This window comes from Hyperoodon ampullatus (genome assembly GCF_949752795.1).
Source record: "Hyperoodon ampullatus genome assembly, chromosome: 19".
In the NCBI taxonomy this organism is placed as follows: domain Eukaryota; kingdom Metazoa; phylum Chordata; class Mammalia; order Artiodactyla; family Ziphiidae; genus Hyperoodon; species Hyperoodon ampullatus.
Window position 1 is genome coordinate 1,935,087 of NC_136932.1, and position 69,694 is coordinate 2,004,780.

Here is a 69,694-nt window from a genome sequence, read left to right on the forward strand (position 1 = left end):
CAAGATTATCTAGGAGTCTATTGCGGTGGTGAACTGGTTGGCGGAAGTAGCTCATGGGCCTGGAGGAAAGTGGAGCCATCTGAGCCTGTATCTTCCATGCGCCATGCCAGAGCACGGTACGGAGAACGCATGGGGCGGAAGCAAGTTTCTTCCCAACGAGGACACGTTCCCTGCCTTCCTTCCACAGAGGTGGGTCAACAGTTTCAAATGCATCTCGTTCCTCTGGCTGGTATCCTCCTGTCTGCTGCCCTCTGGTTCAGAAAGCTTTGATATAAGGCCCTACACAAAATAATCAAGAGAAAACCTAAGCACTGTCTTTAATGACTTTAAAACACAACTTGGTTTTGTCCACTGTTTCTCACAGTATTCTAATTTTTAAGACGCAATATCATTAAAACATCAACGCAGGTGTTTTGGTTACCAAAATCAAACTATTTTTTAGAAAATGCCCACATACTCAGTGGCAAAAAAAAAAAAAAGACCCAAGCCAGAATCATTCTAAACATAACTCTAGGGACTTCTCTGGTGGCTCAGTGGTTAAGAATCTGCCTGCCAATGCAGGGGACACAGGTTCGAGCCCTGGTCCGGGAAGATCCTACATGCAGCAAAGCAACTAAGCCCGTGCGCCACAACTACTGAGCCTGTACTCTAGAGCCCGCGAGCCACAGCTACTGAAGCCCGCGCACCTAGAGCCCGTGCTCCGCAACAAGAGAAGCCACCGCAATGAGAAGCCCGCGCACCACAACAAAGAGTAGCTCCCGCTCACCGCAACTAGAAAAAGCCCGCGTGCAGCAACAAAGACCCAACGCAGCCATAAATAAATAAATAAATAAATAAAATTTAAAAATAAAATAAAATAAACATAACTCTAAATTTTGCTATCGGCCAGAGTCCACCTCCTCAGCAATGGAGTCAGCGGAAACTCAGGAGCATCTACCAGTCAAGCCACGTGGCCCTGTGCACACAAACACACATGGGGCTAAATGGCTTGACGGCGAGTTCTGGTCCCATCCTCGCCATGTGTGGAGCTGCAGACTCGGGTTTTGATCTCTACTTCCCCTCTGCCTTCTACACAGTCACCAAAGTTGGTGGTAGCCCAAGAAAGAATTGGTACTAGTTGAAGGTTCCCTTTTATAGATATTTTGGTATTATTTATATTCTCCAGGAGATTTGCTTCCTCTGTCCATCACCCTGGCTGGTTCTAAATCTTCTCAAGGATTAAACATCTCCAGGTATATGCTTTTTACTGATGGGTGTAATTACACATAATTACCATGTGTAAATTTATAAACCTTCAACATTGCTGAAGACTTCTGAAATAGTCAGTGAAACTCTGGTCTGAGGTTTTTCTAAGATGGTTATCTTCAGTGTAGTGCAATACAAGCTCTGCTACTGTATAGTCAGGGAATGGTGTGTTCTAGTTAATATTCATAGAAAGGATATATACATTTTGAACTTCAATTCCCCCTAGAGAATGTGAATATTTACCAAGTACCTTCTATGTACTAAAAATTACAGAGAAAATGGTATAAAAGGTTAAGATATGGCTCCTTCTCTTGAGGAACTGAAAGATGCAGCAGACACTAACACACACCAATCATAACCTAAGAGCCTAAATTAGTGGCACAGACAATAGCTTTGGTTACACATCAAAGAAGGAACAGATGGATGTATATCATAAAGTTGGGGCTCTAAGGAAAGGTTCAGAAGGGCAGTTTCAGGGGTCAGAGGCAGCTTCACCAGTTAAGTTAGACCTTGAAGGACCAGAAGGGCTCGCACAGGCAGAAGAGCAAACAGAGGTGTTCCAGGTAAGATCACAATCAGAGCAAAGGTGGAGGTGGGCCTGAGCATGACATATGTGAGGCATGGTGACACGGAAGGCCTGTAGAGGAGGTGGGGGTGATAGTGGGGATGAGAGGAAAACCAGGGCATCATGGATTTGTAAACTAAGTCTGAAGCATCTGATCTTCCTCCGTCGGCAAGAAGGAGGTTTGGTTCAGAAGAGTGAGTTGATGAAAGCAGCATTTCAGCGTGACTCATCCTATGAGGGTAAGCCAGGTGGACAGGAGGGGCAGAGACAAGTGGGGGAGGCCAGGCAGGAAGGATGATCCTGTGGGGGTCATTTCAGGGCCTGTGGGAGGTTTCCACAGGTCAAAGTATGTCTCACTACTGAACCTGTACAGGGCCAGCTATTTCCAGTTCTTTGGTCTGGAAACCCAAGCTGAGTGGGGTTCCTGGAGAGCCACACAGTTGGCACTTCGCCCTTGTCCTGACAGCTGTGAGGGGGTCAGAGACCAGCCCCCTTGCATGGGGCAGTCAGATGACACCTCTGCTGGAGCTAGCCCAGGCAGCTGGAAGCAAGGTGCTCAGGTAGGGTGGGAGGGACAGGGTTGGCAGAGGGGGAGGGGGGAGCTACAGAGGGAGAAGAAACCTGGACTCTATTTTTTCTGCTTCTTGTTTCATCTAAATGTTATTCTTTATTAGTGTTGATTAAGGTCTTCAGGAAATTCAGACCTCACAGTTGCACTGGGGGAACCAAGGGAGGGGCCGTCCCTACCTGGGCTGAGCTTTAACTGATGGTGGAGAGGTGTCTGGTACTCCTGGGAGTCTTCCCAGTTTCTTAGCAAGAAGAGCAGGGAGAAACCTAGGAGTCAAAGGGCTCAGGTCCCTAAACGGGTTTAAAGTCACAATATTTGCTTGCCTTTTTGCTATAATTCAGAGTTTTTGGAGAAACACAGTGAAAGATTACAGTTGTTGATTAACTTTATTATATTGTGGGGAGGAGGAAGTATTGCCTACTACATTAGAAGCTTCCCCCAAGATATTTAGGAGGAAAAAGGTACCTTGCATGCTTCTTTCTTTCCTCACCTTAATTCATGTTCTTAAATGAAGGGCTATTTATTTATTTATTTTTAAATTATTCTGTTTCTGATTTTATTTTTTTTAATTTTAAAAAATTTTTTACTGAAGTATAGTTGATTTACAATGTTGTGCCAGTTTCAGGTGTACAACACAGTGTTTCAGTTATACACACACATATATATAATTTATTCTTTTTCAGATTCTTTTTCCTTATAGTTTATTACAAAATACTGAGTATAGTTCCCTGTGCTATACAGTAGGCTCAAGGGCTATTTAACAAACTAAATTTCCTCTTATTAAAAATAAATATGCAATGAAAAAAATCTTTCCTTGATTTGTTTACAGCAGAAAGTTCAAATCTGATAAGATCCCCAGAAACTAGGTAAGCAGGAGGCAGTACCTAGGAAAGCCCTTGACTGCCCTTGGGAAAGAAGACCAGCTATTTTTCTCTCTCTCTTTCTTAACTGTTAAAAAGTATATCATGAAAGAGCCTCTCAGTGTAGCCTCCATTGGACTTTTATACTATGAAGACCCATTAAATAAAGGCATCTTTCCAGGCCCCCCAGGGACCCCTACTGTCTCCAGGCCTGCCCCCTCCGCACACTGAGCTCGCACCACGATCTGAGGCTGGGTCTCCCCAAGGCCTGCAACGGCATGCTGACTTTCTGACCTAGCATGTAAAGCCAGTTGGTGGCCTGGTCCCTGATCACCTGTGCAGTCCCCTCTGACTCCTTTTCCCCTTCTCCACACTCACCACCTCTGCCCTGGCCATCAATGTCACGGTTCCATGCCTCAGCTGATGCTGCTCCCTAGACTTGGAGAAGCAAATCGCTTTTTTTTTTTTTTTTTTTTTTTTGACTAGCCATAAATGTCATCTTCTTCAGAAAACTATCCCCCCTAACTCCACCATCCAAGCCTTGGGTCAGGTGCTCTGATCTCCCTTAATTGCTGTGGGCTCCTGTATCACAGCCTTTATACTTAATCGGTTTCTCCTCCTCCGTTTCCTGAGGTCTGGGGTCCCACAGTTACCACCGATAGCGTTGTTGCCCAGCACAGTGCCCACACACAGGTATAGGGCACGCCTTGTCCCGTACCCCATTCCCGCGTGATCTTTACCTCCATCCTGGTGTCACCCCCATCCTCCAGGCCCCGTGTCGTGAATCCCAAGAACCCCTTGCCCCTGTCTGGCTTTCCTGAGCTCCCAAGGCAGCCAGCGCCAACCTTTCACGCTCTCTGGGGCCTCCAAGAATCTGTTTGTAGGTATTCTAAGGCGGGACTCCTTCTTTAGAGACTTCAGGGTGCCGCCCGAGCTGTGAGCGTGGCCCTGCATCGCCGGGACCCGGAAAAACCGGGCTGTGCGGCAGTTCCCGCGCCCCTGTGCGCGCCCGCCCAACAGAGGCCGCCCGGGCGTCCATAGCAACCAGCGCCCCGAGCCGGGGCGCGCACCCACCGAACAACTTGGGCGGAGACTGCTTGGAAACCACCTTTTTCATCTTGCCGCGCCCACGCGCCAGCCGCCCGCCACTCTTCTGGCGCTGACCCTGAGAACGCCCCGACCCGGATCGTGACGTCACAGGAGGCGCCGGCGGGCGCCGACATGTCAGTAGCCAGGCGGGCGGGGCGGAGCCAGGCGGGGGAGGGGCGGGGGAGGGGCGGGGGAGAGGCGACTCGGGGGCGGGGGAGAGAAACCGAGGAAGCAAGTAGGGGCTCCGCGACCCTCTCGGCCGTTTCCCGCTGCCCCCGACGCCCACCACGGCCCGGCTCCCGCTGTCCCTCGGCCCCTCCGCACAGCCACCACAGGATCGAGCCTTTCACGCGGTGCGGAAAACCCCTGATTCCCCCCATGGACTTCAGTTACCCGGTGGCCCCTGCTTGTCCCCTACACGGGCCGGGTGACCTGCCCCGCCCACCAGTTCTCAGACGAGCCAAGCTTTTACCCCGACTTGGGGACTTGGGGCCTTCTCACGCTGTCTGTTTCAGTCCTTGGAGATGCCGCCCTTGACCCCCAGTTTAAAGTAGCCTTCTTGGGCTTCCCTGGTGGTGCAGTGTTTAAGAATCCGCCTGACAATGCAGGGCACACGAGTTGGAGCCCTGTCCCGGAAGATCCCACATGCCGCGGAGCAACTAAGCCCGTGAGCCACAACTACTGAGCCCATGTGCCACAGCTAGTGAAGCCCACGCGCTTAGAGCCTGTGCTCTGCAGTAAGAGAAGCCACTGCAATGAGAAGCCCGCGAACCGCAACGAAGAGTAGCCCCCGCTCGCTGCAACTAGAGAAAGCCCACGCCTGGCAACGAAGACCCAATGCAGCCAAAAATAAATAATAATAAATAAAATAAATATTAAAAAATCTTAAATAAAGTAGCCTTCTCTGTTATCTCAACTTTATAAATGCACCCAGTATATTTTTTTCCAGTCCTAACGCATTCTGGAATTATTATGTTTGTTTAAGTGGTTGGCTGCTGTCAAGCTCTCTGAGAGAATATAAACGCTGTGAGAGCAGGGCTGGCTTGTCCTTTGTCCCCATCCCAACTCAAAGTTTAGCACATAGCAGTGGCTCAGAAACTGTGTGTGGAATAATGAAGGGGCTCTAGAGCGGGACAGAACTGGATTCCAATGTCAACTTTCCCTGTTTCCTAGCTGTGTGTTCTTGGGCCAGTCCCTTGACCTCTCTGAGCTACAGTTTTCTCACATAAAATGGAGGTCATAATGCCTCCCACACAGGGCCACTGTAAGGGTTAACTGAGAGTATGCATTTAAACTACCCAACATAGTACCCTCCATAAACTGTAGGGACGTCTCAGTCAATTCTCAAAATCATGCCAGGGTTGGGGAGATGCTCTGTGTACCCATTTTACAGATGGAAAAACTGAGCTCCACCAAGGAAGAGGCTATAGAGTCAGTCGACTAACCAGAAGCACAATTTGAACCTGGTTCTCCCAAGTCCAAGGCCAGGGCTCTTTGGACCCTGTCTCCTGGGACATTTCTGAGCTTTGCCGCAGTATACCCCAGACAGAGGAGGAGCCAGGGAGGATGCCAGGAGGGCTGTTCACTCCCTGGGCTCCCTGTGTGTTCTCCACTGCTGGGCCTCTCCCAGGGGCATAGCCCCTTCTCCATGCCCCTCTAGACCTTCCCTCCTCTTATAATGGACACATCCTCCACGACCAGCCCCTCCTCTCCTGCTCTCAGTGGCCTAGGCACCAACCTCCTCTAACCCTCCAGGGAGTCCCCAGTTCCGTTCACTTCATGAACATTTACTGAATGTTTATGATACTCCAGGCTGGGGACTGTGTCATCTGGGCCCTCCAGGAAGCAGACACAGATGGAGACAGGAATGCAAGAGGTTTATTGTGAAGGGGGGGCGGGGAGGAAGCAGGACCAGGCTGGGAGAGCCTCAGGCTGTGTTGCAGATCCGACGAAGTCCTGGCCAACCCAGTGTGGACATCTGGGAAAAGAATGTTCATTCCTAGGTTGTCAGCTAACTGCCCTCCTTGCAGGAGAACAGCAAGTCCTTTCTTGAAGGGAGGTAGGACCAGTTCACATCCATGGCTGCCACTGGAACTCTGAGATATGGAGGAAAGTAAACATCTCCTCTTGTTCTTAGGAGCTTAGGGTCCACTCTAGCAAACAAGGCAAACACTCATGAAACTCTTATCCCTGCACTCAGCTTCCGGAAGGTCTTGGAACTTTGGGAAGTTACACAGCTTGTGGGTAGCCTGGCTGTGAGTGGGAGAGAGGCCTGGGGGCTGTTCAGGGAGGGTACGGTGCAGGTTAAAGGACAAGGGGAGAAGGGAGCGGGGGAGGGGCGTGGTCAGGCAGGTACACAACCTGGCAGGGCTCTGCCACCAGCCCCTGAGTGACCTTGGGCAGGTGCCTCCCCTTTCTGTGTCTCCATATCACCATCCTCATCATGAAGTTATTGGACCAGATCTGAGCTGGTTAACCTTTTGAGAATCTGATGAAAGCTAGGAAACTTCTCCCCAGAAATGTACATTTGATTTCTTTTAAATTGTGGTAAAATACATGTAACATAAAATTCACCATTTAAAAAAATTATTTATTTATTTATGGCTGTGTTGGCTGTCGGTTTCTGTGCGAGGGCTTTCTCTACCTGTGGCAAGTGGGGGCCACTCCTCATCGCGGTGCGCGGGCCTCTCACTATCGCAGCCTCTCTTGTTGCGGAGCACTGGCTCCAGACGCGCAGGCTCAGTAATTGTGGCTCACGGGGCTAGTTGCTACGCGGCACGTGGGATCCTCCCAGACCAGGGCTCAAACCTGTGTCCCTTGCATTGGCAGGCAGATTCTCAACCACTGCACCACCAGGGAAGCCCTAAAATTCACCATTTTAATGAACACAATTCAGTGGCACTTAGTACATTCACGATGTCATGTAACCATCACCATTTTCTAGTTCCAGAACTTTTTCCTCATCCCAAAAGAAACCCTGTATCCAGTCACTCCCCATTCCTCTCCACCCCTCAGCCCCTGGCAACCACTTATTTACTTTTCTGTCTTTTTTGATTTGCCTATTCTGGATATTTCCTATAAATGGAATGGTACAATATTTGGCCTTTTGTGTCTGACTACTTTTACTAGGTATAATGTAAAGGTTCATCAGTGTTGTGGCACATGTCAGTACTTCATTCCCTTTTATGGTTGGACAATATTTCATTGTATAGGTATACCATCTTTTGTTTATTCATTCATCTGCACATTTGGTTTTGCATATGATTTTGCACTCAGTTCCAGGGATTCCCTGAAGTTCACTCGCATGGCCCTGGCGTGGGGTGGGCTGAGTTCAGGGTGCCTTAGAAAAAGAGTTGGGCCATCTGAAAGTGGGTTTCCAACTCTAATGTATGTGCTCATGGGCTAGGGATTAATCACAACTTGGGGAAGGCAGGATGTAAGTGCTAGGCGAGCCTTCTTAGGGGAGTAGCATTTGAGGTGGGCCGCTAAAGACAAGAGTTCAACAGGCAGGTCGGGTGGCAGGCACTCCACATGAGGACACAGCAGGAGGCAACCCCAGAGGGGATAAAGCACAAGTTCAGGGGACAGTGTCACTTAGCCACTGCAGTCTCCTCCTAGCATGGCAGCTCTGAGCAATCTCTTCAAGCCCGGAGAGGATGACGTGGCTGGTTTGATAGAGGACAGGACATCAATTATTGCTTCACGTCTCTGTTTATTTCCACGCAGCCAGGTGCCAGGCCTGTGGGCAGCTACTCTTTGCAGAGGCTAAACAGCCTCCCTAAATAGAAAGTGTGTTTCTTCACAGGCTGCATCATCCCTTTCCAGGGACAGCCACCCTCCCAAAGCCTGAGGCTGCAGCAGTCTGTCTGAAGACCCTTGCATCTAGCTCACCTGCTTCAGGTCTGTCTCCAGCCTCCTAGTCCATCCTAAAGCTTCTGTCTTACCTCCACATACACGCCTGTCCGTGTCCCCTATCATCTGCATCACCCCCCTCCTTACATCTGGCCTTCCCCCAACACAGCTGGCTCACTCTCCACATCTGTCTCATTCCCCTTAAAATCTGGCTGCCCCCTTAAACGACTCATCACACCACTCCCCTTCTCACTAGAAACTTGCTCAGCTAACATGCAGCAGGAATCTCACATACTTCTTGGCCCTGAAGTCAGGCCACAGCTGGACACTTCCCAGGATGAACTGACTTCAGCTTCAGGAATGATGCTCAGACCCCGGGCACCACCTCCAGGCTCAAATTGCTCTTCCTCCCTTCTGGGGCAGGACACAGGGGAAATGTTTTGGAGGCCACATAGAATAGGAGTTAGGAGCAAGGGGTCTTTAGAGTAAAACGTGTGTTTGCATCTCAGCGTTGCCCCGTCCTAGGCCATCCGTCTCCTCTTTAGGGTGGGACAGTGCTGGTCTCACAGGGCTGTGCTCACCCTCTAATGTCTCATCCTGTTTTGCTATCCTTAGAATCCTTATCCCAATTTCTGTATGGTCTGTCTCTCTGCCCCACTAAAGCGTAAGGTCCAAGGGAGCAGCAGCCTTGCCTGGCAGATTCAGGGATGTATCCCAGTTCCTGGGGTGGTGTCTGGTACCTGCAGGCCATCAGTAGAGGCTAGGGATGGGGGAAACCTAGAGAAACGTCAATGGGCTCATGGTAGCTGCCTTCCAATACCTGTGGGACAGGAAGAGAGCCTAGCTCCTCCAGAGCAGCAGCGCTCAAAGGCAAAATCGTAAACCACAGTGACACAACCCTGGGAGGTTTGCAGCACGACTTACCTAAGAATCAGAGCTCCCTCCTCGTGCGGGAGTCTCATCGCAGGCCCTGGGACCATCTGCTTGGGCTGCTGTTAAGGACGTGTCTGAGATGGATGGACATCGAGTTCTGGGGCTCTGGGCTGAGGCTCTCCGCCAAAAGGAAGGTTCTCTGCCCAAGCCCCCATCCTTTCTCCTTGTCCTGATCAGGAGAAGGCTGTTTGCTAGGGACAGGATCCGGGCCCAGGGAACGGCTCACCTTGGGGCCTTCATCCTCTAGATTGTGGGGCTACCTGCAGAATTGCCCCATTCCACCAGTGAGGACACTGTTCTAGTGGCCCATGGCCTAGAACTGGGGCTGCTGGAGGATGAGGCGGGAGAGGCTGAATTAAAAGCCCTGGGCCCGAGTTTCTTTCAAGCTGTGCAACCCAGGCCCTATGCCTCCCCCTCTGAGTCTCATCTACCCCCTTGCAGAAGGGGTTCAACACTGTCTTCATTGACTTCCCTGGATCAATGCGAGAAAAAAAAAAAGTGTATAAGTACTCTGAAAACTGTACAGATGAAAGGGGTTCTAGTTCAGGCCCAGAACCCTCAAACCCACTAGACAATTTCTCTCTTAGGCAGTGCAGTGAGCAGAATAATGGCTCCCCAGAAGCTGTGACTTTGTTACCTTACAAGGCAAAAAGCACTTTGCAGATGTGATTAAGGATTTTGAGATGGGGAGATTATCGTGAATTATCCAGATAGTCCCAATGAAATCACAAGGGTCCTTCTAAGAGGGAGGCAGGAGGGTCAGAGTCAGAGGAGACGTGATGATGGAAGCAGAGGTCGAAGTGACACGGCCATGAGCCAAGAAAGGCCGCAGCCTTTAGGAGCTGGAAAAGACAAGGAACCGATTCTGTCCTAGAGCCCCCAGAGGAACACAGCTCTGCTCACACCTGATTTTAGCCATTTCAGACTTCTGACCTCCAGAACTATAATAAATTTGTGTTGTTTGAAGCCACTAAGTTTGTGGTAATTTGTTATGGCAACAATAGGAAATTAATATAGACAGAGTCATATAAACACTTTCAAATCTGATACTCCAACTCTTTTTCAATATTTTTTCTCAGTCAATGAAAGCTTCTGTGGTTACAGAGTTAGCTCAGGACTCCCATGTTTTCAGTAAGTAGAGTACCGCTTATCCTGAGCTCCATTTTAGCAGAGCATGCCAAACTCGACACACCCAAGTTAGAACCCCTGCTCAATAATTTTCCAGCTGGGTGACCTTGGGCCAGGTCTCTTAACTTCTGGAGTTGTGAGAATTAAAGATGATTCCACTCAAAAACTCTTTCCTTTCGCAGAAGTTAAGGGTTGTATCTAGGGTTACCAGAGAAAATACAAAATGCCCGATTAAATTTGAATTTCAGATAAAACAAATAGTTTTTTAGTATAACTATGTTCCATGCAATATTTCATTGTTATGAACTTATTCATTCAAAACTTATTCATTGTTTTATCTGAAATTCAAATATAACTGGGTGTATTTTTATTTGCTAAATCTGTCAACCTTAGTCTTGTTCCAGGTCACATAGCTTGTAAGCAACAGAGCTAAGCCTCAGTCTCAGACCTTTCAAGCCCAAGGTCAATAAGCACCCTGCTCCATCACAGGCTTGGCTTTGAGCAGATTAGCTTAGCCACATAGTAGCCTGGATTTACAACCCAATTGAGGCTTCAAAAACAAAAGAAGTTTAAGCTTTGAAAATTCATTTCATATCTTAAAAATATATAAAGTGATTGTGAAATAAAAATTTAAAACAACAAATAAATGCTTATATTTATTATATATGTACATATGTATAAAGTGTATAAAATCAACACTGAGTATGAAAAATGAAAGAAGAAACTGCATGCCAAAATGCTTTAACGTAAATTAAGAATGTGAATATATCTCTAACATGCCTTTCAGGACTTTTCTCCTTTTGCCTATGTGGACCAACCCATAAGACCTGTGGAGTTTAAATGGCAACTAACCTTACTGGGGGTTTATCATGGACTGGGCAGCCTTCTAAGCACTTTATGTGTACTGACTTCTGTTTTTTAAAATTGAGCTATAATTCACATAAAATTTTATATAACATAAAATTTACCCTTTAAAGTGTACAATTCAGTGGTTTTTACTATATTCACAAGGTTGTGCCACCACCACCACTGTCTCGTTCCAGAACATTTCCATCACCCCAGAAATAAACCTGTATCCATCAAGTCACTCCCCACTCCCTTCTGCCTTCAGCCCCTGGCAAATACTACTCTGTTTTCTGTCTCTATGGATTTGCCTGTCCTGGACACTTCACAAACAGGAAATCATACAATATGTGGCCTTTCGTGGCTGTAGCATAATGTTTTCAAGGTTAAATCCACATAGCACATATTGGTATTTCATCTCTTTTTATTGCTGTATTGTAATATTTTGCTGTATTAATATACCATGCTTTATTTATCCATTTATCAGTTGATGAGCATTTGAGTTGTTTCCACATTGTGACTCTTGTGAATAATGCTGCTATGAACATTTATTTGGATATAAGTTTTTGTGTGGACATATGTTTTTTAACTCTCTTGGGTACTTATCTAGGAGTAGGATTGTCGGGTCACATAGTAATTCTATATTTAACTCTTGGAGGAACAGCCAGACTGTCTTCCACAGCAGCTGCATCATTTTGCATTCCCACCAGCAGCGTGTGAGGGTTCCAATGTTTCCATGTACTTGGCAACACTTATTTTCCTTTTTTAAAATTATAACTACCTTAGTGGGTGTGAATTGGTATCTCATTGCAATTTTGATTTGCAGTTCCTTAATGGCTAATAATGTTGAGCAGCTTTTCACGTGCTTTTTGTCCATTTGTATATCTCCTTTGGAGAAATGTCTATTCAAATCCTTTGTCCATTTTTTAACTGGGTTGTTTTTCTTTTGGTTGTTGAGTTGTAGGAGTTCTTTATATATTCTGGATATTAGACCCTTTTCAGATATACAATTTGCAAATATTTTCTCCCATTCTGTAGTTTTCTTTTTTTTTCCCTTTTTTTTCACTTTCTTGATAGTGTCCTTTGACACACAAGATTTTTAAATTTTGATGAAATCTAATTTATATATTTTCTCTGGTTGTTGTAGCTATGTGTCCTACGTTCTTGAAAGTTTACAACAACCATGCGAGGTAGAGCACCCCATTTTACAGTTGAGGAAACTGGGGTACAGCAAGGGGAAGCACCTTGCTCAGGATTAAGCAGCTAACAGGCGGCAGGGCTGAACACAAGCGCTCGCACTCCGGGACCCGGGCGGGAATCATTCGCCACTCCTGCGCTCAAACTCAATTTAAGGAGTAGGATCCTTACATTGTCCCTGGACCTTCAGACCTTCTTCAAGATTAGGACAGCCTGCCTGGCAGTTTTCATAGCTCACCTTTTATTGTTCATGAATTCATCTGAAGGGTCAGTACAGGGTTGGGGGCGTGGGATACTGAGGCCAGCGGGGAACAGTGGCAGCTTCCCCAGTGATGTAAAGCAGCCTCTGTGAGCCAAGGCCCTGCCCACCTCGTCTCCCATCATGGCTGCCAAGGCCTCAGACGGGATCTGGCCTCTCACTTCGGTCCTAATCAAAATAAGAAAGGTCAGCCAAGAAAGTGAGGCCTGTGTAAGTTGGTCAGGTTCAAGAGCAAGGGGAAGCCCCAAGCTGAGTCAGGGACAGCAGGAACGGAGGTAAGGAGGCCCAAGGTCTTGGAGAGGAAGAGGCGCAATGGGCACCAGGAGAGACCTAACCCAGAGGTAGGGGCAAAGGAAAGGCGCACTCTGGTGGGAGTGTCTCCCGGGTGTCAGGGTCTTGGAGGCAGGTAGGGGCAGCCCCACCTGCATAGGTCAGCCACTTGAGGAATGGGGCCATTCCACTCTGACCTGCTGGGGGAGGGCAAGGAGCACTGGTCTGAGGAGTCACCTAGTGAGGGACATTCTTCCTACTATAGGCGCCACTACCTGGAGGCTGTCCTGTGGCCCACACCCACCTGAAAGGTAGCAAGTTCTACACTGGGCCGGGGGGGGGGGGGAATTTTCCAGAAGCCCAAGGCTACCTACTGACAAGTTTCAGCATGACAAAGAAATGACAGGTCTCTTTCTGTCTTGTCAGGAACCAGGAATTCTTGCTTGGAACCTCCTTCCTTAGGGCTAGCATGCCCAGGAAACTGTAAATCACGATGAAAACACTAATAGTAATAACTACCACTTTGTCAAAAGTGCACTTTGTGCCAGGAACTGCACTAGGCTCTTCCATCCATCCATCCATCCATCCATCATCTCCAACCCTACAAAAACCCTGAGGAAGGCATGCTGCCTGCTTTCAGAGGTGAGGAAATGGAGACACACAGGGTGAGTGACTTAAATAAGGCTACCAGCTAGTAATGATACTGGCCCCTCACGGAGGCATTGCTGTAGCAGCCCCTCAGGCCACACCCCAGGAGCCTGACCGCCACCTAACCTCACCCCCCACCCCCGAGGAAGTAGGAAGAAGGAGCTACTGCTCAGGCTGGATGTGAAATCTCTGTGACCCAAGAGGAAGAGGCGGGGCCAAGTGGTTTCGACAGACACGGTGGCCAAGGGCTGCTGCCGTCCCTCGTTCACTACTCAGGGAGCCCAGCACAGGAAGCAACTCTGACACTGGCTGGTCCAGAGTTTCTGAAATACATCTGAGCATCAGGCTCACTGGAGAGCGTTTAAAAATACAGATCCCTGGATACAGAGATTTGGATTCTATAGATCTTAGGGGGGCCCAGGAATGCACATTTCATGGAACCTCTGGTACTTTTGATGCAGAGCCAGGTTTGAGAACCTGGGGCTGGTCCAACCCTTTCACTAAACAGTCGAGAAAACCCCGTCTCAGTTCAGGGAAGTCCTACAGGTGGGAAGCAGCAGAGTAGAGATTTGGTCCCAGGTGGACACAGCCGTCAACAATAGACTGCCTCTCCTGGGAGGAGAAAGCCAACTTGAAAGTGGACCATATTTCTGGAGCCCGGAACTGACAGAAAAAGTCACAGGGTAAAAGATGGACTCAAAATATAAATATTTGAAATTTCTAGAAAACTCACTTCCAAAAAAATAAAAATCTATGAAAGATAAAAAGGACAGCATACTGGCAGCAATACTTGCAGTGAATAAGACAGTTAATATACTTGTAATTATTTATCTATGTAAACGATTCATTTAACTTGATCAGGAAGTCATTAAGGCTAAATAAGCAATTGGCTAAATGAAAATAAGCAAAGAGCTTAAATGTGCACAGAACACAATAGTTAGTAAACAAATATTTAATGGAGAACATTTGATTTGGTTGGTAAACTTTAAAATGTAAATTGAAACGAGGTACCGTTAACACATTAGATTATTTTTTAAACTATGTTTTTATATATGTACCTATATGTGTAAATTCATAGGAGTGGATTGGGGGGACTTCCCTGGTAGTCCAGTGGTTACAACTCTGCACTCCCAATGAAGGGGGCTCGGGTTTGATCCCTGGTCGGGGAACTAAGATCCTGAAAGCTGCACAGCGTGGCCAGGAAACAAAAAAAAAAAAAAAAGGAAAGAAAACGATTGGGAAGTTGTTTTCTGATTGCCTCAATATCTAGTCTCACCCTTTTTTATTAACCTAGCCCTTCTATTATTAGGAATGGTAAGGAAGCAGCAACATGCTTATTACCTGGAATGCAGACATGATGGCTGGAGCTCCAGGGACTATATTAGACCATGTGGAGATCTTAGGGAGGGATGCTATGAAATGAGGATACTGAGCACAAAGCCTGTGTTCTTCATGACCAATGACCATGGGTCCACTATGCTAGCCCTGAAATGCTTTGTCTAGACTTGTTTTATGCGGAAGACAAATACATTTATTTGTTTAAGCTTACGTTACTTTGATTTTCTGTCATGTGCAGTTGAACCTAAACTTAACTGATACACACATCAAACCTATGTGGAAGTGTAAAAGGGACTATGCTATGGTATTGCTTACATTTATTATTATTACTTTTTACATTAAGAATGTATTGATGTACTGTTTATATAAGCATCTGTTTTGGAACCTCAGTGAATTCAGCTTGAGTATGAGCCCCATCACCTCCTATCTATGTGACCTGGGGCAGTCAATTTCTCTGTAAAGTGGGCATGATAATAAGAGAACTTATTGAGTTGTTGTGGTGCTTAAATGAATTAATGCAGATAAAATGCTTGGCACCATGCCCGGCTGACAGCTATTACCGTACTACATTATGCTATCACATAGGCACTGGTGGTGGCAGAACCAATTAGAAAAACCCAGGACATGTTTTTGAGTTAAAAAACAAACAAACAAACAAAAAAACAGGTTGCAAAACTGGCACATGAGTATGATCCCTTTTGTAAAAAATTATTTTATTTCTACATAGATATGTATATCTATGCATCAAGAGATGTCTGGAGGGATGGCTGACCAAATGTCGTAGTGGTAATTCCTGGATACTCGAAGCTTTGCTTTCATCTATATGGTTGAAAAAGAGCATTATTATTTTTTGAGCAGGAAAATTAAAAAAAAAAAAGGAAAAGCCCCTTGGAAAACAATATAACAAGTCTCACCACGAATCATCAAAGCATCCATACCCTTTGACCCAACCATCTCACTCTTGGGGATTGCCCTGAGGAAATAATTCAAATGAAGGAAGAACCTATATCCATAAAAACATGCACTACAGCATGATTTATAATAGATAAAAACGGTGAATCACTTAAGTGCCTTACATTAGGGTAATACCTATTATTCACCCACTGGAACATTGTGCAACAGTTAAAATGGGAAAGATGATGACCATGTAACAACATGGAAAAATGCTTATGACAGACTGAGAAGAAAAAGAAGCAGAATGCAAAATTAGATGTGTCAGGAGCACAACTGGGCAAAAGTCTTGCATGCATTTGGATGAGGACTGGAAGGGAGCACAAACAATTGAATTTGTTGGGGTCACTAATTGTAGATTTTTTTTTCCTTTTTCACTTAGAATTCTGCCTAATGTTTCTATAATGTTCTTCGTATAATTTTTAAAATTGGCTTTAGAAATCCCCTCATGGAAAAGAAGAGAAAGCAGGAAGAGGAAAAGAGGAGGGAGAAGATACGGATTCTCCCAGAAGCAGGGTCTGGATGAGAAGAGTTCAGAGGCAATCTGAACACATGGGCACAGTCCCAGCTGGATCTTCTACCTGGGTGGCCCCAGAGGCTGCATCCCCTCTGTTCTCTGACTCAAGAGTAATCAGGTGGACCAAAATCGTTGCCTAAGTTAGGGAGACAGTACGTTAGCTGATAATAAAGTGAGGGTTAAAAGTGTTCTCCAGGGCTTCCCTGGTGGTGCAGTGGTTAAGAATCTGCCTGCCGGGCTTCCCCGGTGGCACAGTGGTTGAGAGTCTGCCTGCCGATGCGGAGGACACGGGTTCGTCCCCCGGTCCGGGAAGATCCCACATGCCATGGAGTGGCTGGGCCCGTGAGCCATGGCCGCAGAGCCTGCACGTCCGGAGCCTGTGCTCCGCAACGGGAGAGGCCACAACAGTGAGAGGCCTGTGTACCGCAAAAAAAAAAAAAAAAAAAAAAAGAATCTGCCTGCCAATGCAGGGGACACGGGTTCAAGCCCTGGTCTGGGAAGATCCCACATGCCGCGGAGCAACTAAGCCCGTGTGCCACAACTACTTAGCCTGTGCTCTAGAGCCCACGCGCCACAACTATTGAAGCCCGTGCGCCTGGAGCCCGTGCTCTGCAACAAGAGAGGCCACCGCAATGAGAAGCCCGCGCACCGCAATGAAGAGCAGACCCTGCTCGCTGCAACTAGAGAAAGCCCGTGGGCAGCAATGAAGACCCAACGCAGCCAAAAATAAATAAATAAATAAATCTATTTTTAAAAAAAGAGTGTTCTCCAGATGGAATCACTTGGAAAAATTGATCATGCTTGCTATTGATGACCAGCGGGCTGGCAAGGGCATGAACTGCCAGGCCTCCTGGAGGGCAGTTTGGCACAGTGTATCCAAACGAAGGAGGCGTGTCTCCTCAGAGTCAGCAACCCCATGCCTTGGGATTTAGCCTAAACCTAAGGAAATGATCAAGCCAGTGCAATAAAAACATTTACATAAGATGTTCATTACAGCGTTTATAAAAATAAAAAAGTAAACCCTCTGTTTCACCAAAAAGGAATTGGTAAACTAAATTTCGGGATCACCATGCAGTGGTACACTAGGAAGCTACACTAAAAAAATAGGATGTAGATACAAATTTGACATGAAAAAATGCCCACCACATCTGAGGCAGAATAAGAAGGCTCCAAAGCAAGATGTGTATTTTCCCCTTTTTGTAAGAGTGTCTATCTAAAGATGCTCATCTGCATGTAAGAATTCCTGCTAAGACACAGACCAAGATCTAAAAGAAGTTAATCTTTGAATGGCGGGGTTACAAATGGGATCAAGCAGTTTAGTCTCAGTTATATTGCTGCAGTAACAAACAACCCCAAATCTACTGGCTTACAGCAGTGAGTGTTGCCGTCCCACTCCCGCTCCTGTCTCTCTAGTGGTCGGCCGCTCCTCTGCCCAACGACTTCTTCACTCTAGGACCCAGGTGGACGGAAGAGCCTCTATTTGAACCCTGCAGGTCTCTGTGGTGGAGGAAGGAGATGGTGGACCACCCACCGGCTCTTACAATCTGTGCTGGGCAAGTCTTATGGCCCTTCCCAGGTTCAACAGGGCAGGGATATATAAGGGTAAACATTTTGGACAATAAAACAAGCTACCACATAAGTTATTTCATCCTTGTCTTAGTCCATTCAGGCTGCTATAAAAAAAATACGATAGCCTGCGTAGCTTAAACAACAAACATTTATTTCTCACAGTTCTGAAGGCTGGGAAGTCCAAGATCAAGGTGCCAGGAGATTTGGTGTCTGGTGAGGGCCTGATTCCTGGTTCGTAGCTGTCTGTCTTCCCTCTGTGTCCTCACACGGGAGATGGGGCCAGGGAGTTCTCTGAGGTCTCTTTCATAAGCGCACTAATCCCATTCATGAGGGCTCCATCTTCATGACCTAATCACCTCCCAAAGGCCCCACCTCTGAATACCATCCCCCTAGGGATGCAGTTTCCACATATGAATTCTGGGGGGAACACAAACACTCAGTTTATAGCAATCCTGTCACTTAAAGTCCTTTCTTTGCAGAATGCAGTTCTTTCCCAGGAAGTGGATGGTCTCATGGAGATGGGACATGTGGGTTCTCCAGGAGCGAAAATACAGACACCGAGACCAAGCACCAGGCAGAGATGGCAGCTTCAAGCCTGAGGCAGAGGGGCCAGACAGAGGTCCGGATTTTGCTTAATTTAAGAGACAGGTCAGTCAACCTGACCCACGGTAAGAATAAAACAACAGTGTGACAGAAAGTTCTAGATGTCCAGAAGTATTACGCCAGTTCTCTTACTTACTCCTTATATGACTTGAGTCAAGTTAGAGGGCCTCTTTGAATGTCCACATACATAAAATGCAAATTAAAATAGCTGTCCTGCTTACTTTACTCTATTTGATTGGGCATGGGGGGTTGCTCAGTCATCAGCCCTAAAATTGTCAGCACTCTCGGTGGGGAAGGTCTGGGCCTTCAGGCTGTAACCACACACTCACATACATTACATTTCCCCAAGTCCTCTCATCACCTCATCATCAGAGCAGCTTGTTCACCGCTCTTATTTGCGTCCGTATGCTTTTCAACAGGACAGGTGAAAAGATGACAACAGAAGTCTCCATATGGAGGAGGAGAACCCCTTTGATGGATGAGCCCAGGAAGGTCTGGACGCGGAGGGAAGGACCTCACTCCACTTGGTCAGGTTGGAATTAGGCTTGTTCCCCTTTTTTCTCCTGATCCCAGCCTCTCAGGATGGAAGATGACGGGGCTTCTCAAACCGGCCTGGTCACTAGAGCCACTTAGGAAACATTTAAAAACTAGATTCCTGGGCTCCACCTTCCAGGGACTCTGATTCACCTGGTGAGGGTGGGAGGCTGAGTCACAGAAGGTGACCTGTGCCATCCCCCCTGGCTCCCATCCAGCCCCTCTGCACAGGCCTCGTGTGGTGCCCCAGCAGGGAGGGCCCAGGCATCTCAGGTGGCACGAGCCTTGACAGCTGGGAGAAACCTGAGTGGGCCCAGGTTATCTGATGGCGCACCTGCTCTGGCCCCGTGCTCACATCTTGAATATCAAGATCAGGGGAAGGCTCGAGAAGAGGCTCCCCAGGCAGCACAGGTCACCCTGCAAGCTGCGCCGGGGCCAAAGGAGGTAGTAAGAAAAAAGCATTTCCCCTTTCCTGCTCCCAGCCCCTCAGAACCAAATGCACTGCAGGCTTCCACAGCCCATCTACACACCTTCACTGATAACCCTGGAGTTTATCTCTTCACACATCTATCAACATGGTGGCGAGTTCCTCGAGGGCTGGGACAGGTCTTATTCCTCTCTGAATGCCGCTCAGAGCCTGGCACACTATTAGTGCTTGCTGAATATTTCATAAATAAAGGAGAGGGAGTTAACACTTACCATGTTACCACAGGTCAAAGAAGGACTGATATTCACACCCACCAGGCACATGGGAAATGCACGTGCTCACCTCTGAGGGGTGGGGGGAACCCTATCCTTAGTCACCCAGCTAGAGAGTGAGCTTAGCATGCCCTGATTTGCAAGGGTACTAAATTACCTTTGACATCAGGGCACCCTTTCATAAGTTACGGAGCCTCTTCGCAGGAAAATGCCTCCCTCCCCACCGCCCCCCAAACCCTGCATAGAATTTATAGGTTAAGGGTATTAGTCCTTAAAAAAAAGGGGAAGCTCTATTTTTTTTTTTTTTTTTTTGCGGTACGCGGGCCTCTCACTGCTGTGGCCTCTCCCGTTGCGGAGCACAGGCTCCGGACGCGCAGGCTCAGCAGCCATGGCTCACGGGCCCAGCCGCTCCGCGGCATGTGGGATCCTCCTGGACCGGGGCATGAACCCGTGTCCCCTGCATCGGCAGGCGGACTCTCAACCACTGTGCCACCAGGGCAGCCCCAAAAGCTCTTTTTTTAATCGATGCATGCCAGTTGATGAACATAGATGGAATGACAGAGTCAGAAGTTAACATTTTGCAACCCCCAATCTAATCATTGATTTAGGCAAGGATCATTGATGAATGCTAAGATCACTGGGCAAATGACTGTCAGGAGGGAATCTCAGCCCTAGACTAAGGCTCAAGCCCCCAAATCAGGATCCCACACTCCAGGAAAAAGCCCAGACAAAGGATAAGACCACAGCCAAGGCAGGCTCCAGATGGGTTTATTAAGGCCAGGGGAGAATTACCAGGCTCTGATCTTTCCTGACTTCTCCCCTCTCCTTTCCCTCTTAGCTCCCCGCACCTTCACTCTCTCAAGGGAAAAGGCTGCAGTGGGGAGGGGACTGGGGGGCACTCTGGAAGTACTGTGAGGCTCCTGACATCCAAACATATCCTGGCTGCCGAAAGAGAAGAGGCAAGGCTTGCTCTGATCTTTCCCACTGTTCTCAGAGTCCAGCAGGCTGCTGTGCTGGGCATACATGTCCTGTCCTGTACTGTAGGAGCAGGAAGCCTGAGAGCTCTATTTCTCAGCATCTCTTGCCAGCCAGGATTTGTTTAGAGTCTACTGATGAGAGGCACCCATAGAAACCATTACTCCTTCTCTGGCAGTGGTGGGTACACTTGATGCCAGTTCCCAGACCAGAAATGTCCTCCCGTCTGCCTCACTGTAGCCATTCCCCTGGGGATGCCAGGGCTGGGCAGTGACCAGAGCCGGGACAGCACCTGCCAGTGGAGATGGCAGTGTCACTGGGACACAGGAACACGTGCCTATCCTCCTGGCACAGGGGAGGGAGTTCTCTGTTGCCAGGCCTCTTGGAGCCGAGATAGAAGGGTCGGCAACATAGAGTCCAGCACAGCCAGCCCCTCCCAGGAACACCGAAGACCCCTGAAAAAACAAAGAGGCCTGGCTGTGACTGTGCCCTCTTACCAGTTTCAATCATCACCCTCCACCAGTGCCAAGGCCCTGGCACCCACAGGCCCCTCCTTGTCCGTCTTCCTCACCTCCCCCCACTCAACACACCTGCGATCCAGCAGCAAGAGGCCCTGTTCCAGCAGCTCCTGCACCTCCTTGTTGGCTACAAACAGGTCCCACAAGGTCAGCTGGGGCTCAAACTGCTGCCAGTGCTAGGGAGACCAGAAGGGGCAGAGATGCAGGGACCACAAGGTGGGGAGCTGGCGGGGCTATTCTAGGCCGCCTGTCCGGGCGTGCAGTGAGGGATGAGGGGTGGGTCCAATCCAACACAGGGATCTCAGAAACTGACTGCCATGCGCACCAGGACCAGGCCAATGGACCAGCAGGGAGGTGGGCACCTTCAGTCCTATTCCACGTTCAGGCCAAACCCAGCTCCCAGCCAAGCCAGGGCTCCCTTTGCTCCTCCCCTCTCCCTGCTCTGGTCAGAGTACGGTCAGCCCCGGCCAGAGCTCTATGGCTCTGACTTCATCCAGAGCAGCTCTGAGCTTGACGGATCTTTATCTCCTGCACTTCCTATCTGAGCTTTCAGCGCTGCTTTAAGAATATTTGAAAACTCTTAATCTAGTCTATTCCCTTAGATGACTGAGAACGTTGAAATTCAGAGGTGAAAGGATGTGTGCCTAAGGTTGCAGTAGATGGGGACCAGAGCCCGGGTCTCTCTGCAGCCCTCGTCTAGGGTTCTCACCATTGCCCTATGCTGTTCATCACTCCTGCCCATCAGGCCTCTGCTGAAGCAAGGCCCTACCTCTAGCTGCCAGTCCCAGAGGAATGGGAGGGGTGTGTGTGTGTGTGTGTGTGTGTGTGTGTGTGTGTAGAAGAGAGAGTGAGACAGAGTGATACTGCGAGGCCTAGGAGGAGAAAGCAGCGTGCCAGACCCCTTGACCTCTGACCTCTCACCTGGTGAGTGATCCCCACGTCTGTGCGTAGTCCCATGGCCAAAACTTCCTCCAGACTGAAAGAAAAACCAATAAGGGGTCTTGGAGAGCAGACCTGTGCTTCTCCCATTCTTCACACCCTATGCTGGGATGTGCGTATGGGGGGTTTATGGGGATCACGCAGTATGGGGCGGGGAGGGGGCGCGGCAAGGTGGGAAACAAAGGTGTGCGGGTAGGTGGTTCTTGGGCTAGAGGGGAAGCCTGAGGGAAGAGCCCTCGGGTGCTCACAGCGCCAGCTCGCCCAGGGGGATGCGCCTCCGGGTGCCGTGACCAAACAGCATCACCTCCTTCATCCAGTTGTCAGGCTCCAGGGTCTGGATCCGAGCCTCTCGGGTGTGGCCCCCAGCCCCCTGGGGTATAAATCGCCCATGGGCTCCTGACAACATCAACAACCACCCCCACTTTAATAGCAGCTAACACTGTGTGCTTGCCAGATGTTAAATCAGCGGTTCTCAAAGTGTGGCCCCTGGACCAACAGCATCTCAGATGCCAGAAATGTAAATTCTCAGGCCCTGTCCAAATCCAGAAATTCTAGAATTTGGTTGGGGCCCAGTTGGGTTTTAACAAGCAGTCCAGATAATTCTGATGCACACTAAAGATCAAGAACCACAGTGCCAGGAGCTATATACCAAGTACCTCAAAATACATACTTAACAGCTCTACAAAGTAGATAGCATTTTTGGCCACATTTTACATATGAGGAAACAGAGGCTTGGAGAGCTTAATAAGTGACCCAAGAGCACACAGCCATGACACTGCTCTCCTGAGTCATCGCACCTAAGGTTCACAGGGGACTCACCAGGTCCGACGCCAAGGTACTGACCGCACTGCCAGTAAGTCCAGTTGTGGGTACTAAGCGCCCCCTGTGGGAAGGGAGGGAATAGTCAGTGCGGAGAGAAGCAGGTGGGCCTATCTCTGCTCAGGTAAGGGCACCTGGTTAGAATGTCCCACCATCTCGGGCTTTGGAAGCACCTTTCTCCCCAAAGAGCCACAACTGCCTGGTCACGCCTCAGCTTGCCCATGCCCCACCTTCAGCCACAGGACTTACATTCCGGGCGAAGTTGGAGACCTCATACTGGCGGAAGCCAGCCTCCCGAAGGACCGCCCGTCCCTCCTGGTACATCTCAGCGGCAAGTTCGGGGTCAGGGGCAGGAAGGGAGCCCTGCTGCACCTGGGTGAAGAGGGCGGTGCCCCGCTCCAGGGACAGCTGGTAGAGGGACACATGGTCATCACAGTGGCGCAGCAGTTTCCGCAGCTGCCCGAGCCACGGCCCCACGTGCTGTGCCGGCAGCCCCAGCATCAGGTCCACAGAAACACGCCCCGGGAAGTGGCGCCGGGCCTCCGCCAGCGTCTGCAGAGCATCACTGGCCGAGTGTGTCCTCCCCAGCAGCTGGAGCTCAGTGTCATCTAGGGACTGGAGAGAGAGGGTCAGGTGTAAGCATGCAGGCTAGCTCAGAGGGAGACAGAAACACCTGACTGACCTTACTGCAGACACAGATACAGGGGAAAACACAGGACATGGCAGGGGGCTGGAAGGTGGAAGGTCAAGCCAGTAGCAGGAGTACCATTCACTGAAGAGTCACTATGTGCAAAGCATTTCTAGGCAGTGTCTAATTTATCCTTATAACCCTCCAACATTAGCTCCATTTTACAGATGACAAAACAAGTTCAGAGATGTTAAGCAGCTTGCCCAAAGTCATACAATGGCGAAGTCAGACCTGGAATTTAGGACTGATTCCAAAGCCAACCATCCTTTTTTGATTTTACTTTTTATTTTGAATTATTTTGAACCTATAGAAAAGTTGCAAGAAAAGCTCAACAAACACCTTCATCCAGATTCACCAATTAACATTTTGCCACATTTGCTTTGTCTCTCTCTCTAAATATACACATATATTATTATTATGTTGAATCATTTGAGGGTAAGTTATAGACCAGGGCTGTCTAAAAGAACTATCTGTGATGATGGAAACGTTCTGTATCTGCATTGTCTAATACAGCAGATACTAATCTCATGTGGCTATTTAAATTTTAAGTTAATTAAATTTAAATAATCACATTCTAAGTGCTTCCTAGCATGTGGTCAGTGGCTACTATATTGGTCAGCGCAGATATAGAACATTTTAGTATAATACGGTAGCCATTGGCCACAGGCTAGTGAGCGCTTGCAATGTGGTCATTTAAATGTAAAAAACTTAAATACTGTACTCCTGTACCCCTAAATAATTAAATGTGTATTTCCTAAGAACAAGGACATTCTCTTACACAACCACAATCTAATTATAGAGTTCAGGAAATGTAACACTGATACAATCCCGTTATCTAAGACACAGTCTTATTCAAAGTTGGCCAATTGTCCCTAAATGTCTGCTGTAGTAATTTCCTCTTCCCACCCCAATCCAGGATCCAATCAGGGGTCACACATTGCATTCAGCTGTCATTGTCTCTTTAGTTTCCCTTAGTTGAGATCCTCATCCTGCCTTTGTCTTTTACGACACTGACATTTTTGAAGAGTACAGGCTAGTTGTTTTAATTTTCTATTTTATTATTATTTTTAAAATTATTTATTTATTTTGGCTGTGCCGGTTCTTAGTTGCAGCATATGGGATCTTTAGTTGTGGCATACGAACTCTTAGTTGCAGCATGCATGCGCGATCTAGTTCCCCAACCAGGGATTGAACCCGGGACCCCTGCACTGGGAGTGTGGAGTCTTACCCACTGGACCACCAGGGAAGTCCCCAGGCTAGTTGTTTTTAAAAATGCCTCTTAGGGAAGGAAGCTGCATGGCGAGGCCTAAATAAATAAATTAATTAAAATGTCCCTTAATAAGTCCTAGAGCTCTCCTGTACATCACTGTGTTTATAGTTAGCAATACTGTACTGTACACTAAAAAACTGTTAAGATGATACTTCGATCTCATGTTACCTGTTCTTACAATACACACACAAAGTCTCTTAATTTAGGTGTTTCCTCACAATTAGATTCAAGATATGTAAGCATCTGGGACCAGAGTATCTCAGAAATGGCGTGTCCCTCTCAATATGTCTCATCAGGACAAAGCCCTGACCCCAAACTCTATGGTAAATGGTACATGTATTTGAAGGAGGGAGACAATACTGGTTATGGAAATATCACGGGCCAACCTGCGAGGAACATGTTTCTCCCCCAACTTAAAAACCTTCAGTGACTCCCTTGTCACCACTAAGCAAAACCCCAAACTTCCTAGTACGGTGCTGAAGACTTCTGGGCCCTAGCTTGCAGCCTTGTCCCCAGCCTCTCCAGTCGCAAGGAATGGCTCACAGGTCCCCCAAAACATGCAAGCTCTTCCAAATCCTGTGTCTTTTCCTCCCACACCCTCATCTCTGGTGGACTCCTCTTCCTCATTCAAACATCATGTCCTTCAGGAAGGTTTCTATGATCTTGTCAGACTGAGATGGTCTTCAGGCTGTACTCTGAGAGCATTTTGTAGAGACCCCACCTTTATAAGCAGACTTTATCATGCTGCAGTGATCTGACCACCTGTCGGCCTCCTCCTGGGTCTCCAATCATGTAACAAATCTTTTTCAAGCATCTACTATGTGCCAGGCACATAGTGCTTGGAACACTGTGATGAACACAAAGGCATACACAATCCCTGCCTCACAGGGCTTGTGCTCTACCACAGAAACAGACAATTAAGTACTTACAAAAGTGTCACCACACACTTTTTAGTGCCTACAGGTTTCTGGCACCCAGAAAGAGCTCAATAAATGTTTGCCCAATGAATGAACGTGATCACCCAGGAGAGACATCCTGGATGCCCTAGGATGAGGTGGGTGAGATGGGTTACCTGGAGGCCAATGGACAACCTGTTGACTCCTGCTGCCCGGAATGCTGCCAGCCTGGAGCTTGGGGCCGAAGTGGGGTTGGCCTCCAATGTGACTTCAGAGTCTGCAGGCAGGTGAGTTGCCTGGGCCACTGCCTCCAGGACAGCTGCCACAGTGTGGGGGCTGGCCAGACTGGGGGTACCCCCACCAAAGAACACAGACTCCACTCTAGGGAAAGAGGATGGAGAAGATGAGACGTGGGGGAGCCCTACGGGATGCCTGCACCTGTCCTATGCACCGGCCACATAACTCCCAAGACCCCGCCTACAGCCCCCAGTACCCACCGCTGCACCCCACTGAGTTGCAGCAGCGTCTGAGCCTCGGTCACCAGACAGCGTCTCATGGCAGCCTCGTCCACGCCGCGGGGGATGTACTTGTTGAAGTTGCAGTAACTGCAGCGCTTCTCGCAGTAGGGCCACTGGGGGCAGGGGGCGTGTGAACAGGACGAGAGATGACCCCGGGCTGCCCGGGCCACTTCCAGGGTTCAGTCGCACACATCCCCATCCCCATTCCTAGGTCAGTCAACAGTGGCTACCGCATCTAAGCCACGCAACTCCCCAAGGGGATTAGTAAGCCCACTTCAATAGGAGGAAATTGAGGTTCCGAAGGGAAATCACTTGGTCAAGGTCAACGAGATGGTGAGCACCAGAGACTTCAGGTCTCCGGACCAAGACATTTCCCTGCCGGGGAAAGGGTCCCAGACCTCGTCTGGGAGCGGGGAAAGACGGCAGGTTGGCTCGCAGCGCGACAAGCGCCTCCTCGCCTCCGGCCCTACGCGCCCGAGCCTCCGCCTCCCCTCCCCACTCACGTGGACGTAAAGCGCTGCGCGCTGGCTCCCGGGCGTAGGACCCCGAGGTCCTCCCGCGTCCTCCGCGAGGCGGCGCCTCTGGGACACCTTGGCGGCCTTCACCCAGCCGCGGGCCCGAACACCGGGGAGCGCCGTGCCGCCCGCTGTGGCGGGGCGGCCCGGTGCGCGGGCCATGACCCGAGATCGAGACGAACCCAGGGCAAAGCGTCCGGTGTGCGCAGAGCCGAGCCGGGTGGACCTCCCGGGCGGAAGGAAAGGGGCTGCGTGGCCGCGCCCTGTGTCGGAGCGCCGCCGGCAGGGCTCCGGGCCGCAGCGCCACCTGCTGGGCACCGGTGCGCTCACCGCAGCCGCCCGGCCGTCCTTTCTCTGGCGGCGGGAGGGGTGCGGGGAGCTCCGCAGCTCTTGGCACCCGTCGAAGGCGAGTTCCTGGATCAATTCAGGAACTCTTAGTTCGTTCAATGGGTTCCTTCATATTTTATGTGCCTGGTTCAGAGCTGGGCGCTGGGGACATCCAGATGCATAAGACCAGGGCACAGTACAGGTGCATGAGATAGGGCGTAAACCAACAAGAGACAACAGGCAACCGATTTTAATTCAGCACTTGCTGGATACCAGGCCGGTGTGCTCCGTGCCGCGAGGCGGGTCTGTTACAAGGGATGTGGAATCAGTGGGGTAGGACAGGGCACTTGGACTGAATGTTGCACGAGCAGAAAATCCCAGGGGGAATGGGCTTGGCCAGGAGAGTGGCTGTCATCTCCTGGGTCAGGCCAACCCCAGGCACCTGCTGTGAGGAGTCAGAGATGCTGTATGTGGGACGGACAGGGTTCAGGTGAAGGGCTGGACAAGCAGGCACCTGAAGAACTGTCCCAGAAAGTGGAAGGATCATGGGCTTTGGAGTCAGTCAGCTGGGTTCCCTAATTCCAGTTGTGTGACCTTGGGCAAGTCACTGAGCTTCTTGAGTTTCAGTTTCATAGTTTGTGAAATGGGGCTAATGCCTACTTGACGGTGTCATTGGGAAAATTTCAACAGGAAATGTATATGGATGCACCTGTATGTGTATAGTGCCTGGCACTCAGAATACCCTAAATTTATGTTCATTTTCTAAAAAGTAAAGAGGAGGCTGCTGCTGCTGAGGGCAGACACACTGGGAAGTAAGGCTTGCAAGCAGAAGGAACTTTTCTTTCTGTCTCTGTGAACTGGAAATCGCTGTGCTCAGCTGTTTTGATTTCTTAGGTCAAGCTACAGCCTGCTTTATCCTGCTTTATCTGCCCATCAAGGAAGCCCCAGGTTCACTGAAAACTGGGTTGGTTGGGAGGGATGGGGGAGTAGGGGGATGTAGGATGATAGCTAAAGGATATGGAGTTTCTTTTTAAAAGGTGATGAACATTTTTTAAATTGACTTTGGTGACAGGTGCACATATCTGTGAATATACTAAAAACCATGGATGTAACACTTTAAATGGGTGAATCAGAAATGAGTATAGCCTAAAAAATATTGTGTTGGTATCTCAAAGGAATCGAGTGAGGATTAAATGAAGTAGATAATGCACGCCAAAGTGCTTAGTACCATCGATGACAAGGAATAGGAGGTCTGAAAGTGCTTTGGTCTCTTCCCTTCTCCATCCTGTAGCAGCTGCGGAGAGCCCGCCAGCAAGAGACCAGCCAAAGTAAACAGAGAAGCTCTTTATGCCAAATCACAGAGCCGACAAGGGGATGCGGGGGAAGGGCAGGGAGGAAGGATCCTCCCCACTCCTTTATTCACAGGTTTAGATGTTGTTCCATCTGCTCTCGAAGTTTGAATTTCTGGACCTAGAGGAAAGGGAAAGGCGTGAGAACCAGGCGTGGGCCTCTGCCAGCTGGGGTGACCAAGCCCAGCTGGTTTGCCTAGGACTGAGGAGTTTCTCAGGTTAAAGCCAGGAAAGTTTGGGGCAAACCAGGATGAGCTGACTAGTTGGTTACCCTACTGCCAGCCTCTCAACAGAATGTGGCCCACCACTCAGGGAGGTATAGGCAGGCCGCCTGACCTTCTGCACCTGGGCCCCGGGCTCCCCTAGCCCTCCCTGGTCTCCTTACACACCTTTCCTGAGATGGTGAGGGGGTAGTCTGTGACAAACACGATGTATCGGGGAATCTTGAAGTGGGAGATCTGCAGACCAGAGGGAGATAAAGCATGAGGCTGGGCGGGGTCCCACAGTTGGGTGTAGGGGACAGTGCGCTGACAGGTTGGCAGGCGGAGGGTGTTGGAGAACTGAGCAACATCGTGATGCTTGGGGTGGGTTGAGGGTCCCACCTTCCCTTTGCAGAAAGCCTTGATCTCCTCCGCTGTGGTCTTCTCCCCTTTCTTGAGCTGAATGCAGGCACAGATTTCCTCCCCCATCCGCTCATCCTTCACTCCCACCACCTTCCAGAGTCACATATAGATATCAGACATCCCCATCCCCATCCGCGTCCCCTGCTCTTGGGGTCTCACCTGGGCTCACCTGGGCTGGGCGCCTCACCTGCACTTCCTGCACCTGTGGGTGTGTGTGAAAGAAGTTCTCGAGCTCAGCGGGGTAGATGTTCTCACCGCCGCGGATGATCATGTCCTTGGAGCGGCCCAGGATCTTGCAGAAGCCCTGCGCGTCCATCATGGCAATGTCTCTGCAAGGAAAACCCAGGAGCCGCCTCTCACCTCTGCCTCATTTGGCTGGCTCGCTCGCTCACTCACTCAGCAAACATTTATCAAGCATCTACGATACGTCTTTCACTGCTCTAGACTCTGGGGCATATGCATTAACAAGACATGACTGGGATCGTATAGTCTAATGTAGGAGGCAGATAAAACCAAGTAGACCCATACCTGTGGCATATTTTCTCTCTCTCTCTAAACATATCTATACATATGATTTTCATGGCTGGCCTCTTTTTATCATTCAGGTTGCAGCACAAACGTTTCCACCTCAGAGAAGCCTTCTCTGATCACCCGATAAAGGGACGCTCCCCTCCCACCACAGCCACTCTCTCTCTTATGATCCTACTTTATTTTCTTCGCGATGTATATAAATGTCTGAAATGATCTTGTTTGTATCTGTCTCCCTCCACCAGATAGGTGGGAAGTAAGAGCAGGATCCTTCCCATTGTGCCTTCCACGGGACCACCGGTGTTTAGAATAGTGCTGGCACGTGGCAGGTGCATAATTAGAATGTGTTGAATTAAATGAGTGACTGAATCTGGGCTCAGATTTTGCAGGCACTGTCCCAGGTGCTCTCATCTGTGCTGCATTTGGTCCTTCTGGGAGCCCTATTTGGAGACTATGGTCATCCCCATTTTATACATTTTGGAAACTAAGTCTCGGAGATGTGAAGGGGCCATCTTGACACACACGTTCTCCCTGTTCTAGTTCAGTGTTGCCAGCTCAGCCTCAGGACCCCCAGCCTCCCCTCGGCAGCCCAGCTCTCCACACTGCCCTGCCTTCTCACCCTGTCCAGTACCACGTGTCCTGTCCAGTTGCTTTCTCGGTCTTCCAGGGCTCACCCCAGTAGCCCAGCATGACGCAGTACCCTCGGATGCACAGCTCTCCAGGTGTGTTCAGCTCTGCCAGTGTCCCCGTCTCCGTGTTCACGATCTGGGCCTGGGACCAGGCAGCTTCAGGCTGGGGCCTCCCACCCTCTCACTTCAGGATGGGAGGCCCTCAGGATGCGGGGAGCTTTGCCTTCCTTCCCCCTAGTGATGAAGCCCCCTGGCTATGCCCATCCCCAGGGAAGGGAGACAAAGGCTGGAGTAGATCCATCACCAGTCTGACACTGGAGCTGGGCATGAAAGAATAGTTGAGGCCCAGGCCAGGAGGTGCTGAGGAAACAGAGTGGAAAGGAGCTGCTCAGAGGAGGAAGCCTGCGGGGGAGCCAGGCCAGCTGAAGAATTATAAACAATGCACAAGAAAGGGGAGTCTCCTCTTACTTCCCATTAAGCAGTAAATAAAGAAGCCAAAGAGGGTGGCACAGCAGGGCCATGTGAACAGAAGAGGTGGCAAACAGGCAGAATCTGAAAGCCTAGTTGAGAAATAAGCCACAGCCAATGTGCAAGGAAAGCTTAGCCTGTGTGCCTCGTGTCTGCATCTGTGAAATGGGGAGAACTGCACTTGCCCTGTCTACCTCACAGGTGGGCATCCCAGCGTGTGGCAGTGAGGCTGTCAGACACATGGGAGGGGGCTGATGTCACTGCACACTCACTGCAGGGAGAAGGGCAGTTGGCCCCTGGGGAAGCACTCTGGCAGTGACCCCAGAGGGGCAAGGGTACAAGGGGGGAGGGGAAACCAGGTACGGGCTGGCATAAAGCACCAGCGTTAGAGGCTGGGAATTTGAGAGCGAAAGGTGCTCTGGGTCAGCCTTCAAGGTTCAAGGGACCCCCAGAGGAAGAAGCTGCTTGGGAAACTGTTTATGCCAAGCGAAAAGAGGCCCTCTGCCGAGGTGAGTGGGGGCGGGTGGGGAGGGCAGGGCTGTGGGAGAGAAAGAGCTGTGTAGGAAAAACCTCTGCGCCCTGGATCCTCTCTGAGGCTGTTCTGGCTGCCCCAAAACAGACAGTGGGCTTGGCAAAAACACACCTCAGACAGGAAGGGAGGCTGCAGAGAAGTTCAGCTGCGGCTGGCCACTGTTCCAGCTCTTCCCGGCTCAGGCCTCAGCCCACAGAGAAAGCCCCAGGCCCGGGAAGACCTTGCTGCTGCAAGACCTTGCTGCTGCGGGCTCTCAGCGTCTTGAGTGAGCAGTTTGGATCTCCAATTGAAAGCAATAAACATCCCAGGGGTTTGAACCCCAGGCGAGTGGTGGGAGGTGGGGTCTGGGGCCCACCTCTGTGTGAGGCATGATCCTGCCCACACTTTCCGCCTTCTGCTCCACAGCGTCCTCGGTGAAGTTCATGAAGGTCACGGGACTGTTCTCTGTGGATCCGTAAACCACCTGGGGGGTCCAGAAAGGGTGTTTGGAACAGAGCCCAGGACTGCAGCAGGATGGGGAAACCCTGAGGGAAGGAACCGGGTGGGGGGTGGGGCGGGGAATGGGGAGAGTGGAAGGCAGTTGAATGGGGGGAAAAGAGGCATATTCTGCAGAAGTCAGGAGGCAGAGGCACTGGATGTATTGCAGACTAGCTCAACTAGCGGGGGCCCCAGGTCTGAAATAAAACTGAGAGCAGGGAAGCCATCCTATTCCGGCCGGGCTCTCAGTCTTTGTTCTTTCCTGGAGCAACCACATGCTTTAGCCTGTGGCTCCCAGCGTTACCAATGTCCCAGCCTTCTCCACCTCCTCCCCCCGCTGTCTCAGCACTCCCTTCCTGATTTTGGGCCACAACATCGCCTGCCCCACCCTTCCAAGCTGAAGGACCCATAAACTTGATGAGAAAGCCAGCCTGCCTTGACCAGCTGGGAGCTAGACAGACACAACCCACCCGAAACCTGGGACAAGTGCCTAGCCTTGGGGTAGGTGCCCCCCAAGTTCTGGAGAGTTTCCTGTAAATTTATTTTCCTCAAAATAAAAATACAGCCAAAGCAAGGATTTAAAAAGCCAGTGGCACACACCCCCCCTCCCTTCTAGTGGTCAGGACATCCTAAGCAACGGAAAACCAGCAGCCAACCTTGGAGGAACATCACCAGGCAGTGTTCTCGGCCAACTATGACCCCCATCTAGAGGCGACAGGTGAAAGGGGCTTAGGAGAGGGCGGGCCTCCACACCTGAGTGCTGGGTGAAGCGAGAGGGGTTGGCTGCCCTCTGTTCTCGGTTCCTTCCAGCCAGCGAAGACACCAGACCTTTTCTCATCCTTCAACCTACCCCCCCATTTCCTCTGTGGTAGTGGAAATGACTCAGGCATAGCTGGGGTTTGGAGAGAGCTGGGGTCTGGCTCCTCCCCCCCCCCCCCACACACAGACAAGAACCCCTACCATCAGCTCAGAGCTCGCTTTGGGGCCAGAGCTGAGACTCTGCCTGCCCACTCTCCCCTTTCCACAAAAATCTGGACAGCGTGGCTGGCACGTGGACACACAGAGACCTGGTCGGCTGGGGCAGGGCTGCCCACAGGACCTAGGGTGGAGAAGCTCAAGCTGTCCAGGGCTGGTCCCTTGTAGCCAGGACCCAGCCCCCTCACCCGCCCTCACAGTCCTGGGGCCACTGCCCAGGTGTGGCTTCTGTCAAGTACACCTCGACGCCTCTCTGGCCGCCACCCTGGAAGAACCCCCCACCCCCACCAAGGGGTCCTGACCGCTGGGGGTGGGGATGAGGAGGCGGGGACATTTCAGGGAGATTACGGACGGGGCAGCGGTGCGACTGTGCCTGTGGTCTTCAGGTGTCTGCCAAGCCCTGTGGGTCATTCCCCTGGCCCCCAGGTCCCACTTTTCTGGTGACCTTCAGTCGTGGCAAAGGGGCATAGGCGGTGCAGGGGACAGAAACTCAAGCCCGGGGCTGGGAGAGAGGGACCAGAGGCCGGGCCAGAGGCCAGTCCAGGGCAGGGAAGAGCTCCCACCCCCCCGAGGGCTGGCTGCTGGCTGCGGGTGCAGCGGAAGGGGAGCCCGACGCCAGAGAGCCCCATTAAAGCGCCGCCAGCCGGCGACTGCGGCGAGACTCGCGTCCGGCTGTCCGGCCCCGCTTCCTCCCTTGCTGGGTCCAGGGCACACGGCCGAGCGCAGAAGGGGGGAGACGTGGAGGCTCAGACTTGAGCAAACAAATAAGTTCAGGGAACGCCTCCCTCTCTTTGGTGTAAACTCTGGGCCCTGGACACACCCATACCCACCCCTGCGGGGGTGGGGGTGGGGGTGGGGAAGGGGGTCGGGGTGGGGAGGGAGCAGAATCCGAGGGCAGAGAGAGAGGGCACCACACGTCCCCAGGGTGGGAGGGCTCCTCCCCTTCGAGGGCAGGGGCGCAGCGCAGCTCCGGGCGGGAGGGAGTTAACCCGGTGGCCTCGCGGCTCCACGTAGGAGCTGGCTCCGGCTGCCGGCTGTGGTCAGGGCCATCGTATAAGTAGGGCGGGAGACCGAGCACTGAGGACTTGCCGCTGCCCCCAGCCCCGGCCCCAGGCGTCCCGGCCATGGCCCGCCCGATGCTCTTGCTCAGCCTCGGCCTCCTGGCCAGCCTGCTGCCGGCGCTGGCCGCCTGCCCCCAGAACTGCCACTGCCACAGTGACCTGCAGCACGTCATCTGCGACAAGGTGGGGCTGCAGAAGATCCCCAAGGTGTCAGAGAAGACCAAGCTGCTCAACCTACAGCGCAACAAATTCCCGGTGCTGGCTGCCAACTCGTTCCGGGCCATGCCGAACCTCGTGTCGCTGCACCTGCAGCACTGCCAGATCCGCGAGGTGGCCGCGGGTGCCTTCCGCGGCCTCAAGCAGCTCATCTACCTGTACCTGTCCCACAATGACATCCGCGTGCTGCGCACCGGCGCCTTCGACGACCTGACCGAGCTCACCTACCTCTACCTGGACCACAACAAGGTGACCGAGCTGCCCCGGGGGCTGCTCTCTCCGCTGGTCAACCTCTTCATCCTGCAGCTCAACAACAACAAGATCCGCGAGCTGCGCTCAGGCGCCTTCCACGGCGCCAAGGACCTGCGCTGGCTCTACCTGTCGGAAAACGCACTCAGCTCCCTGCAGCCCGGCACGCTGGATGACGTGGAGAACCTCGCCAAGTTCTACCTGGACAGGAACCAGCTGTCCAGCTACCCCTTGGCTGCTCTGAGCAAGCTGCGGGTGGTGGAGGACCTGAAGCTGTCCCACAATCCCCTGAAAAGCATTCCCGACCACGCCTTCCAGTCTTTCGGCAGATATCTGGAGACCCTCTGGCTGGACAACACCAACCTGGAGAAGGTGAGCTGCTGGCTGCAGGGCTCTGCCCCGGCTCCTTCCTCACTGCCTGGAGGCCCAGGGATCCGGGGCCACAGCTGGGCACCATCGCCTCTCCCCTAAAGTCGCCTCTTCCTGTGGCTGCCTCCAAGCTGAGGAGCTCCGCTACCTCTGTCCGCATCTTGTCACATTCGCACCCCAAATCCCGCCCTGCTGCCCCTGTCCCTAGTCTCGGCCACTGCCCGCCTAGGATTCCTACTTATAAACAGAGCTGGGGCTGCCCTGGCCCCACCGATGGCCCCCAGGAGGCGCGTCCAGGGCTCCCAAAGCCCCTGCTGTGTGCAGCAGCCACCTCTTCCCGGTGGGCCTTCCACCTCTCCTCTGCTGTTTTTTTCCCTCGTCTCCAGTAAAACTACCAGCCCATAAAGGGAGGTTTGTTTACTGAGGAGCCTTCCAGAGGAGCTGGGCAAATCAGGCCCACAAAGACACCCTGTTCCTGGTGGGGAGTGTGCTAAGGTGGGGTGGGGGGCTGGGGAGTGAGGGGGAGCACATACCCGAGGAAGACCTCCTCCACGCCTCCCAGAGGCCCTGATGGATCCCCCATCCCCACCCCCAGTCCACACACATACAGTCCACTGCGTTCTCGGGTCCATTTCAGCTGCGTGGGGACAGGGGGCCTGGCCCAGGTTGCAGACATGCACCCACGGGTTCCGTGAAGGGGCAAAGGCAAGAGCCACTCACCACTGTTATCCTTTGGCACAAGGGCCCTATAGGTATCTCCCCATAGGAAAGGCTAGCCAGGCCTCACTGTGTCCCAGACAACGCACCGCCCTTTGCCCACCCCGTCACCAGACCCATCTCCTGGCTGCATCCTCAGTCCTTCCTCCCCTGTGATGCCCAGCACCTGGCCAGGTGGGGCTGCCTTGGGTCGGAGTGGAATCCTTCCTTGGGACTGGAAAATCACCCTGGTGTAGGGGCTCCGGCCAGGAGGTTTGGGCAGGGACCAGGGCAAGGTGGGGGAGATGGTCATCAGAGCAGTCTGATCACCAGGGAACTTCACACCCTTCCCTGGGCCACAGGCACAGAGATGAGGGCAGAATCCTACCTGGACGGCAACCAGCCTTCGTCTGGGTGGACAGGGTCTGCCTGAGCCTGCCCGTCTTCAGCCCCAGCCGCTCCCCAGCAGAAGTCGGAGTCGCCCGGGGCCCACCATTGCCAGCGTGGCCTTTCAGTGGGAAGTACAGCAGGGCAGCAGGGGCTCGTTCGGGGCAGGGGAGGCCAGGCAGGAACTGGGACGTCTGGGCCAAGATATGGGCACCAATAGAATGTTTCCTCTGGAGCCAGCCAACCTGGCCCAAGCCTCCACCGAGGTGGCTCCACAAATAGAGTCTGGCAGGCAGTGAGGGAGCAGTGAGGATAGGCTGGGGGACATCCCAGGACCCCGGGGGCTGTGGGGAGCCTGGGCCCACTGCCCATCGCACCAAACACTGACCAGCTTCACTGTGTGCCAGCTTGGGCCACTGGGGCCAAGCTCTGGCTGCCTCCCCAGCCCCCGTGTTTGTGCAGGAAGCATGGTGCCAGGGGAGGAGAAGCTGGATGTGGTCCTGCAGCTACTGTTGACTCCCTGGGCAAGGGACTTAACCCCTCCCCACCCCCCCGTCAATTTACATATTGGAAATAACACTACCTATCTCAAAGGGTGCTTGTATGGATTAGGTCATCTGAGACAACTTAGTCATACTGTGAAATTCCTCAGGTGCCACTGCTTACGTCCAGGGAAGGACCCTGCCCCTCTGGGGCCACAGAGGTGGGAGAGGCCAGACATGGGCTGGGGTGCTCACTCGTGCCCACCTCCCTCCCTAGTTCTCTGATGGTGCCTTCCTGGGTGTGACCACGCTGAAACATGTCCATCTGGAGAACAATCGCCTGAACCAGCTGCCTTCCAGCTTCCCCTTTGACAGCCTGGAGACCCTCACCCTCACCAACAACCCCTGGAAATGTACCTGCCAGCTCCAGGGACTGCGGAGGTGAGAGGACCCCCGTGGTACCCCCAGAACACGCTCATGTGATGGAGTACAGACGCACTGGCCCTGCGCTAAGACATCCTGGGCACATGTCCTAGATCGGCTACCTAATAGGCGTGGAACCCTGGGCATTTCCCGATTTGCATGAAGATGACAGTTCCAGACTCCCCTAAAGCCAAGTCAACCTGGCCCCATGGCTCACTGTCCCTTCCTCCAGTACTCTTACTCTCTTCCCCTACCCCAGCAACTCTCTGTCTCTCCAGGTGGCTGGAAGCCAAGACCTCCCGCCCTGATGCCACTTGTGTGTCGCCCGCCAAGTTCAGGGGCCAGCACATTCGTGACACGGACGCCTTCCGCGGCTGCAAGTTCCCCACTAAGAGGTCCAAGAAAGCCGGCCGCCATTAAACAGGTGGGGCCCGGTGGGCAGGTCCCCCATTCCCTCTCTGGAGATTCTGGAAGTGAGGAGGGTGTCCCAGGATACTTCCCCACCATGAACGGGCATGCAGACCCTCCATTTTTGCAGGAAGAGGAAGGGAGGACTGGGGCTCCCCCTCTAAGGGGGAAAATGATCCTGCCCAGGACCACCACCATTCTCTCCAAACACCGTCTAGGTTGTTGGAGCCCTGACACCAGTCCTTGCCTCACCGCAGGTCCTGACCCAGCCGGTCCTGGTGACTGGTCTCTGCCTTCTGCCGGAGAAACTACTGATCCTCCCACCTCTGACCCCCACCTTCTCCCCACAGCCTTTGCTGATGCACAGAGCTGTCCACACCTAGACAAGTCCTGGCAGGGGACTCGGGCACTGCAGCACAAACCCGGCTCCACCTGACGGTGAGAGCTTCATCACGCCTGGCCCCGCGGCTACGGCTCCTCTCAGAGAAGCTGTTGCCGAGACCCCCCCGAGTCCTGTAGAACTGGACCACGGTGGCCGTCAGGATGGCCACTCTTCCAGAATCCCCGTCTCTGCTCCCCTTTCCCTGCCGTTTGGAAACAAACAGCAGATCCTTGCCCCACCCCTTGCTTCCAGGAAGGGCCTCAAGCCCCTACCCCCAACTTTGCCAGCCCCCGCCTGCCAGGACACTCTAGCCGGACACTGGTGCTTTGCCACACATCCTCCCGTGCTGCATTTCTTCCCCAGATTTCTATAAATATAAATTTATGTACGTGTAATATGTACTCCCCTGTCACCTATCTCTGTGACTTGAGAGCTGCTGATTAGGTAAGACTGCTTTTTCTCACATCTGCTTTCTGGAATGAGGGCCAGCCGGAGGGTCTTCCTTGGAGACCCAGGCCGGGCTCCTCCCCATTCCCAGCAATCTCTTCTCGCCCAGCCCCGTCCTCCACTCACCACCAGTTCCTTCATGTTCAGCTTGTTGATGATGGCTCGGATCAGCTCTGGGGATGCAGGGGACCCACCGATCATACCTGAATCAGAGAGAGGGCTGACACAGCTCCCACCTTCTCCAGGCCCAGTGGACCCTCCCTTCACCTACGGCCCTTTTCAGGAAATAACATTCCCTTCTCTCCCCAACCCCGGACCTATTCCTAGACCAGGCAGCTGGCCTTGGGCTGGAGTCTAGGGACACTGGGGATTTGCCTCCCTCCCACCCATGTTTCTACAGTGGCCCTCTTGCCCCTAAATGAAAGAGTGGGCACATATGTAGCTCACTGGGCCAATCCTGGCCTGCCACCCTTGGCCCCATCCCACCTCCACACATGGCTGAGATGTCATAACTTGAGAAGTCTGGTTGGTTCAGAATGTCCACGAACATGGTGGGAGTTCCATACAGCAAGGAGCCTCTATATGAGGGAGGTACATCTCAGAATCAGGCTCGGAAGTAGAAGGGAACTTCCTCTTCTCACCACCCCACCCTGACCCTACAGTAAGGGCCAAGGCTGCAACTGTGGGGAACAGGCAGGAGAAGCTCCTTGGAGGGAGGAACTGGTCCTCTCCTGGGGGTCTCCCACTACCCCGTCTCCATTTCTCCTGGTTGGAGGGAAGAGACATCTTGGAAAGGGATCAGGGCCCAGGAGTGAGGAATAGGAGGGTCTGATCAGCCCACAGATGGCTGTCCACTGATGCCCACCTCTCTCTGCTGATGGCCTCCAGCGCTTTCTTGCCATCAAAGACCGGAGAGGACAGGATGAGGGTGACCCCGTGCATCAAGCTCACCATTGTGCCTCCCACGGAACCCAGGCAGTGGTACAGGGGGTTGGGCAGGACCACCCGTGACTTGTCTGGTGGCTGGAGATGGAAGCAGGAGGCTGGGTCTATTGCGGGGCCCCCGGAAGCCAGTTCCCCTAGCCAGCGGGGGAGCCCAGCAAGCCCTGCCCGCCGGCACGGTGCCAGGGAAGCCCTTGCTGGGCCAGCACCCCCTCACCTTCTGGTGCAGTCTCAGGCGCTGTCCTATCAGGTTGGAGTTGTTGACAATGTTGTAGTGGGAGAGCGTGGCCCCCTTGGGGCTGCCGGTTGTCCCCTGACAAGACAAGCAGGTGATGGCTTGGCTTCTTTCATCCCATCTCCTTCCCACCCTGGGCCAGTGCATGGAAGAGCACTGGACTGGGAGTCAGGAGACCGAGACGGCTGCCCCAGATCCATTCATTCACTCAGTAAGTATTCACAAAGACTTGCCACATGCCTACACGGTGCCAGGTGTTAGGATCCACAAAGGTGGCAAATAAGGTCTGTCCTTATGCCGCTCATGAGGCGGCTCAGAGAACTCTGTGGCTCACCAGCAGATGCCCTCTCTGGGCCTCAGTCTCCCCATCTGCTAAACGAGGGGCTCTGACCTGTGGTGGCTCAGTGCATCTGGGGACGAGAGGGCCAGGAGAGGTGGGCATGTGACAAGGACACCAGTTGCTGATGTTTTCCGGGGCAGAGAAGACAGCTAGGGCCAGCCCCACCAGAAGAGTGTTTGCTCTCCCCTGATCTCCTCTGCTGCCTCCTCCTTCTCAGGGGAGGGCCACATGGCGGGCAAGGGTTAGTGTGCCAGCCTGCACTCGGGACAGGAGACCTCTGCCCTACCGAGGTGAACTGGATGTTGATGGGGTCATGGCAGGACAGGAGCTGCTGGGTGTGCCGGAGCCGGGCCAGGTTCTGCTCTTGACTGCCAGCTGCCACCACCTCATCCAGGAGCAGCGTCCCCGGCAGAGGGGCGTCCACCGAGATGACTGTGGTCAGATCTGGGAGCCTGGGGGTAAGGGAGCATGGTGAGAGTCGGGGGCTGAGGAAGGGCCCACAGAGATGGGTAAGGGACGAGGGGGCTAGGAGGCACCCCTCCCCATCTGGGACACCCCCACCTCTGACTCTTCAAGTCCCCTGGCTGGGCCTTCTCCACCTCTGGACAGATCTGCTTCAGGATGTTGTAGTAATGCTGGGTCTTGAATTGCCTGGGGAACACGAGGGCTTTGCAGCCCACCTGTACAAGGGGAGCGCCCCACCACGGTCAGCAGGAAGCCCCAGCCTGGGGATGTGGCGGCGTCCTAACAGTTGCTCTCTTGCCCACACACACCACCACCACGACACACACACACACCACCCGCAACACACACACACACAACCCCCAACACACACACACCACCCCCAACACACACACACCACCCCCAACACACACACACACACCACCCCCAACACACACACGAGCCTGTCTGACCAACAACCCACTCCTCCCACCCACCGTCTAAGGAAGGACAGACTCTGGGGGTCACTCACTTGAGCATGGCCCCCCAGCCCAGTCAGCCCTCTATGACAACTGGAAGCCCCCTGTGCCAGGCACCAGCTGGCTCCCCCGCCCCCACCAAGGCAAGGAATGGACCTACCTTCTTGAGGGCATACTCCACCTCCATAGCCTGGTAGGCTGGGTTCACAGACACCTGGTGGAGACAGCGAGGGTACATCATGTGTCCTGGGCAGACCCTATCCCTCTCACTGCCCCTCCACCCTCAGAGGCAGCACCCTGTACCTTCAGGCTTCCTTGGTGGGCTTCAGCAGAAAGCACTAGCTGGTCTGAAACCAGCCAGGCACTGGTATGATTCTGGGGCCAAGGGTCCAGGGGGTTCCCCCGAATGATGCCCCCCCCTCACAGCCAGCTGTGCCAGGCAAGCCCCTCCTCACCAGAATGATGCCTGCCTGGGCCGTGGCCAGCTGCATGAGTACCCATGCGTAGGAGTTGGGTCCCCACATGCCCAGACGGTCACCCTTGCGGAGGCCAATACTCAGGAGCCCAGAAGCAGCTTTGTCCACCTGGTATAAACAGACAGGGCCCAAAAGGGTGAGATGCAGGTGAGCAGAAAGGGGCCCATGACTCGCCCCTTAACCTTTGGCCCAGGGGTTCACATCAGAACCACCTGGGAACAAGGGACAGGCAGATACCTAGGCCTCAGCAGATCTGGAGGGGGCTTGGGAACATGCATAGTTAACCAGTGTCCCAAGAACGACTGATGCAGGAGGCACCTGGGCCACCTCTGCCTCAGCCCTGCCCTCCTCTCCCGACATCCCTTGGGGCTCTCAGGCAGCCTCAGCACCCTGCCCCACAGCTAGGCACCACCCAGCCAGGGCAGCCTGGGGGCCAGCACCTGCCTATTTTGAGGGTTCAAAGTCAGGACCCACCTCCTCCTTGAGCTGGGCAAAGGTCAACCTGATGTTTTCGTGGTGGACAACCAAGGCCTCTCGGTCCGGGACCCTCTGTGCTGTGGCATCCAGGCATTGCCCCACAGTCTTGTTAATAAGGTGCAATGTGGTATGGCCCTGGACATAGCTGAGGCCTCCGACGGGCAGGGTGGCGGTGTGATCCGTCTCTCCAGAACTGTGGGGAGAGGGGCTGTGGGCTCAACTGCACCAACCCAGGCGTCCCTGGCAACAAAGGCTGGCACACCCCACTGGGAGGTAGGCTGCTTACAATGTGTGCAGGATACTCCAGAAACTGTCTGATCCGCCCCATCCCCAGGGACCGTCATCATTTAACTTAGGACCTGCTTCGCCCTTGGGAGATCAAACCTGGAGGCTGACTTCCTGTCGTTAATCAGAGAGAAGGTTCTTTTCCCCAACCTACTCCCCAGTTTCCACTCAGTGCCAGGGTCCTGGAGCCTTGGTGCCAAAGCCCTGGAAAGGGAAACTAAAGTCAATCACGCTGATTTGACTAAGCAGGGAGGTAGCCTGTGTGGGCAAGGAATGGCCTCATCCTAGACACTGCTTCCTCCTAGTAAAAAGGCCCCTGGGTATTTGTCAAAACCCACAGAATAGTCTAACACAAGGACTAAACCTTAATGTACTATGGACTATAGTCAATAATAATGTACCATACTAGTTCCTTAATTGTAACAAATGTACCACACTAATGCAGATGTTAATATCAGGGAAACTGTGCCGGGGTGGGGTGGGGGGTGGGTATAAGGAACTTTATGTTCAATCTGCTCAGTTATTCTGTAACTCTAAAACTGTTTAGGGGGACTTCTCTGGTGGCGCAGTGTTTAAGACTCCGCGCTCCCAATGCAGGGGGCCCAGGTTTGATCCCTGGTCAGGGAACTAGATCCCACATGTATGTTGCAACTAAGAGTTCACATGCCACAACTAAGGAGCATGCCAGCCACAACTAAGGAGCACACATGCCACAACTAAGGAGCTGGCGACCTGCAGCTAAGGAGCCTGTGAGCCGCAACTAAGGAGCACGCCTGCTGCAACTGAGACCTGGTGCAACCAAATAAATAAATTAAATAAATCTACATTTTAAAAAATTAAAAAATAAAACTATGAATTACTAAAACTATCTAAAGTCTATTAATTATTTAAAAACAAAAACGAAAAAAGGTCCCCAGCAGTCCAAGCGTCACAGGCCTAGGGCTGCTCGTGCCCACTTCGCTGCCCTGGGTGACAGCTGCTGGGCTCCCACCCAGGCCCAGGTGGGAGTGTGGTAGCTCTCAGACCCTGTTCTCATCAGAGAGGGCATGCTCCAGGACCTTTCCAGGATCCTTCCAGGCCTCCTCTGGGCCACCACTGGGTGGTGTGGGCCCCAGGGACCCTTCCTGATGATTCAGTCCTGCAGCTGCTGAGCTGAAGAGACCGAGCCTGGCTTTCACTGACTGACCGCTTATGGCTTATGGGGGAGAATTTCTGGGAAGAACAAGGTATGCAGGGCAGAGGGGAGCAAAACTGTTTTCCCTGTAAATGGGAGAGGAGGCCTCATCCCACAGGAGGGCGGGTCCCAGCGTGGGCTGATGGGGAGGCTGTCCTGACTTCAACGAGGCTGAGCCACACACTGGGAAGCGAGCAAGCACTGGGCTGGAGTTGGGGGCTTGAGGTCTCATCCCAGGTGTACCACCAGCTGGGTGGGTGGCTGACACAGACACCTTTGGTGTCCCTTGACATGTCTCCTCAGTGCCTCTCTGGTTGCAGCTGCCGGGACAGTTCCCTGTGGTTCTGTCTGCTCAGGGACTCCCTCAAGTCTCCCCTTCTTAGCTGGACAGTTCTGGGAGGCATCAAGTCTTGGGGGGAAGACCCTGGTTGTCTGCACACACCCCACACTGACTTCTCTTTTTGTCTCCTCTCCGCACTCCCTCACTCCTACTTCCTAGGATCACAGATAAATCACCAGCACCCAAATCCTTGCTCTCAAGAGAATCCAAGTTAAGATACCTGTGTCTTCGTCTCTCTAGGCCTCAGCTTCCCCACCTATAAGGTTTGAGGACTTGGATCAGTGGTTATCCTCAAGGGGATGCTATTTACCTACCTGGGCAATCTTCTCAAAGGGTTGTAGCGAGCCACCTAAGCCAGGTGGTTCCCTCAGGTGTGCTGGAGCAGAAAACAGCCAGGTGTCACAGGCCTCTGAAGCCCTGCCAGCAGCCCACACTCAGGTTGACAAACCTAAAGAACTACTAAGGTAGTTCCCTGTGGTCACCATGACACCCCTCAAGAGAGACTGTGTAGCCAAATCCTTCACTCACAGGCATACTGTGGAAGGCATCCAGTTTTGCCCACTGGGAAACAGATATGCTCTTTTCTTTGGTTTTGCCCAAGTGATAGTTGCAAGAGCAAGCATGTGGAGAAAACCTGCTTAGGAAGAAAAAGCCAACACAGAGGAAAGGAGGAGAGATGGAAAGAGACAGAGAGACAGAGAGAGACAGAAACAGAGACAGGAAGACCCAGTGACAGACTTAATCTTGAGATTGTCGAACACCTAGACCCAGTCACGTGTTAACCTACCTACCTCTGGACTTTTCACTGTCAACAGTCAATAAATTCCCTCTTTCAATTTAAGCCAGTCTGGGGGTCGGGGAGGGGAAAGCTGAACTCCATTTGCGACAACAGGGGTGAACCTAAAGGACATGATGCTTAAGGGAAATAAGCCAGACACAGAAAGATGAATACTGCATGATCTCACTTATATGTGTAATCTAAAATATGAACAAACAGACAAATTTAAGCCAGTCCGAGTTCGGTTTCTGTTGCTTACAACTGGTGAGTCCTAACTATATACATTTTTTTGCGTTCAGGGGCTTACCACTGCCCTTGAAAGCCTGGCAGGCCACTTCCCGACAGCCCAGCATCTGGATTAGAAGGCAGAGAAATACAGATCTCAGCCAGTTTAATGGTCACATTGTCGACAACTCATTAACGGTGGGGAGAGCGGGATCTGCCTGCCAACACGGACCCTCTTATTCTCAAAATGACCCGGAGCCCTAGTTTGTTTGGAATCTGATTTTCTACACATTCACCATGGTTTTCAGTGGCTTCTTGGAGTGTCTAGTGGGCAAATCAACAGGTTGATTAATGTACCTCCCCCGAATGCAGTTCAATTGCCCTGTGTATTATCTCCTTTATCTTCATGGTGGCTCTGATAGGTGGTATGAGAGAGACCCCAGTAGCCCCTTCTCCCTTAATAATACACCCTCGGATGTTCACCTGGCCTTGGCCAGGTGGAATAGAGACCACATTTCCAAGCTTCCCCAGCAGGTGGTCTGGTCCAAGAATAAAGTTCTGGCCAATGGGATTTAAGGAGAAGTGTGTGCAGGTTCTGAGAAGAACCCTTAAAGAGAAGCACATCTTTTTTTCTTTCCCACTGGCTGTAATGCTGCCCATGACAGTTCTCTTGGACCACATGGTGAGTTTGGGCACCACAGAGCAACAGACAGAAGGGCCTGGAGCCTGACAGCAGGCTGTACCATGCCGGCCACAGACTGGCCGTCTCCCAGATGAAGAAACTCCCATCTCCTAAAACCACAGTGAGAGGGGATTTCTGTGATACACATTAAGCCAATTCTAAAAAATACAGGTGGGAATTATGAACTCTCATTGTACAGGTAAGGAAACTGAAGTGCAAAGAGGCAAAGTGTGCTGCCCAGCTGGTAAATAGCTGAGCCTGAAGTGGAGAGTTCAGTACCACTGCCCCAGCATTACAGCCTTGCCTGCCCAATCCAGGGAGAAAGGATGGGATGGGTAATTCTCTTCTTTAGGCTCTGGATTTAGTCCCTATCTGATCAACAGAGATTGGCTAATCTCAATTTTATTTTTACACAATAGTTTACTAATTGAACTCAAGAAACTGGGACTGTGTAGGGCAGGGTTGTGGTGGAAACAGGTTGATCCTTCAAAGGATTGAAGAGTTCTAGAAACACATATCAATGCAATTTGCTCATAAACTTAAGAACCGCGCATCGTTTCAAAAGCCCAAGTGCAAACACCACTGATTCTACTTTCCTGCTTCCTCAGACACACCCAGACACCTTGGTCAAGAAGGATGGCCTAGGGCTTCCCTGGTGGCACAGTGGTTGAGAGTCCGCCTGCCGATGCAGGGGACATGAGTTCGTGCCCCGGTCCGGGAAGATCCCACATGCCCCGGAGCGGCTAGGCCCGTGAGCCATAGCTGCTGAGCCTGCACGTCCGCAACGGGAAAGGCCACAACAGTGAGAGGCCCGTGTACCGCAAAAAAAAAAAAAAAAAGAAGGGTGGCCTCTTCTTTTTCTACTCTTAAACAAAGTAGCAGATACCCCATTGAAACCTGAAAAAGACAATAAAGAGGTTTGGTTTCAGGAAACGTTGTTTGCTTGTTTGTGGAAAGTTTAAGGACTTGGAGCAGGACCGCCAGGAGCCCCAGCTGCCACCAAAACAACTCGAGTAAAAGCCTTTAGCTACTGGACCGGGTATTATAAAACGCCAGGCGGGAGTGAGTCAGCCAGGCGGGAGCTGGGAGGGAACTGGAGACAAGGCACAGCCCCGCCTAAAGGTGTCCACAGAGAATGAGCCTGTGAAAATTCAGGCCTGGATCTGCTGCCAGATCTGATTTCATAAGAGCGGTCAGGAAACAAGCATTTTTTAAAAAACGCATTCTTTTGACCTTTCACCTTTGGCAACTAATGTGTCCACTGCTTTCTCCTCAGTGCTTCACAGGGCCTGGAATGTGAGAAGTGCTCACATGAATGAAGGATAAATAATGCACATAATAACCCAGTTAAAAATAAGCAAGCAACTCGAATAGACTTTTTTCCAAAGAACATATATGAATGGCCAACAAGCACATGAAATGCAAATTAAAACCACAATGAAATACCACTTCACCCCCACTAGGAAGGCTGTAAACAAAAAAACAAAATATCAAGTGTTGGTAAGCATGTGGAGGAACTGAAACTCTTTTTTTTTTTTTTTTTTTTGCGGTATGCGGGGCTTTCACTGTTGTGGCCTCTCCCGTTGCAGAGCACAGGCTCCGGAGGCGCAGGCTCAGCGGCCATGGCTCACGGGCCCAGCCGCTCCGCGGCATGTGGGACCTTCCCGAACCGGGGCACGAACCCGTGTCCCCTGCATCGGCAGGCGGACTCTCAACCACTGTGCCACTAGGGAAGCCCAGGAACTGAAACTCTTATGCGCTGCTGATGGGAATGTAAAATGGTGCAGCTGCTGTGGAAAACAGTTTGGTGGTTCTCCAAAGAGTTAAACATAGAATTAACATTTGACCTGGCAATTCTACTCCTAGACATATACCCAAAAGAAGTGAAAACAAGTGTTCAAAGATTTGTACACAGGGACTTCCCTGGTGGCTCAGTGGTTAAGAATCCACCTGCCAGGGACTTCCCTGGTGGCGCAGTGGTTGAGAATCTGCCTGCTAATGCAGGGCACACGGGGTCGACCCCTGGTCCAGGAAGATCCCACATGCCACGGAGCAACTAAGCCCCTGCACCACAACTACTGAGCCCGCGTGCCACCACTACTGAAAGCCGGGTGCCTAGAGCCCGTGCTCTGCAACAAGAGAAGCCACCACAATGAGAAGCCCACACGCTGCAATGAAGAGTAGCCCCTGCTCGATGCAACTAGAGAAAGCCCGCGCGCAGCAACGAAGACACAATGCAGCCAAAAATAAATAAATAAATAAAATTTGTCTTAATTAAAAATAAAATCTATGGTAATTCTTTTAAAAAAATTTTTGTACACAAATGTTCATAGCAGTACTACTCACAATAGCCAAAAGGTGAAAACAACCCAAATATTCAGTAATGGATAAATAAATAAACAAAATGGGGAATATCTCTACAATGGAATATTATTTGACCATAAAAAGGAGTGAAGTACTGATACATGCTACAACATGGATGAACCTTAAAAATACTGTGGTAAGTGAAAGAAGCCAGACACGGAAAATCACATATTGCATAATTCCAGTTACGTGAAGTGTTACGGTTAGGCACATCTGTGGAGACAGAAAGTAGAGTCAGTGGTTGCTTCGGGCAGAGGGGATGGGAGGATAGAGAGGTGATCGCTAAGGGTAGGGGTTGCACATATTCATGAACGCACTAAAAATGATCAAATTGTACACTTTTAAAAATAATGCACAAAATTCTATTCCTAGGTATACAGCCAACAGAAATCATACATGTGCTCACCAAAATACAGGATATTTGCATTATTTCCAACATGAAAACTACCCAAATACTCATAAAAAGTAGAATAGATAAACAGTGATTTATCATTTGCAATATTATATAGCAATGCGAGCAACTGAACTATGGCTACACCCAACAATATGAATGAAACTCGTTAAAAAATGTTAAATGAAAGAAGCCAGAGAGAAAAAGGTATATACTGCCTGATTCCATTTATATGTACAAAACAGGCAAAACCTAGCTATGCTGTTAGAAATCAAGAGAGCAGCCAGCTGGGTGCTGGTTGTATGGGTGTGTTCAGTTTATCAAAAATTCAACAAGCGAGCATGTAAAATATATGTACTTTCCTGAATCTATGTTATACTTCAATACAAAGTTAAAAAGAAGACCCTTCTGGGCTTCCCTGGTGGTGCAGTGGTTGAGAGTCTGCCTGCCGATGCAGGGGACACGGGTTCGTGCCCCGGTCCGGGAAGATCCCACATGCCGCGGAGCAGCTGGGCCCATGAGCCATGGCCGCTGAGCCTGTGCGCCCGGAGCCTGTGGTCCGCAATGGGAGAGGCCACGACAGTGAGAGGCCCACGTACAACAACAACAACAACAACAAAAAGAAGACCCTTCTAGGGCTTAAGCCAGTGTTGATAGAAACACAATTCATAAACTAAATTTAGCAACAGACTGTGGCATCTATTTACCATCCTGTCGAAAAATAAAAGCAGCATGTAATGCTTCTGTGCAAAATACATGCATACATTAATAAATAACGCTGGGAAAGCCAAGCAAACACATCTGTTTGTGATCTCCATCCTAGAAATTACTCAAGAAAAGAAATAAGCTCAATTTTGAATGTAGCAGAATTTTCCTTTCTGGGAGTTCCAATATATGAGAAAGCAGTTTTGTGCCCTCTGTGCAGTTCCTGGTACCCTGTGACTGCTGGCCCAGCCCAGCCTTTTCCTACATGGATGCATGATCCCCATGTACAGGAGCACAGAGCATCTCAGGGCACGTTGCTTACTATTTAGAATATGGCTTACTGGAGGCAAGGCTTTGGCCTCGCTCCAGCGGGAAACTAGGATCCGCCTGATAACTATCTACTTGACAGTGTAATTTCCAATAATGTCTGTAGAGACGTTTAATGACAAGTCAGGAGTGTAATGATTATGATTTATGAAAAAGATGGGCACGCTCAGTGGGGAAGGGCGGAGATGGATAAATCTCCGGCAGGGTAGTGAACTGAAGGAAGAGAGAGAACAGTGAGCATCTCCCCTGTAACGCTGTCTTGCAGGTTTTCCCAGGCAAATCAAGTGCTCTTATCCCTGTCTTACAAATGGAGCCAACTGAGAGAGAATTTAAGTGACTTGTCCAAGATGCCACCATAAAAGTTGGTAAAAACATCCTCATCATTCAATAACAAACAGCTTTCCACAAAACAGATGAGTGACATGGACACATGAAACACAGAAAAACCCTGCAAACTTACAGAAGAAGGAAGACAGGTGGGCACTAAGGATAGGAAAAGATGACCATGTCACAAATCAAAGCAAAATAACCGTAAGAGATCAGCAAAGATGGAAAATATTGATAGTATGATGTCTGCAACTTATTTGCAAATGGTTGTCAAAAATATGTGTGTGTGTGTTTATAAAAGGGTATCTATAAAAAGGATTATTCATTTTTATAGATGAAGCAAGAGGTTCATTTTCTTAAGTTCCCCAGCCTGGTGGGTGGCAACGCTGGGGCCCTTTCTGCATGTACTGCTCTTTACACTGCAGCCCATCCACAGCCTCCTCTGGGGGTTGCACAGGGGCTGGAGCAGCAAACCTGAAGCTGATGGTGCCTCAGGCCCATGGAGAACCACCCTCACTTGGCTCTCACCTTCCAGGCCCTCAAGCCACACTGGCCCTTTTCCACGATTTATTTGTGGTATCTGATTCATCTTCTTTGCTGCCTCTGATCCCATGGTTCCAGCTCACCTCTCCTAGCACCAAATACAATGGCTCTGTACCCTAACTGCCTAATCCCCTGGTTACAGCCACCTGGAAAGCCTTGTGCCCCGGAGTCAGCCCTGCTCAGTGCAGCCTAGCCTTCCAGCAGGACCTGGACAGAAAACATGGGCTGGCTGGCTCAGGAAACTCCTGTGAGCAGTTGTAGCATTCTGTGACATTCTAGGGCTGGTGACTAAAGTCAGGGCTAGAGACCCTGTGAGCACCAAGGATGCTGGTGCTGGTCCTGACAGGGTCAGGCAGAGACCACAGGCAGAGCTGGACCCTGAAGGAGCCATGGGAAGCAGGGACGACCGCGCCACCTGAGAACATAGGTCTGAGAATCTACTTGGGGGAGAAGCTATTTGTTTTGCTTCCTGTTACATATTACCTGCTGGGAGGAGGTTCTTGGGACCTGGGTCAGCCTCTGGCCCTGTCAGAGGCTGCAATTACCCCAACTAAGCCCATGAGCCACAACTACTGAGCCTGTGCTCTAGAGCCTGTGAGCCACAACTACTGAAGCCCACGAGCCACAACTACTGAAGCCCACGCACCTAGAGCCCATGTTCTGCAGCAAGAGAAGCCACCACAATGAGAAGCCCACACACCACAGCGAAGAGTAGTCCCCGCTCGCCACAACTAGAGAAAGCCCTCATGCAGCAACGAAGACCCAAAGCAGCCAAAAGTAAGTAAAATAAATCTATTAAAAAAAAACCAAAAACAGTTCTTAGATGATATAATATTGGGGACCACAAGGTGTAACTGGGCTGCCCAGTTCAGTGGGCCTAGAAGCCACACCGTCTCCATCACTCTCTGCTGGGATAGGCCCTTGACACATTTGTTAGACCTATTCTGAGGCCCCCACTTCTCAGCTTGCCTTTATGCTGCCACACCCAAGAGGTGAAATATTGAGCATAGGAGATCATGTCCTTTTCCCCATGGTTATCAAGGAAAGCTGAACTGTTTAATGCATAACACACACTTTCATGAATTTTTTGTCAAGATTAATAGGTCACTCCTCCCAAAAGCAACCCTTGGTTTTTGAGCAAAAGACGATAGACACAAGAGTATATACTCTGAGATTCAAGAATAGACAAAATTAATCTATGGAGATTAGAAATCAGAACAGTGATAGTCTCTGGTTGGGGAAGGGAATTGACTGGAAAGGGGTACTAGAGAAATTTCTAAAACTGTGCTGTCTATATGGTAGCCTAGTCACATGTGGCTCTGGAACACTTGAAGCATGGCTAGTCTGAATTGAAGTGTTCTGTAAGTGTTAAATACACACCAGATTTGGAAGACTTTATGAAATAAAGAATATAAAATACCTCCTTAGCAATTTTTAAAAGATTGATTACATGCTGAAATGATATTTTGGCTATACTAAGTTAAAGAAAATATATCATTAAACTTATTGCCTATTTCTTATTACTTTTTTAATATGGCTACTAGAAAACATAAAATTCCACATGTGGCTCACAGCATAATTCTACTGAACAGCACTGTTTTAGAACGATGGACAAGTTCTGTATCTTGGGGTGTTGAGTAATGGGTGAATACATTTGTTAATATTCATCAAACTGCACAACTAAATTTGTGCATTTTACTGTCTGTAATTATACCACAAAGTCCCATGATCTTTCCACCACCCAACATAACCTTCCTGAAGGAGTCCACAGCTTACAAAGAACACAGACTACAAAGAACCCCCAAGTGGTAAGAGCTACAATGAAGATTTTGAGCAAGGCACTCTGTATTGGTGGAAGCTTCCATTTTTAGCTCGAATAAAACTGATGGTGTATATGTGTTTTTGTACATGCAGAGAAAGTAAACAGGAAATTATTATTTGAGTCCAGTAAACTCAAGAAGACAGAGGGCCTGAAATACTTGGGGTTAGGAGGCATCCATGCTGCAGATTTTCCCTTGGGCCACTGTTCGGGGCTCACGGGGAAAGTACACAGGAGCCAGGGGTGGAGGCTGATTCAGAACACCTGCCCTTGATGGCATCACTAAGGTACATACAAGGTTTAGCTCTTAGCTTTCTAGGGTCAAAACCCTCAATGTTTTCTGTTCACTCACAGAGGACTAGAGAAAACCAGAGAGTCCAGAGGTTAGGAAGAATTCATAAGGGTTTAAGCATAAGTAAGATTTCATAGAAGTATGAAGGCTTCCTACTTTGACCACAGCCCTCTTGGATTCAGGGATCCAAGTCTCAAAGCCCAGCCTCCTTAGGAATCACAGAATGTCCACAGAAATACTGCAGAGTGCTTCTTGTCCAAGTGGCCCATTTTACAAAGAAACCAAAGTCCAGAGAGGTTGAGGGACTTGCCTAAAGCCACACTGGTCGGGCTGGGCTTGGTTTCCTGTCATTCAGCTCCCAAACTGAGAAATACATGCATGCCAATGAGATTCACAGAACATAATTCCTAAGGTAGAAGTATAGCTTGTTTATTTCTGAAGGGAGAGGCCCCTGGCAGAATTATTGGTTCCTGTCATTTATCAGGACACTCCTCTAGCAAGGCCCCTTTAAGAGATGAAATTACATCCTGTACTTTGGTTTGATCAGGGGGGAAAAAAAAGCAGTCCTTTATCCCAACACTCAGCATAATCACGGATGAGTCTGTCAACACAGCCAGAGCAGCCCCAGCTTGGTTTAAGCAGTTGCCTCTGCCAGAACGGTCTTCCTCCTACTCTCCAGACAAGGCTCTAAACTGTGGGTCTTGGGGTCACTGTAGGAATGTGCAAAGCCATTGTTACATAAGTACTTTCTGTCTCATACTCATTAGCACCAGGCTGTGGGGAAGAATTTTCTTACGCGACCTCATTTGACTCTCACTCTCACGACAACGCTATTTACACATAACAAAAGTCTCAAGTTTAACTTAGTCCCAAAGCTACCAGCTAGAAAGTGGTTCTTTTGAACTCAGATCTGTCTGGCTCCAAAGCCTTTGTCTGTAGATTGAATAAATAAATAATGTGGGAGATGTTAGGAGGGCTTCATACACAGGGTTCAAAAGAGTTCACGCACAAGCAAGAGTTTATATCAATACAAGTATACACCCTTCATCCTTCAAACCACAGACCTATCATTGGAGGGCTCAGGCTCAAATTCCAGCTTCTTTAGGAAGTCTTACCTAATCCCATTCCCACCCATCAGATTCTTCCCTGCTTTGATTGACACTCTCCTGGTATAGCATCCTGACTGCCTTGAATCAGTGGGTCTATGATCCTCCCCTGCAGATCCCTTTCTGGCAAAGAAGCCACTGGAAACAAGTTCATTCATCCTTGTATCCCCCACTGCACCCTCTACAGTAGATTGCATACCTACTGTGTGCAAGGCAGGAGAGGTAACTAAAACCGACGTGTACCAGTCACTGATTACAATGTCCAAATTTATACTTTATTTTCTATTATTACATTTAGACTGGAGTTGTAAGGATATCATTACCAAATCCCTTGTTAATCGTCTTTGGCAGATTATGGGAAGGGTCTATTTTTCTACTGTGATTTCTACCCAAAGCACTTCCTAGCTTAATAGAATCCCCTCATATAGGGACATCATTTTATAGTTTCCAGTACTGGTCCCACCTGATTATAGCCATCCCCCTGGAGGGTGGTCCACGAAGCCCACTCATGCCCTTGCACCAACCATCAGCACTGAGTCACTGGAGCCCCTGCTCTGAGGGTCACACCCGATTCTGAGAGGCTTGAGCCACGGCTCTCTCTGTCTTTCCCAGCTCTGAGTGCTCCCAACACCCTGGGCGCAGCTGCCTCACTGGCAGCCCCAGGCCAGCGTTAGAGGTCTGAAGAAAGCCTGCTTATTGGAGGTGCATCAGGAATCAGCATTGGATTCTGCCCTCCTAGGCTCCCTGAAGCTCCAAACTAGACCATCTGCCTTCCCTGGGGATGGGGTTGTGTGGACAAGGGGAAGGGGCTGGTGGTTCAGGAGGTCTGTAGAGCAATGGACAGCTTCTTCTTTCCTTCTGGGGAAAAAGGCTGTGGACAGCCCTGACTTTGATGGATAGGGGAATGTCCAGAAGATCCTGGGGCTAGATTTAGGGCTGGGCAGAGGCTGACATCTTGGTAACTGGCCAGAAGGGAGAACCAGGTGCAATAAAGAGGCCACTGAGGAGGAAATCCTCTCCTACCTTCAAATCACTTGAAATTCTTACCCAGACCCCATTTGGAGGTTCTCAGGTACCAACTCTGCCCCAAAGCAAAGGCTGAGAAGAGCAAGCCTTTGTCAATCCAGCATGTAGGTAGCATTAGTGACAAACTCCACACAGGCTCCAAGGTCTGGTAACATACTCAAGGTCACACAGCAGGTAGGTGGAGGGCTATAACCCAAAGCAGTCTAGCTTCAAAATTCTTGCTTTTTCTTAACAGACAGAACTGGGGATCTGATAGGTAATAGGCATGGGGTGTTTGTCAGCAAGAAAGCAGGCTGTATGTGACCAGGTCAGAAAGAGCAGAGGACAGAAGTCCAGGACCTTTCCGCACCATGGCACCTAGAACACTGAGTAGTGATCATCTTGACTTATCTTCTCCCTCACTAGACTGCAAGTTCCCCGAGGACTGCGTTCTCTGGCTTTCATAACCACAATACCCGACCTGTGCTTGACGTGACGTACATTCTCGGGAATATCTGTTGAATGCTTGAGACTCTTAAGGGCTTCTTAAGGACAAAGTAGGAGCAAAATCAGGTCAAACCACCATAGTCAGTAGGTAAGGCCTCAAGCACAAGGGAGTGGCAGGGATGGGAGGGAATTAGGCCAAATGCTCAGGAAATCTTTCTCTGGACACATGGATCTCCTCCTGACAGAGTCAGAATTTCTCTGAGGCCTGGTGCCCCTACCCTGCAACTGTAGGCCTGTAGCAGGTGAGAGACCTGCTTTGTTTACACATAAAAGGTCAAAGGTCAGGGGACTTCCCTGGTGGGGAAACGGTGAGAACCGTTTTCTTCATCAGAATCCCATCTGCGGACCTGCCCTGAGCCACTGGGTTTTCCCAGAAAATTAAGCCTAGTGATCTGAAAGCACTGCATGCTTTCTATCTTCAGAAACCAGCACGTTCAAAACGTTGTGATCTTGGAGTTCTAACCAAAGAGGAGTTTGCATCTCCCTCCAACTTCATTCCTTTTTTTTTTTTTTAACCAAGCAGTTCTCTCAGAGAACTTCCGGCTTCTCGTCACTTTTCCATGCCCAGGCCTACACTCCACCTGGTATCCAAAACCGTGTCCTGACCCCAGACCTAGTACCTGGCCTAGCTGGCTGGCAGGGCAGGCTCAGTGGTGCCCAGGCCTCCCCCTGCGGGGTGCTGAAGATAAAAGCCACCACTGATAACATCAGCGGGAGCCCAGCTCTGCTTAATCAACACACTTTCACATCTGTTATCTTACAGGGAGGTAACATTACTTACTGTGCTGCTGTAGAGGCAGCAAAACTACTGGAAACCCACATCCTCCACCTGCCAGCGCCCATCCCACCCTCTGCATTGAGGACAGAAGAAAACAGGCCCGGTAAGTAGCCAGGAGCCAAGCGGTGTTTGTCAGCGGCTGATGAGGAGACGGGAGGCTGCTGAGCTTAGTGGCCTAGGGTGGACAACACCGGGCGCAAGATCCGCAAGTTTATCCCTGCAAGGGGTCCAGCTCAGAGGCAGTGTCCTGGGGCCAGAGCACAGGCCTTGCCCGTGCCCCTCCCCATCGGGACAGACTGCTAAAGGCTCCCGCTTCCGGCCATCAGTGTGCCCGCGCATGGACAAACCTAAAGTCCCAGACCAGAGCCCAGAGGCAGTGCACGCTCCCTGCCAGCCACCAGCCGCAGCCCCAGTCAGCGTGGGCCAGGCCAGCATTTCCTGTTGCCTAGGTGCCAGGTGCAGGGTACCTACTCTCCCGCGTGTGCCGCCCGGAGGTGGGGCAGCCGCGGGCCTCCCAGCCCGAGCGCGATCGGCCCCCAACGAGGTTCCGCAGGACCCCCAAGATCCCCTCCGGGGGACGGGGCCCGTCCCTCTCCTCCCAGGCCGCGTACCTGAGGCGACGGACGCCCCACAACCCCACTTCCTGCCAAACCCGGGAGAGGCCGACCCGGGCCCCCAGCACCCCCGGGCTCCGGGCGCACAGCCTCCCGACGCGCAGCATCCCGACGTAGACAGCCATGGCTCGCGACGCCCGCGTCCGGACCCGAGTAAACTTTTAGTGCGCTGAGGCGGGGCGAGCGCGGAGCGGGCGGGGAGGCGGGAGGGTCGCCTCCGCCTATGGGTTGCGGAGGACTAGGTGCCGGCGGGCGGGGCGGGGCGAGGCGAGGCCTGCGAGGCTTGGAGGAAGAGAAAGCGCGCGGGTCACCCTCCCCTGGACCCGCCGCCCTCCGCCTCACACCCTCTTAAAATGGCCCTGGTTTCCTTCTGGATCCGACGTCCCCGTCCCGCAGCCCAAGGCAGGTCTCCCTTCCCAACCACCAGGGGCTTGGGTTTGGGGGCGCAAGAGCGTGTTGATTTCGTAGAGGGGGAGCCAGCGGCGCGGCGCGGCGCGGCGACGCCAGGCGCGGCCATCCCCCGAGCCGTGTTGGCGCGCGGGTCACGTGCTGCCCCCGCCCCGCCGCGGGTTGCCGGCCAGAGGCCAGGGAAGCCCGCGCGAAGCGCCCCCAGCCATAAAGGCTGGAACAGAGAGCCCGCGGGGGAGGGGAGGCAGCTGGGACAAAGCGTGGCGCGGCTGAGACCGCTGCGGCCCGAGTACTGGCTGAGGACAGACGTCAGCTTCAGAAGGGACTCCATTAACAAATGGAGGGGACCCCCCACGTCCCAAGCGTCAGCCTCCCATCCTTCCCCCGGACTTCTGCCTTGACCTGCAGCGCACCCTAAGGTGGCCTCAGGCGTGGGAACCTGTCCACCACCCCCACCTCCGCGCCGCAGGCACAATTCCTGAGGCTGAGAAGTGAATGAAAAGTAAACCTTTCTCTCTCCAGACCCTCCCTGTGGTCCCCTGAGGCCCAAGTATGGTTGCAGGATGGAGAGAAGGTGACCGCCCATCTCTGGACCGAGCTAGGAAAAGAGGCGCTGGACAGCAGCGTGGCACGTGTGCCAGGTCCGCAGTGTCTCGGGGTAGCCACGGCCCTTCTTCCAGAGGAGAAGGGGGAGAGCAATACGGGAAAGACCCTGGCAGGGTGGCCTCCCCTCTCCGGACCCAGAGGCAGTGATACACACTGGGCCAGGAAGCAGGGGTGGCTGAGGGCGGGGCTTGGCCTGAGAAGGTCTTCGCCTTTATCTGGGAATTTTGGCTCAACCGAGGTTGTAAGGAGACAACGCCGCTCCTCTTCATGAGCCTGAGAGTGACCTCGATCCCTCTGAAACCCTGGCTCCTGGGGAGGGTCCCCACACTTCAGTTGTGTGGGGTTGGGCTTGCAAGGGCCTGCCTTCCTCATAGACTAGCTCACAGACTCTGATAGCCCAGCCCAGGGAATGTGGGGCGCTAGGGAGTATCCCAAGTCTGGGTACCAAGCCCTGCTTGGGAGACTCTGCTACTAGCTTGCTGGGTGACCCTGGGTAAGTCATTTCTCCTCTGTGGGCCTGTGAAGTGAGGAGTGGATACTGATCTTGCAGGCCCTTGCACTTTCCTTGCTAGTTTGAGGATCCTGGAGGGGGAAGGGTGGGATGAGTCCCTCCCTGAACTTTGCTCCAGACTCAGCTTTCCACGCACTGGGCTTTCCTGACTTCCCAGACATAGATGTCGTGGAATCACAGCCACCAGTTTCAAGATATCTCCCCCATGCCAGGTTCTTCATGCCAGGCTCTTCAAGGACGTTATCTCTGCCCTCACAATCAACCTGCAAGGAACAGGCATGCCTTGGAATGTGTCTCTGTTTTTACGGATAAAGAAATTGAGACCCAAAGCGGTTCAGCTACTTGTCCAAGGTCAAGGTGGGCTCAGTGAACACAAGCCAAGGCTCTGTCTATACTCAGTTTGTGGCTTTGGGCAAGTCATGGGGCCTTTCCAGCCTCAGTCATCTTTAAAATGGGAATAATACTAGCCTCACACAGAGGGCTGGGGTAATCACTGAGTACAGTAGCACAGAACTGGTACTCGACCAGTTTTCAGTGATGGTTAGTTTCTTTTTCCATCCTCTTCTTCCTCCTGTGTCTACACTCTGAGACCTTCCTCTGCGTTAGGTATTGCAAACCTTTAGAATTACTTTTCCATCTCTGCAAAGCCTTGAGAGCTGTGGTAGGCACTGGTTCCAAGGAAGGTGAGGACGGCTGGGGGAAAGAAAAATGGAAATGCCTGATGGGAGAGTTCCTGAGTCTGGGTCGCAGATCATGGTGACCAGAATTCCTGGGTCACTTTGAGGGAGTAGGTAGCTGGGCACATGGGCCATCCATGCCCTCCAACTTTCCTCCCTCATCCGTCAACCAACTCAGCTCCTCATGGCTCCCCAAGGGGCTTTCTGCCTGATCCGAGCATATCTGCGTGTGCTGCACATGACTTGCATGATTTATGGCCCCTGTGATTTTGCTCATGCCTTTGGCTACCCTGAGAAAGCCCTTAGGCCTTCCCCTTTGCCAATTTCCTTCCCTTCCTGTGCTTCAAAACCGGTCTCATACTGTAAACATAATTTATTGATTTTTTAAAAACTTCTTAACATCAACCTATGAAAAAGTCCAGAAGACTTAACTGAAGTTAGGGAGCAGAATGTAAATGCTACAAAACTTGGAAGTCACACTTGACAGTAGTGTTGAGAGGTAAGGGACAGGAGATAAGCGTGGAGGCAGATACTCTTACCTGACAAACTGAGGTGTCAAGAGATCCTGTTTATTGATGATGGAACATGAAATAAAGGAATGTGTCATTTAAAGTTACAAAGCAACCAGTGTACGTACAAAAATAGCAATAAAACTATATTAGAAGGACATGAGGAGGAAAGATGGGAGTGCGAATCCTTACCTTTTAAACAGAAAAATCAAGAAATGTCTGAATAAGTATATTGTTTAGAGGTAAATAACAGAAGACAAAACAGAAACAGTTAAAGTAATTCAAATGGTTCCCTTTGGACTTTTTTTTTCTTCTGGCATTTCTATAACTTTATTTGACAATCAGCAGTTAGTTCTCATCCACATTAACTGTCTGCAGATTTTTGAAGGTGGTGACAGGTACACAGGTAACCAACGTATAGAGCTTGGTTCGGTGAATCTTCATCTTTATTATGTTTTCTGGACAACCGCACACGGATACGGTATGGGACATTCCTCATTCCTTTGGCCCAGACAGTTTTGTTGAGCCTGGTGTCAATGCGTACATCTGGAGTGCCCATCTCCTTCATGGCAAATTTCCAGATTTCTTTGAGTGCCTGAGGGGCACGCTTCTTGAAACCCACTCCAGGGGTGCGCTTGTGAGTGTTCATAGTGTATGTACTCTGGTCACCACCTCGTTGATGGCTGACCGGCCCTTCTTCTCGCTGCACTTTGCAGGAGCCATCCTGCTGGGCTGGGGTTGGAAAGGATTCCCTTTGGACTTGAATAGACATTTCTCCAAAGAAGATGTATGAATGGCCCACAGACACATGAAAAGGTGCTCAACATCACTGGTCACTAGGGAAATACAAATCAAAACCACAGTAAGTTACTACCTCACATGCTTTAGGATGGCTACTATCAAAAAACAGAACAACAAGTGTTGGCGAAGATGTGGGGAAATTGGAACACTTGTGCATTGCTGGGGGGAATGTAAAATGGTGCAGCGGCTGTGGAAAACAGTATGGCAGTTCTTAAAAAAATTAAGAACAATTACCACATGATCCAACAATTCCCCTTCTGGGTATGCACCCAAAAGAATTGAAAGTAGGGACTTGAGTAGACATTTGTACATCAATGTTCATTGAAGCATTATTCACAATAGCCAAAGGCAGAAGCAACCCAAATGTCCGTGGATGGATGCATGGATGGATGGATGGATAAACAAGATGTGGTGTATACAACAGAATATTATTCACCCTTATAAAGGAAGGAAATTCTGACCCATGCTACAAGGGTCAACATTGTAGCAACATTTAAGGTATGCTAAGTAAGATAAGGACAAATACTACATGATTTCACTTATATGAGGAATCTACAGTAGTCAAATTCATAGAGACAGGAAGTCGAATGATGGTTGCCAGGGGCTGCAGGGAGGGGGAACAGGGACTTATTGTTGTAGGGTACAGGATTTTAGTTTGGGAAGATGGAAAAGTTCTGGAGATGGGTGGTGGTGATGGTTACAAACAATGTGAATGTACTACTACTTTTTGTTAAAAAGCCTTTTTCTTGTTTTATTTTCCTAAGACAGTGTGCATGTTTTCTCTTAATAAATTTTTTTATTAACAGCCCAAGGGAGGCATCCTGACTAGCACCATTGATCGTTTACAGAGACTAGCATGTTTCATGAGATTTTCAATGAGTGCCAAGGGGTAACATAGGCCTGCAGTCGGCCTCGGACTCAGGTCTGCGAAGAATCCAGCTCTGCCACCTTTCCTCTCAGTGACCCTGAGCAAAGTTCTTTTCTCTGGTGTAATTTTTCAAAGCTCTCTGTTGTAAATGACTGTTTCCAAGTAGTATATGAAGAATGTCTCTTTCAAAGAAATTTCGTCACTGTAAGTCTGAGAAGGGAGCTGTCTAATAAGAGATGCAGTAGTCATGAAGGAAAGGTGGGAAAAAAGACACTGCAGGCAGCCACATAAAGAAGAAAAAGGAGGATGAGGAAGGGAGTTTTAATTTTGAAAGAAGAGATGACAGTGACTTGACACATGATGCCTATACTCTGCCAATCAGATCCAGTAGCCAGTATCAAAAACAAAACAAAACAAGCAAAAAAACAGGGCTGATAAAAATTGTTCTAAAAACGATGTTTCTGCACATATATACAATGGAATATTACTCAGCCACAAAAAGAAACGAAATTGAGCTATTTGTAATGAGGTGGATAGACCTAGAGTCTGTCATACAGAGTGAATTAAGTCAGCAAGAGAAAGACAAATACCGTATGCTGACACATATATATGGAATTTAAGAAAAAAAAAATGTCAAGAACCTAGGGGTAAGAGAGGAATAAAGACACAGACCTACTAGAGAATGGACTTGAGGATATGGGGAGGGGGAAGGGTAAGCTGTGACAAAGTGAGAGAGTGGCTTGGACATATATACACTACCAAACGTAAAAGAGATAGCTAGTGGGAAGAGCCGCATAGCACAGGGAGATCAGCTCGGTGCTTTCTGACCACCTAGAGGGGTGGGATAGGGAGGGTGGGAGGGAGGGAGACGCAAGAGGGAAGAGATATGGGAACATGTGTATATGTATAACTGATTCACTTTGTTATAAAGCAGAAACTAACACACCACTGTAAAGCAATTATACTCCAATAAAGATGTAAAAATAAATAAATAAAATAAAAACGATGTTTCTGATTTTCAAGCTGAAAGTGGAAATAAGGAACTCGTTCTGAACTGCTGTGTAAAGTAAAATTATTTGATCACAACTAATGATGGCAGACACAGACAGTCATGACCTTAAACAATCAATATTTTCTTGCTGACAACTCAAAATTGAAAAAACTAAAGAAACTGCAGTCCCAGCAGCTGCCAAAAGTTGTGAAAGCCTTGCTTTCATAAAGAGTGTAGTACCAAAATCTTTCTTTAGACGATGTAATTTTAAACTTTTCTTGGGTCAAAGTCAAGAGCTAAAGTCATCTGTCAAGACTTGAATACGACCCAGTGTTATCAGACCAAATCTAATTTATCTTCCTTTACTCAATCATTGGTTCAACAGACATTCCCTGAGTGCCCACTAGGTACCAGGCACAAGGCTGGGCTCGCAGGCTGCAGATACGAACAAGACAGGTGGGGCTTCCCTGGTGGCGCAGTGGTTAAGAATCCGCCTGCCAATGCAGGGGACACGGGTTCGAGCCCTGGTCCGGGAAGATCCCACATGCTGCGGAGCAACTAAGCCCGTGTGCCACAACTACTGAGCCTGCACTCTAGAGCCCGCGAACCACAACTGAAGCCCATGTGCCACAACTACTGAAGCCCGCGCGCCTAGAGCCTGTGCTCTGCAACAAGAGAAGCCACCACGATGAGAAGCCTGGGCCCCGCAACAAAGAGTAGCCCCCGCTCACTGCAACTAGAGAAAGCCCACGTGCAGCAGCGAAGACCCAATGCAGCCAAAAATTAAACAAACAAACAAATAAATAAATAAATAAAAAATAAGACAGGTGTCTGCTCTCAGGGAGCTCACTGTCTAGTAGAGAACACCAACCCTGAGACTGATGGTGGCATGTGGTGCGGCCAGCGCCATGGGAGAAGGGAGAGAGGCGACAGGCACCTACACCAAGTGTGTCACCGAAGGTCTCTTAGAGGTCTGAGCTGAGTGAGTAGTGTATTAGTTTCCTAACACTGCTGGAATAAATTATACAAGTTTAATGGTTTAAAACAACAGAAATCTATTCTCTTACAGCTCTGGAGGCCAGAAGTCTGAACTGAGTCTTATGGGACTAAAATCAAGGTGTTTGCAGGGCTAGTGCTTTCCAGAGGCTCTGGAGAGAATTGTTCCTTGTTGCTTCCAGCTTCTGGTGCCTCCAGGCATCACACTCATCTCTGCCTCCTTGGTCACATTGCCTCCTCCTCTTCTATGTCCAATCTCCCTCTGCCTTTCTTATAAGGACACTTGTGATTACATTTAGGGCCCACATGGTTAATCCTAAAAAATCTCTCCATAGCAAGATCTTTAATTTGGTTACATCTGAAAAGTCCCTTTTGCCATATAAGGTAACATATTCACAGGTTCCAGGGATTAGAACATGGATAACTTTGGGGGCCATTATGCAGCCCACCCCAGATAGGATTGGGAGGGGAAACTGTGGACGGCCAATGGGATGTCTATAGGGGGAGAGTATATAAATGGGAGTGTGGAGAAAGTATACGTGAAGGCAGGGAGCACATACATTCTGGAAGTTACTAGTATTGTTATGGGAGTGCTTTTTTGGGAGTAGTGGGAGGCAAGGCAGGGCCTTATGAGAGAGGCAGGCAAAGTGTATAATGATTACGGATTTTATTTCCAGCATGCCCTTAGCTGGCAGGTGGTATGTGGTAGGTACTCAATATATTTTGGGAGATTTGAGTCAAATGAATGACTCAAACAAGTTATATTCTTAGAATGCCTACTATATATTTGTTGGAGGTATAAATAGAAAAAGAATCTCCATTTGGTGGTATTCAAACCCTATGACCAATAAGTCAGGCCTTTCAAGTCCTAGGCAGTATGTCAGGATGCTTCCAGATGCTGGTACCATGACCTAAGCTAATCCATCTTGCCACTCTGCCACTCTTGGTGTACAGACAATGTCTTCTTCCCTGATGGTCTCACCATGGCAGTTCCAGGCATCACACACAGACAGAATCAGCAGAGAAGCATAGCAGCCTTTGATTAGCAAGGAAAGCCTTTCTCTTGAGCTCCCCAGCCAACTCCCTGGGGTTCAATCATTGTTATCCCTGCCAACAATTCTAATGCAACCAGGGCATGGTGTAGCCATAGGGCATCAGTGGAAAGAGCTCACTTTTGGTCAGGGTGATCAGGCAAGTATTTCTGGAGGAGGTGGCATCTAGGCTGTGCCTTGAAGGATGAAAAGGATGGTGACAATGGAGAGGGAGGAAAGGGCATTCTAAGCTGAATGGCATGAACAAAGAGGAGGAGGTGGAAACATACAAGTGTTGATTGGTTTTACAGGAATTATTTTTTAAAGTGCCTTCTAGGGACTGAGAACTTTGTGTATGTTTTCCCATTTAATCCTTATTCAAAATATAGCTTCCTCTATAGGTGGAAATTTATGATTGAGGAAATCCAGGATTGGAGAGATTCTGTGATGTGTCCAAAGTTGGCAGAACCAGGACTTGATCTCAAGTTATCTCCAACCTACGGTGATTTTATTCATTCATTCATTCATTGTTTATTTATTTATATTAAACTTTTATACATTATAAGTTATTACAAAATTATAATACATGTGCCTTGTAACCGATGTTCAAGGTAAGCAAGGTTAAAAGTGTGGGTATTCCATACCTTTCCCAGCTCTTATACACATGGAGACATATGTAAATGTTTCTTCACCTCTCCCTTTATGTAGTTTTTCCAAAAAATGAAATCATCCTGGAAAATTGATGAAATCTGAATAAGGTCCATAGGTTGATAATAGTATTGATCAGTATTAACTTGTTGATTTTTATAACTATCCTGCGGTTATATGAGTTGTACTTGTACTTGGGAGAGACACACTGTTGTATTTATGGATGAAGGGATATCATGTCTGCAACATACTCTTAAATAGTTCAGAAATATGTATATATTTCTGTAGTAAAGTATTAACAGTTGGGAAATTTGGGTGAAGAGTATCCAGGAATTCTTCCTTCTATCGTTGCAACTTTTCTTTAAGTCTGAAATAAGGTCAAATTTTTAAACTTTTTACAAATGAGATCATGCCATGCATCGTACTCAGTGACTTGCATGTTTTGCTTGAGCATATACAACAAACATTTTTTTTCCAGGTCAATACATGAAGTTCTATGAATTCTCTTTAATGGCTACATAATGTTCCACAGTGAGGTTCCATTGTGTAAATACATTCTAATTTGTTCAACTACTCCCCTTTTGATGGATTTGACTTTAAATACAATGTTAATTGTATATTAAGGACTCCTATAAGTTTGTATCTGTTTCCACACTCTCTATGTTGTTCCACTGATGACTGCCCATGACAGTGCTATACTGTTTTGAGTTTTCTTATAAAATCAAATATCTGGTTGGACAGGACCCTCATGGCTATTTTTTAATTTCATGAAGTGTTTTTGGCAATTCTCATACACTTACCCTCCCATATGAATTAGATTTTTTCCATCTTATATGCATTTTAAGATCACTTTTACCTAGTTCTAAAAACAAAACAAAAATCTTTTGGGGGGCTTCCCTGGTGGCGCAGTGGTTGAGAGTCCGCCTGCCGATGCAGGGGACACGAGTTCGTGCCCTGGTCCGGGAAGATCCCACATGCCGCGGAGCGGCTGGGCCCGTGAGCCATGGCCACTGAGCCTGCGTGTCCGGAGCCTGTGCTCTGCAATGGGAGAGGCCACAACAGTGAGAGACCCGCGTACCTCAAAAAAAAAAAAAAAAACTTTTTGGGTTTTCTAATTGCAATTACTTTAAATTTGAAGTTTACTTTGGGACGGACTCATTTATAGGAACATGGTTTATCTCTCTACATGTGGAAGTATTTAAAGCAAATCTATGTAAATAAGTAAGCCATATATACAGAGATCATGTGCCTTATAAAGCTCTCTGGGGCCTTTTTCAAGGGCTTTCTGAGTCTGACTTTTTTTCAGTCCACTTCTGGCTGTGGGTTGAAGCATGAAAGGGGCCAACTGCCCTCAGAAAGGTTGACGTCACTGCATGGTGCCATTCAGCTCTTTCCTGCATGTATCTCTCTGTGGGTCCTTGAGACACTTTCCCATTTTATTATCCCCATTCGACAGAAGGTGAAACAGAAGCTTGGAGTGCTGGACCAACTTGCCAGGATCGCACTGGACCTAGCAGCGGCAGCGCTGGCCTGATGCCCAAGGTTTTTCCAGGAAGCTGCTGCCCCCTGTCCTGGTCCTGAGCTTTGTCTTCTCAAGGGCTATGCTACCTGTGTTCTCTTCGGCAGCTGCTCAAACAACCTCAATATCCTGACACAAGGTGGCACTTCGTTTGAGGAGCTGCAGCGCAGGGCTAAGTCTATCGTTCCTGAGGATAAAGCTGTCAACAGATAACAGGCTTCACTTTCTCATGAAGCTGTGGTTTTCCAGCCTCAGGGAATCTTTCTCAGAGTGAAGAGCTGCTGTCCGTTCCTCACTCTGCTACCCTGGGCTGCATCTCTCTGCCTGTCTGAATCTGACCCATTCTTTTTTTTTTTTTTTTTTTTTATTTATTTATTTTTGGCTGCGTTGGGTCTTCGTTTCTGTGCGAGGGCTTTCTCCAGTTGTGGCGAGCGGGGGCCACTCTTCACCACGGTGCGCGGGCCTCTCACTATCGCGGCCTCTCACTGCGGACCACAGGCTCCAGACGCGCAGGCTCAGCAGCTGTGGCTCACGGGCCCAGTCGCTCCGCGGCATGTGGGATCCTCCCAGACCAGGGCTCGAACCCGTGTCCCCTGCACCGGCAGGCAGACTCCCAACCACCGCGCCACCAGGGAAGCCCCATCTGACCCATTCTTCAAAGCCCAACTTAAATGCCACTTCCTCCATGGAGCCTTTTCTGATTTTTTCCTTCCTCCCAGGCTCCTCCTCCCTGCCATGCTGGGTATGACCCACCTTCTTCCAAATACACTCACTTTCTGTGACTGTCCTTAAAGAGATAAATAGTTGACTTCTCTGAGCCTTAATTACTTCCTTTCTAAAACTGAAATAATATCTGCCTTTTATATCTGGCTGTTATGAGTTAAAAGAAATAATATACGTAAGTCACAGTCCTAGGCACACAGAACGCTCTTACGTATGTTAGGCTGGTGTTATCACACTCAAATGCACACCCGCAGAGCCCTGCACATTCACACGCAGATTTTCTCTGTATGTGTTAGGACCCTTATTCTTTCTACCTTCTATAATAATTATGTGTGTAGGTTCCTGGGGTGGGGGTGGGGAAATCGGGTATAGTGAAAAGAAACAGGATTTGGAATTAAAAAATTGGGTCTTCCCATCAACCAGCTGTGTGACTGAGGTCAAGTTTACTTCTCCTCCCTGAGTTTCTTCCTTCATAAAAGAGAGATAACAAAAAAAATGTGCTTCATAGTCTCTTCATGTATCAATACATTATCAAAATAAGACTGGTGTATATGTATAGCTGATTCACTTTGTTATAAAGCAGAAACTAACACACCATTGTAAAGCAATTATGCTCCAATAAAGATGTTTAAAAAAAAAAAAAAAGGATGCTTAGGGGCTTTAGAGATTGCCAAGTGCTAATGTGTTGTTACCCAATTGCTCTTATCTATTTCCCGGAAGCCTAGAGCACAGTGCCTTGCTGGGGATGGGGAGGGGTGCACACAGTGATTTGTTAAACGAGTAGGCCATGGCACTGACTTCTTTTGGTCTTCATCATTCCCCTCTGAGAGAAGTTTTAATATCCCCATTTCAAAGAGAAGCAAACTGAAGCTTGGAGTGGGTAAAGTGCCTCATTCATTCATTCAACAGACCCCTGAATGAGCAACTACCCTGCATCGGATTCTGGGGATACAAAAACAAAATCCCTGCCATCACAACCCAGAATGGAGGAAAGAGACATAAAGGTAAGTATAACACAAGGTGGATTACAGGTGATAGCTAGTATTTATTGGGTACTTACTAAGTGCCAGACACGCTGTAAGCTCTCCATGTGTTTACTCCTTCCATCCCCCCCAAACTCTATCAGCCAGGTACCATTGTTATGCGTGTTTCTCATGTATCCATAGATGAAGCATGGTGATTGCTTAAGGATTCAAAAACCTCAGGGAAGTTTTCCTGAAGGACTAGGAATTAGCTAGGCAGAGAAGGTGGGTGGAGAAGGCAGGGCCATTTCAGGAGAGGGAAAGGTTTGGAGGCCACCTATTGGAAGCCTCCACAGCATCCCAGGCAGGGGCTGGTCAGGAGGCTGCAGGAGCACGCACGGCTCAGTGTAGAAAAGAGAGTGGTCCATATTCTACAGATAGCTATTTGAAGGGTTTTAAGCAGAGGAGAGACTTGGCTAGATTTTTAGAAAGATCATCTGGGCAGCTGGGTAGAGGTGGATGGAAGGGAGAGAGACTCAGAATAGTAATCCAGGCTCAAGTTGATGGTCGCCTGGACCAGGGCTTGGGGCAGTGAGGAGGAGATGAGAGAGAGAGGCAAAGTTTTCCGGATCATGATGGTTTGGGGATCGTTAGAGGACAGCGAGCAATTCTGAAGGACACCCAGTTTCTGCTGCTAATCCAGGGGGATGGGGGAGATCTGCTGAGGTCAGTTTTGGATGGAGCCCAGGTCTTCTGGCCCCCAGTCTTTTCGCCTCCTGGCGCTGCCAGCGACGACTGCCCGCGGGCGTGCCCTCCCAGCACCAGGGAACACAGCTGCTCGGCCGGCGACTGAACTCAGAGCCGGAACCTCACGCTCCCGGCGGTGGCGGGCGACAGAGGGCGCTCCCGCACACGCTCAGGCCGCTCTGGCCCAGCCCGTCTCTGTGGTCGCGGAAGGTGACGTGGACACGGAAGTGGTCGTCGTCGTGGCTGCACCGGTGGGAACGGGGCGCAGGGCTCAGAGGGCGGCGGGCGGGCGGACGGAAGGCGGCGATCTCACACCTGCGGCGGCCGGGGACGCAGGCTTTGCAGGTTGGGTGCGAGTCCGCTGAGCCGACGAGCGGCTTCTCAGCCCTTCTATTGCCCGTCGGAGCCGGGACTAGTTCAGCCGGCGTCACCATGACCAAGGCCGGTAGCAAGGGCGGGAACCTCCGCGACAAGCTGGACGGCCACGAGCTGGATCTGAGCCTCAGCGACCTGAATGAGGTGCCGGTCAAGGAGTTGGTCAGTACAGTCCCGCGAGGCCCAGGCGCCCACCCGCGACTGGCGCTGGCCCCTGCATTGGTCGCCTTCTTTCGCATGCCTCTGTCTCCATGGCTTAAAATGAGGTGGGGGGAGTGGGACTAACTCCCCGGGGGAGGCCGCGTCCGGCCCCAGTTTTCTTCCTGGGATGTACACGTGTCACTTTGGCACAGTTCCAGAAGATGGGAAGGAGCTGCTTGTCTGGCTCTGGGCTTTTTACGGGTCAGGAGTGAATCTCCCCCCCCCCCACCCCATTTCAGGGGCTTTCACAACGCTCAGCTCCTTGCCCGACCCAAAGTAGGAGCCCTCGGAGCGCGATTGCTGGATGTATTCAGAGAATGAATGAACAGATGAATGAATGACTTGATCCAAGTAGGCCTCCGGTTAGACCTGGGTGTGGCCCAGACCTGGCTTTTCTTGGAAGTCAGAAATCCCAGCTGGCTGCCCCAGCCCTGAGGCGTACTTCCTTGAAGAATGTGAAATCTCACTGCTTGGTTGGCAAAGTCTCTTCCCAACTCTGAAACTGGTGGGAATCCGCACCATCGTGGCCCACCCCTCCACCCGCCTACACCCGTACCCCCAACCGGGGAAACAAGCCCCAGGGACATTACAAGACTAGTTTGTTGCCAAAGTGGAGTTAGATGGTACGCCCCTGCTTTGCCCACCTGGTTCCCCACCCGCATCCCCCACAGTAGCCTCCCTTTGGATGACCTGCACTTTCCTCACTGCCTTTAACGAATTATATTGAGTTTGGCACTTGGCCCAGTCTTCCCTCTGCCTTGGCTGTGTAGTATGGAGGTTAGAATGGGATTCCCAGTTCATATATCAGCTTCATTGCTTAATAGCTGAGTGCCCTTGGCAAGCTTAGTTATCCTTTAAGCCTAGATTTCCTCATGTATAAAATGGTGATAGTTATTCCCATCGCATAGGGTTGTTGGGAGGATTAAATAAGACTGTAATGTAAAATACTTGGCAGGTAGCAAATGTTGATGCATGTAACTGTTACCACGGTGTGCTTCCCACTATGATATCTCAAACTTCTTTAGGTGGTCAAACTTCGTGCTTGGGACTTTGACATTTGGAAAGTCCACGTTGGCCCAGTGTCCTTAACTGAATATTTGCCTTCTTCCCCGCCCCATGTTTCAGCCTGGCCCTAGAACTGCAGGCATCCGGTTGGTGCAGCATTGCCCCTGGGAGAACGGAAGGGTCAGTTTTGCTGAGCCTCTCCATCCCAGACCCCATGGGAAAACAGAGCTGGGTTGTGAGGGCCTTGATTTCACTCTGCATTCACTCATTTACGCATTCGTTCAGTTACGAATCAGCCAACGGGTATATTGAGTGCCTGGAAGACCCTGAACTGGAGAATATGGAAATCACAAAGCTATATTAGACACAGTCCCTGCCCTGAAACCTAATAAGGGGCAGTGCTAGAGAGAATATTAAAAGTGCTATGGAGAATTTCTAAGAATCTGTTTTTTTTTCCTTGGATGTTCCACAGCCAGATCCCTACTCTGCATTCTTCTCTAGGTCATGGTTGACTGGCTCATTTTTCCTTGCGTGTCTCCAGGAACATTATAATTAAGTGCTATTTTTTTTAAAGGCCTTTTCTTTTTTTTTTTTTCCTTTGTTGAAAAAAAATTTTTAACATCTTTATTG

The 69,694-nt window shown here is 50.4% G+C and overlaps 5 protein-coding genes and 1 pseudogene across 12 annotated transcripts in view; 2 read left to right on the forward strand and 4 right to left on the reverse strand.

Moving 5' to 3' along the window:
• Positions 1-4,401, reverse strand: part of MYCBPAP (MYCBP associated protein) — a gene marked incomplete at its 3' end in the record, with an annotated part of 18,677 nt that extends 14,276 nt beyond the window's left edge. For all 3 annotated transcript variants that reach the window (XM_079725292.1, XM_079725291.1, XM_079725290.1), the window contains exon 1: positions 4,084-4,401. In XM_079725292.1, coding sequence (XP_079581418.1) covers positions 4,084-4,192 — 109 coding nt within the window. In that variant the 5' untranslated portion in view covers positions 4,193-4,401. The remainder of the gene's footprint in view (positions 1-4,083) is intronic.
• An 11,088-nt stretch (positions 4,402-15,489) lies between these two features.
• On the reverse strand, positions 15,490-26,344 carry RSAD1 (radical S-adenosyl methionine domain containing 1). Its single transcript, XM_079725600.1, has 9 exons — positions 26,271-26,344; positions 25,950-26,154; positions 23,169-23,534; positions 22,920-22,983; positions 22,349-22,496; positions 22,083-22,137; positions 21,234-21,337; positions 20,936-21,098; positions 15,490-15,614 (listed from the first exon to the last, which is right to left on the reverse strand). The coding sequence occupies exons 1-8, from the start codon at positions 26,327-26,329 to the stop codon at positions 20,981-20,983; spliced, it is 1,119 nt and encodes a 372-aa protein (XP_079581726.1). The 5' UTR covers positions 26,330-26,344; the 3' UTR covers positions 15,490-15,614; positions 20,936-20,980.
• Positions 26,345-28,510: 2,166 nt separating this feature from the next.
• Positions 28,511-55,611, reverse strand: ACSF2 (acyl-CoA synthetase family member 2; the record flags this gene model as incomplete). Of its 5 annotated transcripts, none has more annotated exons than XM_079725798.1 (17): positions 28,511-28,603; positions 28,872-28,940; positions 29,085-29,195; positions 29,293-29,434; positions 30,253-30,404; positions 31,618-31,725; positions 37,961-38,037; positions 38,321-38,412; positions 38,700-38,857; positions 38,994-39,089; positions 39,638-39,803; positions 39,913-40,031; positions 40,432-40,485; positions 40,727-40,855; positions 41,222-41,417; positions 41,609-41,713; positions 55,484-55,611. In XM_079725798.1, the coding sequence occupies 17 exons, from the start codon at positions 55,609-55,611 to the stop codon at positions 28,553-28,555; spliced, it is 1,953 nt and encodes a 650-aa protein (XP_079581924.1). In that variant the 3' UTR covers positions 28,511-28,552. The 5 variants fall into 5 exon arrangements, with proteins under 5 accessions (XP_079581924.1, XP_079581925.1, XP_079581927.1 ...); XM_079725799.1 differs by lacking the exon at positions 41,609-41,713 and adding an exon at positions 54,876-54,950; XM_079725801.1 differs by lacking the exon at positions 41,609-41,713 and having other exon boundaries at positions 40,432-40,461; positions 40,742-40,855.
• CHAD (chondroadherin) lies at positions 33,839-37,017 on the forward strand (the record flags this gene model as incomplete). The annotated part of the gene is made up of 3 exons (XM_079725803.1): positions 33,839-34,612; positions 36,452-36,615; positions 36,876-37,017. 3 exons carry the CDS (start codon positions 33,839-33,841, stop codon positions 37,015-37,017), a joined length of 1,080 nt encoding a protein of 359 aa, XP_079581929.1.
• Positions 55,612-58,545: 2,934 nt separating the features above from the next.
• Positions 58,546-58,920, reverse strand: LOC307068210 (large ribosomal subunit protein eL31-like; annotated as a pseudogene). The gene has a single exon. The product of its transcript is annotated as a large ribosomal subunit protein eL31-like (transcript).
• An 8,995-nt stretch (positions 58,921-67,915) lies between these two features.
• Positions 67,916-69,694, forward strand: part of LRRC59 (leucine rich repeat containing 59) — a gene marked incomplete at both ends in the record, with an annotated part of 10,098 nt that continues 8,319 nt past the window's right edge. Inside the window, one exon of the mRNA XM_079726114.1 lies at positions 67,916-68,020. Coding sequence (XP_079582240.1) covers positions 67,916-68,020 — 105 coding nt within the window. The remainder of the gene's footprint in view (positions 68,021-69,694) is intronic.

Coding starts and splice junctions, on each gene's coding strand:
- RSAD1 (XM_079725600.1), bottom strand. CDS start 26,329: ATGAGACGCTGTCTGGTGACCGAGGCTCAGACGCTGCTGCAACTCAGT. Junction 22,984..23,168: donor TCTCCAACTTCGCCCGGAAT/GTAAGTCCTGTG, acceptor CCCTTCCCACAG/GGGGCGCTTAGTACCCACAA. Junction 22,138..22,348: donor CCCCTGGGCGAGCTGGCGCT/GTGAGCACCCGA, acceptor TTTTTCTTTCAG/TCTGGAGGAAGTTTTGGCCA.